At 39.3% G+C, this 72,089-nt stretch overlaps 1 protein-coding gene across 8 annotated transcripts; it reads right to left on the bottom strand.

Moving 5' to 3' along the window:
• Window positions 1-15,753: 15,753 nt before the first annotated feature.
• Window positions 15,754-61,114, bottom strand: MDM1 (Mdm1 nuclear protein). 8 transcript variants are annotated; one of them, XM_043887775.1, is made up of 19 exons: window positions 60,981-61,114; window positions 53,271-53,394; window positions 49,831-50,041; window positions 46,121-46,321; window positions 43,354-44,812; window positions 42,192-42,306; window positions 39,037-39,410; window positions 37,845-37,982; window positions 33,634-33,801; window positions 32,287-32,390; window positions 32,107-32,206; window positions 26,950-26,979; window positions 26,440-26,615; window positions 25,134-25,430; window positions 24,242-24,354; window positions 24,035-24,144; window positions 18,896-19,148; window positions 17,238-17,297; window positions 15,754-16,018 (listed from the first exon to the last, which is right to left on the bottom strand). In XM_043887775.1, exons 5-19 carry the CDS (start codon window positions 43,369-43,371, stop codon window positions 15,906-15,908), a joined length of 2,169 nt encoding a protein of 722 aa, XP_043743710.1. In that variant the 5' UTR covers window positions 43,372-44,812; window positions 46,121-46,321; window positions 49,831-50,041; window positions 53,271-53,394; window positions 60,981-61,114; the 3' UTR covers window positions 15,754-15,905. The 8 variants fall into 8 exon arrangements, with proteins under 8 accessions (XP_043743710.1, XP_043743732.1, XP_043743703.1 ...); XM_043887797.1 differs by having other exon boundaries at window positions 37,845-37,979; window positions 43,354-46,321; XM_043887768.1 differs by lacking the exon at window positions 46,121-46,321.
• Between the last annotated feature and the right edge of the window lie 10,975 nt (window positions 61,115-72,089).

Raw genomic sequence — 72,089 nt, 5'->3', positions numbered from 1 at the left:
ACACACTCTGTCTCCTCCGCTTACTGTAACATGTAATTCACACGCTCCAATAAAACTCTGCCCAAGCCGTACAGAACCTCTTTTTCTCGCTGAAGGAAGAGTCATCACATGACAGATGAACAAGAGTCTGTTACTTGCAAGATGGGCTTATTCAAGGATCCTCAAGCAAAGGAATATAACCAAATGAAGACTCTGTATTTGAAGAGAAGACAGGAGATGGGAGTATTGGGTGTGTGGTTGAGGATCAACAACCACTGCAATTCCTCACCCAAGAGAAGAAATCTAGGTGGTCTCGTACAGAAGAGCTAAACCAAGCAGGCTTCCACAGTCACAGGATGCCACTTCTGAACTCAGTCTGGATGCCTTTTGGTTACGTTCTCTTAAAGAGGCAATGTAACATTGCTCAAGGCTGAGACCTCCAGAGTCGCCATGTATATGGGATCTGAACTTGGCGAAGTTACTCCGTTTCTGTAAACCTGTTTCCCCAGCTACAAAATACAGGTGTTAATAGGGAAGATTATGCACTATGAGCACTCAGCACAGTGCCTGGCACACAGAAAGGGCTTAGTCAACAGTGACCCTTCTGGTTACTCAGCCTGGGATACAGGAGACCTGTTGTCTGTGTCTCAGCAGGCAAAAGGTCAGGCAGGAGCCTTGGAGTTTTGAAGGAGGGCTACCAAATGTCCCCACTACCTCTGTCTCATTTTATTTTTCATTTCAACTGATTTAAATCAAAGAGAGTAAAGCCCTGATTTGTCCAACTCCTATCGGAGCCACTTGTGCGAAGGGGTGTGTGTGTGTGTGTGAGACAAGTCCTCCAGAGAAACCTACCCTTTTTGCTGCATTGGCATACAATCACCCCTGAGAGCAGGAGACAGGTTGCTGATAGAAATTTAATGACCATGACTATGTGTGGGAGAAAATCGCAACTAAAGCTGGACACCTTTGATGGAACTTTGCAAATCCTTTAAAAGCAGTTAAATCATTTGGCTTCAGAAAAATCTTTTCAATCCAAGTGCAAATCATAGTTTGGTTTCCAGCTTTATTGAGATATTATTTGAATGTAACATAAGTTTAAGATGTGCAATGTAATGCTTCCATTATATGTACATATTATGAATGATGACCATAACGAGATTAGTTAAAAATCTCCTTCAGTTCAGTTCAGTTCCGTCACTCAGTCGTGTCTGACTCTTTGCAAACCCATGGACCGCAGCACGCCAGGCCTTCCTGTCCATCACCAACTCTTGGTGCTTACTCAAATTCGTGTCCATTGAGTTGGTGATGCCATCCTACCATCTCATCCTCTTTCGTCCCCTTCTCCTCCTGCCCTCAATCTTTCCCATCATCAAGGTCTTTTCCAATGAGTCAGCTCTTCGCATCAGGTGGCCAAAGTATTGGAGTTTCAGCTTCAACATCAGTCCTTTCAATGAACACCCAGGACTGATCTCCTTTAGAATGGACTGGATGGATCTACTTGCAGTCTGAAGGACTCTCAAGAGTCTTCTCCAACACCACGGTTCAAAAACATCAATTCTTTGGCACTCAGCTTTCGTTATAGTCCAACTCTCAGACTCATACATGACTACTGGAAAAACCATAGCCTTAACTAGATGGATCTTTGTTGGCAAAGTTATGTCTCTGCTTTTAAATATGCTAAGTTGGTCATAACTTTCCTTCCAAGGAGCAAGTGTCTTTTAATTTCATGACTGCAGTCACCATCTGCAGTGATTTTAGAGCCCAAAAAAATAAAGTCAGCCACTGTTTCCACTGTTTCCCCATCTATTTAGCATGAAGTGATGAGAATGGATGCCATGATCTTTGTTTTCTGAATGTTGAGCTTTAAGCCAACTTTTTCATTTTCCTCTTTCACTTTCATCAAGAGGCTCTTTAGTTCTTCACTTTCTGCCATAAGGGTGGTGTCATCTGCATATCTGAAGTTATTGATATTTCCCCTGGCAATCTTGATTCCTTGCTTTCTTCCTTGGAAGAAAAGCTATGACCAACCTAGACAACATATTAAAAAGCAGAGACTTCACTGTGCTAACAAATGTCCGTGTAGTCAAAGCTATGGTTTTTCCAGTAGTCATGTGAGAGATGTCATGTATGGATGTGAGAGTTGGACTATAAAGAAAGCTGAGCACCAAAGAATTGATGCTTTTGTAATGTGGTATTGGAGAAGACTCTTGAGAGTCCCTCAGACTGCAAGGAGATCCAACCAGTCAGTCCTAAAGGAAATTAGTCCTGAATATTCACTGGAAGGACTGATGCTGAAGCTGAAACTCCAATACTTTGGCCACCTAATGCGAAAAACTGACTCATTGGAAAAGACCTTGATGATGGGAAAGATTGAAGGTGGGGAGAGAAGGGGACAAGAGAGGATGAGATGGTTGGATGGTATCACTGATTCAATGGACAAGCGTCTAAGTAAGCTCCAGGAGTTGGTGATAGACAGGGAAGCCTGGCGTGCCACAGTCCATGAGGTCGCAAAGAGTCAGACACAACTGAGTGACTGAACTGAACTGAATACTCCATTGTGTGTATATACCACATTTTCTTTGTGCATTCATTCCTCCATGGACACTTAGCTTGCTTCCATGTCTTGGCTATTGTGAGTGATGTCACTATGAACATGGGAATGCAGATACCTCTTTAAGACAGTGCTTTTGTTTCAATCAGATAAGTACCCAGAAGTAGCACTATTGGGTTTTTTCCAGAATTTTGACAGCAATACCATAGACATGAATACCACTTCTACAAGACTCTTAGGCAAGCAAAACTTTTTATTAAAAGAGGTTTTGCATGAGGGAGAAGGAGGGAAAATGCCAGCTACCCGAATGGGAAGGGGTTAGTCACTTCTCTAAAGAAAGGTAGAGTTTGTCTCAAGACCACTGATTTCCAGAAATCAAACATCTTTGATCAGCAGCAGGTGGCTATCAGAAACAGGTAGTACTTTTGTGAAGAAAAAGGAATGCATGAAAATTCTATTCAGGAATGCACCAGAACAGATAAAGTTAAAATAATTGAGCTTGTTGTCTTGTGGTAACTAGGTACACTTGTTAGTGAAACAAAGTTTGTCTTTTATTCCTGCTGGGCTTTTTTGTTTCCCACTCTGGGACTCTGGCCCCCAGGGCCTGTTTTAGCTTGCAAGACCTGTTTTGCCCAAGGCTGTTCCCCAGTCCTTTTCCAAGATGGCTGTACTCTTGTCTTCTGGTCTCAGTAGGACTGCTGAATCGTCCTATGTGTGTGTGCTCAGTCGTGTCTGACTCTGTAATTCTTTACCGCTGAGCCACCAGGAAAGTCCTGCAGACCATATGGTAGTTCTATTTTTAACTTTTTGAGGAACCTCCTTGCTTTTTTCCCATAACAACTGCACCCATTTGCACTCCCACCAACAGAGCAGGAGGATTCCTTGTTCTCCACACCCTTGCCAACACTTGATAACTGCTCTTTGACAGGTTTGGCTCTAGCTGCTGTATAATCCTCTTGGTTGCATTCTCTCATTCCCTCATTCACAGTAACAGTAATATCTGTACCCTAGAGGAGACACAGTAAATGCTGTACTTGGTGACTAAGAACTGAGCCACTGCCCAGAGAAATCACTGCATTGGCACCTTGGTGCAGGGGTATTTATATGTCACCTGCTGAGACATCTCAAGTTCTAAGAGGCTGGTGCTTATCTGGGAATCTCATCTAGGGAAACCCAGCCTACTTAATTCCAATGGTATTTTTATGACAATTTTGCAGTTTTTCAAAGGGGAATCAAATTTAGTAAGACCTTTATTGGAATCAATGCACTTGACTGCCTTATTTTTGAAAGCAGTTTGGCAAGAGTGCATTTCCAAAAAAAATCAGCATTTGCAATCAATGTGCATACAAGAATGTTTATCAAGTCCTTAATGAGACTAAAGTATCAGAAGAGGGGGAGGCTGCTTTGATCTGGAGAGACAGAATGGAAAAAGCAATGGAGTTGAAAGAGTAACTTCATGGTTTCAACGCTGAAGCCCAGAACTGGATCAACCTCACTTCAAATTCCTCCTCTACCCCCGACTAGTTCTGAGGACCTCAGAAATCTACTGCAGTTGGTTAACTCTCAGCTGAAATGCCACTGATTTGAGGGAAGGCTGTTGGTGCCCTTTTCCATTGCTCCATGGCAGTGGAGAGGAACATACAGGCTTTAGAGTGAAGAGCTGGGTTCAAATTCCAACTTAACCTCCATTTTCTTAAAGGCAGATGGGAGCTAAAGTCATAAGATCATTCTGAATATTTAATTAAATAATATAAACAAAGAACAAGTCACATAGAACCCATTGATTATCTTGCAGAGAAACCAATTCTGACTCCATGTTAGAAATTATTTCTTTGACTTTCTTTTCCTTGCTTTTGTTGCTATAATCATTCATAATAACCTGCCGCAGAGGACCCAGACCCTCTGTTTCTGTTCAGTCGCTCAGTCATGTCTGACGACTCCTCGGGACTCCATGGACTGCAGCATGCCAGGCTTTCCTGTCCATCACCATCTCCTGGAGCTTACTCAAATTCATGTCCATTGAGTCAGTGATGCCATCCAAACATCTTGTCCTCTGTCATCCCCTTCCCCTCATGCCTTGAATCTTTGCCAGCATCAGGGTCTTTTCTAACGATTCTTTTCTAACGATTCGTTTCTTCACATCAGGTGGCCAAAGTATTGGAGATTCAGTTTCAGCATCCTCTACCTGATTGTAAACCGAAGTGCTCTTGTTCCACTTGTCAAGGGATAATCTGACCCTGACTACCTGTGAATAACTACAACAAAAACAGATAAACACACCTCTTCCAAAGGCTGGCCATTCCCAGAGAGGTTTTGCAAGACTGAAGACCCTTTCACTTTCCTTCCCCACCGCCTCTCCCTCTCTATTCGGCCTTTAGACATTAGTTCCTCACTGCTTCTCTCTTTGACTCTATAAAAGAATCTGGCACCCAGACCTCTCAAGATGGTTCCTCTGAGATATTAATCTGCCATCTTCTCAGTCAACCAGCTTTCCAAATAAAGTGATATTTCTTGCCTCAACACCTTGTCTCTCAGATTCACTGGCCTATCATGTGGCAAGCAGAGCAAGCTTGAGTTGGTAACAAATTTGGCTTAGCCAGCCAGAAGCCTTGCTGCTTGTGACTAGCTGGCCCCAGTCAGGAAATATTGGAGCAAGGCCCTAGCAGCTGCTGGGACCATTTGTCCTGAGGATCTTTCCTTCAAGATTCCCTGAAGCAGCACCGACTGTCCCCAGCGCTTGACAATTCAGGCAAGGAACTGACAACCTTCGAGTCAATGGATTTTTTAAAAAATTTATTTCTTTTTATTGAAGGATAATTACTTTACGGAATTTTGTTGTTTTCTGTGAAACTTCAGTGTGAATCAGCCATAGGTATACATGTATCCCTTCCCTTTTGAACCTCCCTCCCATCTCCCCCCTGAGTCAATGGATTTGATTTCATTTGTAGGATAAGTCTATCCAACTCTGGCCAGTTCAGCCAGCTCATTTGTTTTTTTGTGTCACCTCTTCTGTTATGGGTTGATGGACTCGATTTTGGAGAGTAAGTTGCTCCGGTGTATACACCAGGAATGTATTTCCCCCTTAATTTGGGCTTTTCCAAGACAAGCCAATTTGGTTGGGGTACCCTGCTGGAGAGAGAAAATGTTGTTGGACTCTACCTTGAGCTAGTTCATTGGGGAATGAGTTCCTGTGGGGCAAGCCTACTCTAGTTGGAATTAGTTTATTTATTTTGTAGGGTAAATTTATTTACCTGATTTGGGAATCAGTTCATTTATGCATCTATGCTGGAATTTATGTCATTTGTGTTAGAATTTGCCTATGTCTTTTATGTTTTGGTGTTATCAAACTTATAAAAATGGGAAATATTTCATGTATCACCAAGGAAAGCTCTTTGGGGCATATATTAGATTTGTTAAGATAAGAAGAGCAATGGCCCCTGAATGGCTCACAATTAAATAAGCTGGCAGTTAGAATCACTTTGCAAAGGAGAGGAACAATCTGATAATTGAAGAAGCCTGGCGACTCCCTTGAACTTGAGGCATCTGATTCTAAACTTTCCTACAAGAGCCCTGGGTAACTTTGATAGTGGGAAGCTTCAGCTCCAGTTTGGGAAGCTTCCCATAGAAAAAAAACTCCAACCTTTTGGAGAAAGGTCACAGGTTTAATGGGACTGGGAAGTCACATTAATGTGACTTACCAGCTGGCTAGGTTTTGGTTTGTTCTGGTTACTTTGGTAACAGGCAGACATCTGGTACTGTTTCCTCTAAGGCTTCCTCTATGTTTTCTTGCTTCTTTCTTCTCCATGAACAGGCAAGAGGGTGTGGAAGCAACTGAGGAACTCTGACCAGGGTTATTCTCTGGTAACTTCACGTCAACACCTTGTCTCTCTGATTCATTGGCCTATCATGCTGCCAGCACGTGAGTTTGGACTTGGTGACAAATTCTGTCATTTCCCTTCTAGTAATGGCTAGCGTTTACTGTCTGTCTGCTGTGTAGGAATCCTCTATGGACCTGAAACAGAGCAGGACCCTATGGTCCTTATCCCCCCACCATGTTCTCAGCCTGCCTTTTGTCTGTGGAAAACTTTAGTCAAAGAGTAAGTTTAATTTGAGAAGTGAGAAAATGTAGAAACAAAGGAAAAGAATCGAAGAAGACAGAATCATAATAATATAGTCATTAAGCATAGTCAAGGACCTTTAGCTCCTTCTCGAGGGCCATAGATAACATTCTGAGCCATACTCTGTGAGCTGTCTTACAGATATTGAAAACCCAGGTAAAGAAGTTCACCATATGATAACCAGACTCTAGCCATGACATCAGCTCAGTCAGTTCAGTCGCTCAGTCGTGTCCGACTCTCTGCGACCCCATGAATCGCAGCACGCCAGGCCTCCCTGCGCATCACCAACTCCTGGAGTTTACTCAAACCCATGTCCATCGAGTCGGTGATGCCATCCAGCCATCTCGTCCTCTGTCGTCCCCTTCTCCTCCTGCCCCCAATCCCTCCCAGCATCAGGGTCTTTTCCAATGAGTCAGCTCTTCGCATCAGGTGGCCAAAGCCATGGCATAAGCTGCCACAATTCTAAGAATTGGCCTCAAGAAATGAAAACAAACTGACTTTAGAACTGAAGATTCACTGTGCCCAAAACAATCAAGATGTTGCTGGTCAGACCACCGATGACCAATTTTAAAGAGAACCGTCAGAGCTGACTGTGCTGTTTCTGCCTATAGCTCTGTCCCTCTGTCTATAAAAACTCTTACCCTCTGTCAGCTGGGAAGGTTGGCCTTTGGACAGACATCTGCCCTCTCCCTTGGTTGCCAACATCCAAAATAAAGCCACCTTTCCTTTCGGCCAAGCTACTGTCTTTAAAGTCTTCTGAGCACTGAGCAGCCAGACCCCGGTTTTGGTAACAGACCTACTCAATTAATCCTTTACTTTTAGTGACTACATATCGAAATTAAGTCAATTATCTTATATTAAAAAAATTGAAATTGTGTGTAACCAGTGGTTTCTTTTGTTAACAAATCCCTCAAACCTAAGACAAAAGTAAAACTTTTGGCAAAACAAGAGGCCAGAAGAACACAGCACTGCCGCAAACACTAGGCGCTCCTGTGAACCTGCGTCTCCATCTCTTTGGTGTACACCTGCCGCCCTCCAACCGCAGCATCTGCTCTCCTTGGCCTGGGGGCTTTCTTGTCCATGCAGGAGTCACCGGAATGTTGATGCTACTGATGCTTCTTCACTTTCTCTCCATCCTGCATCCTTCAGTCAGTCACTGATGGGAGCTCCCTCAACCCTCAGTGCTCAGATATGAGCTCCCAGAGTTTTCCCAGCTGTGCCGAGCCCCAGTTATCTAGCACAGTAGCTGGTTTAGCAATACATTCATTTACTGGATGTTTCTCTGAATCTCCAGGGTAGGTGCATTGCTGTAGTGGCAGGCTTCAATGTGAACAGCATCCTCTTTCTTCTCTTAAGCTTCTCCTTCTAGTTCCATTTGGGTGGGTGGTAGAAAAGAGTCAGAGGAGAGACCATATTCAGGGTTCAGACAAAAAAGAGGCCCATAAGTGTAGTGTACCTCTTGGGATTGACCCTCATTGGCCTTTAGGCCACTGCTCTAACTTCCTGTCTTACTTGCTAATTAGAAATGTTCTAAGTGCTAAACTGAAATAACTTTCATTCCACCCAACTTCCCTCATTCCCAATAAAATTGAGCAATTTTAGGAAATAAAATAGAAAATAGTTAAAATTTTTGAATTCTAAATATGTGTGGCAGCATTAAGTACTTCCAGTGCATGGAATTCTTTAATTCTCACAATAACCATTAAAAACAACTTATGCTTCTTACCCCTACTTAATATACTCATTGACTGCGGCTCAGAAGATAGGTAATTTTCCAGGATCACACAGCAAAAAGAGAAAAAGATGGTAATATACTCTAACACATCTGACCTTGAATCCTTATCAAGTCTTGATTTGAGATGGCCTCAAAGGCCAAAGGAAATGTGAGTTCTAGAGAAACTGGCATCGTGGAGCCCAGCAAAACCAGAAGGCAGAGACAGGGCAAACGTTCTTTAAAGCAGCTTGATTTGGTAGAGAAAAAGCATACAAGATTTGTTGATATTTCTTACTTATTTAGCGCATATAACGGAACAGTAGTGCTCTAGTATCATCAGTAACACGCATGCAAACAAACATCCATGCACATACACACAACCATGTAGACCTGAATTTGTTATTAGTGACTAAAAAACAGAGTTTAACAAAGGGAACCTGATGTAGAAAAAAAGAAGACTAGCTGGCTGGCTACAATGTCCTTCAAAGAGAAAGCAATGGAAATTAGTTGTTACAGAAAATTTGAAAATCCATAAATCATGAGAGGAAAATGATTTTTCTCCAAATATGGAATTAAGGGGAAAAAAACTGAATAGCAAAATGATACAAAATGATTATTTTGTAATTTGCAACAGTGACTTGTTTAATCTTAAAGAGACACCAGGATTAACATTGTGCATGGCAGAAAATATCTGTGGAATTTTTTCATGTTTTTTAATGAATAAATAAATGAACATAGCCACTAAACTTATAAGGATTGTCAGATTTTTAGGAGCTTTTCTAATCAAAAGTGTTCTGCCTCTAACTTTTTTTAACACATTATTTAAGTAATTAAAGAACTATGCACGTTGATATATTAGTCTTTACTAATCTTTTAAATATTCAAACTATAAACACAAATCCAAATTTTAAAAATTACAAAATTTTTTCTTGGTCCCCATAGTTTCATTCTGAATGATGAAAAAAACTGGTATGTTCTTAAGGCCTTGACCTGTGATGCTTTAAAGTCAGGCTGCAGTGTTTAATGCTGGGTTAAACTCTCCAATTAGTACAGTACTTTGGATGTTTCATCTTTGCAAAATTGCAAGTTAAAATTATTACCGGTTCTTTACGGAACAAAAGTGTGAACATTGCCATACAAACCTATTTTCAATTTTCTTTGTTTTTTTCCAGAACCTTAGATGTTTTGACCTGAATACAGTAATTTTTAACGGGAACCTTAACTGCTAAGGTACTCACTGTGGGCAAAATTTTCCTGGGTGATACGTTCAGCCTCTGACTGCAATTGAATTTATGAGTGTAGTGCTTCTACATTTTCCCATAGTGTATGGCATTTAGGTCAGTTTATATTTCCTTCTTAAAGTTAACAAAACTCTGAGTTTTTAGTTAATTCATCTCTAAAAAAAAATAATAACTTGCAGCAAATGAGGAAAATCTTTATTGACTGTGCATTCATTCAGGGACCAAGTTCGCCTATCTTTCCTTTCATCAGTGATTATCGTGAGTCCTCTATCTCTGCATTGTCTGACTCATACCTGATAACATCTCCAATTCATGGTTCCTCTAATACAGTTTGCATGTATCAGGTAATTGATTCCACCTTCTAGAATCGCTGAGTCACAGCACTAGAGTCACAGTCTTCTTTGCTTTACCACATAACGGAAATAGACAAATCATTTCAGCACCCCTGCCCCAAACTGTGTGAGCTGAATGTAGGTCATGGCAGACAGTGCTGCGATGGGAGATGCCACGAAGTCAGGACACATTGTCTCCGGCTTTTAAATTTAAATTCAGCCTCTCCCTTCCTACTGTTATAGATATATAATGAATATTAAGTATATATATAATACATCCATACACATATTGCCGAGCGGGCTTCTCTCTGGCTGAGGCTAGCGGGGGCTCCTCTCTAACTGTCCCGTGCAGGCCTCTCACCGCGGTGGCTTCCCTTGTTGCTGAGCACAGGCTCCAGAGGGTTTGGGCTTCAGTAGCTGCCGCGATGGGCTCAGTCGTTGTTCCTCTCGGGCTCTATCGCACAGGCTCAGCAGCTGTGGAGCACGGGCTTTAGTTGTTCTGAGACGTGTGGGAACTTCCCCGATGAGGGATCGAACCCGTGTCTCCTGCATTGGGAAGAGGATTCCTTACCACTGAGCCACCAGAGAAGCCCCCATTCTCCCATTGTTTTAATGAAAATTTGCCTCCAAAATAATAGAAGTTAACATTTTCAATTGAATTATAACCGAACCCAGGTTTGGCGGCTCGCTGCTCATAAACCAATAATTCAAGAGGCAAGTGTAGTAGAAAGGAAAGTCACTTTCATCAGAAAACCTGGCAGTCTGCGGAGAAGGTAGGCTCATGTCCTGAGACCAGCTCCAAAGATTCTGCTCAGCCGTGACAGTCTTTAAAGGAACAAGTGGTAGATGGGGGGTGGGGAGAGAATCTCAGGGAATCAGTGAGCGGGAGGTTGAGTTCTGCCTCCTCCTCTGTTGAGGACAGACTGGCTGACTCTGTCTTCAGATGTCTTGCCTGGGTGATCTGCCTGCAGAATAGCTTAGGCAGCTGCTGTGGGTAGACTCCATTGTCCTAATTGTTAACTGCTTGGTTTTGTGCTTGGGGGGAGAGGGGCTTCTGCTTGGTTGCAGAATGACATTTGGGTAACATACATGAAATGTCCTTACAGACTTTAAGTCGTTTAATTGTTAAGTCTTGTAGGTGAGAAACAGACTCAAAAGAGTTTAGCCAGCTTGTTCAAGGTTGAGTTGGGATTCCACTGTAACCCCCAAACCAGTGATTCCCAAACTACCTGAATATCAAAATCACCCGAGGAAGACATATACAGATTCCCAGGCCCCTTCTCTGGGTGGTCCTATGGGTGAATCTTGGATAGTGTCCCTTTACATTCTAGTATCTGCTATTTGTGGCTTATTTTTATCTTCTAGGTAGACCTCAGCCAAGAAAGGAAACTAAACCACTTTATTTTTATAAGCCAAGGAAGATGTGAATGGTTTAGTAAATCTTATAGCAGCTTATCTTGAGCTGCTCTTTTCTCCTTCCTGAAGTGGGTTGTTTTCTCTATCAGGCAACTTATATGAAAAAAAACACAGAGATTTGTGTAGTGGCTGCTGTGGTAAGTTTATAAACTGCCTTTGGGGGTAATACGGAGGAAACCCTAGCCCACCATTTTCAAATGGTCAATTTCAAGCTACTGATGGTTTAACAACCTGCTCACAAAAGTTCTGAATATTTAGCAATTGACCCAAAAGTCAGCTTCACTATACTACTGGGTGTAAAATACATAGTCAGAAACTTAAAATTTTACCAACATTATCAAAATTGTCCATTATGTGGCTGGAATTGGTTGTGTGGTTCGGATTCCCAAACATCATTATGTCTGTTAGCTTCCTGCTCTGACTTCCAAAGGGACCTAGGTGGCCCCATGCATCTATCAATTGCCAAGAACACACTCCAAGATGGTCCTGGGGAGTAATGGGTAAGGAGCATTTAGTGGAAGAGAAGCAGATTCCACTTTTATATATAGTCATTTTAAAAAAGAATTCTTATTTAGTTAATTTAGAGCTATGCTGGGTCTTCGTTGTTTGCGTGGGCTTTCTCTAGTTGCTGTGAGCAGGGCCCACTTTTGGTTGCAGTGCAATGGCTTCTCTTGTGGAGCACAGGCTCTGGGCACTCAGGCTTCAGTAGTTGCAGCATGCAGGCTCGGTAGTTGCAGCATGCAGGCTCTGAAGTGTGGGCTCAGTAGTTGTGGAGCTTAGGTGCTTCCCAGCATGTGGACAGGTCCACATCCCTGGACCAGGGATGGAAACTGTGACCCCTGCATTGACAGGCAGATTCTTATCTACTGCACCCCCAGGGAACGGATGCCATGTTTAGGATGACTACTCTTTCTTCTTACCTGCGTTATAGCAGGTGTAGTATAGCAGGAGAGCCGTCCTCTGTTTGAGAGAGGCTGCTACCCTTAGCGGGTCTCGAAGGACCAGGTGGGAATGAAATATGAAACAGTAAGACAGTTTGACTCCGAATCTGAAAGGAACGAAAAAGGCTGGAGCTTTCTATGCCTCCACTCACCATAGGAGAAAGATGCATAAGGTCAACTCAGGTTGCAGGATCACCATTAGTGAAGATGCCACTGGCTTGCTTTTTTCATGATTGGCTAGACTGCAGGCTCTTTTCTCAGGCAGGGCACAACCCTAGCTCATCCAATGACAGGGACTGTTCTTTTGCCTGTGGCAGCCTTTGTACCACTGACTCATCTTGAAAGAGCGATGATGGCAGCTTGACAAAGACTGTGCCCTGAGCACGCCATCATGACTGATGCCACATGTAAAAGGTCCTAAAACATACTCAAAACCAAACATAAATGATTCTAGGATCATTTACCATTTTAGAGTATTTGCTCCCTTGGTAAACTTCTAGAAGTTGTGATAAATATTTTGGGGGTGTCGGCAACTGCAACAAAGGTACATAATCCATCCTGAGCTCCCTGGGTAGCCAGCTGCAACGCTACTTATATGAGAACAAATTTGTTTTGAATGTTAACTCACTTTTACGCTGATTGACTCTGCTAGTACAATAACTTGTTTCCCATATACTTTTACCTGACTAGAAAGATGTTTATCTTCTAAGATGATAAAGTAAAAAAAAAAAAAAAACACTTCCAAATGAATCAACCAGAGAGAATTGAATCACAGTAGGACTCACAATTTTAGTATAAACACTCCAGAGTAGGCAGTGTGGATAGACTGAATAAGACCTAGATCGAACTCACCAGCTATCAGGTCTTAGTCCAGTCATTTAAGAGGGTTTTCCCATCTGTAAAATGATAATATGTGTACTTAAATCTCAAGGTAACATATTCCACCAAGTACTAAGCATGTTTTGTTGTTGTTATTGTTTAGTCACTAAGTCATGTCCAACTTTTTGTGACCCCATGGACTATAGCTCACCGGGCTCCTCTCTCCATGGGATTTCTCAGGCAAGAATACTGGAGTGGATTGCCATCTCCTCCTCCATGGGATCTTCCCAACCCAGAGATCAAACCCAGGGCTCCTGCTTGGCGGGCAGATTCTTTACCACTGAGCCACCTGGGAAGCCCCACTAAGCATGTTTATCATGTGTTTTACCCTTAATCCTCAAAATCATCCTTGAAGAGTTCTTAACTTGGAGTTCAGACTCCCACAGAGACTGAGATGAGATCCGACATGAATATCCATTCCCATACATGTATACAAAATTTGAATTATATGTTTGTGCATTTTTATCTGAGTTCTCAACCAGGGACACATGAGCATCTCAGCATCTGGGGTGAAGATAGGGGCAAAGAACAGAGGCAATTGGCGTGCTACTTCCACTGTGATCCTGATTGATGTTTGTTCCCTGTCTAGTTTGAGATACCAATTTCAAAAAAAAAAAACAAATCACCAGTTTATAATAGGGTGTACCGTATACTTGAAGTTATATTAAAGATTAAAAAATTGAATTGCCTAGGATTTTCCAGAGAAATTAAAGTTTATGTCTATACAAAGATTTTCACAATAGATTTTAATTATTCATTATAGTCCCAAGCTGCAAATAACCCAAAAGTTCACCGTGAGTCAGTGGATTAAAAGGGAATATAGGTGCCCAACATATAGATGACTTTCAAAAACATGCTGAGTGAAAGCCAGATAAAAAAGATGGTTCCATGTATATAAAATTATTATAAACTGACAGAAAGCAGATTAGTGATTTCCTTGAGGACTAGGGTGGGGGGGATGGATTGAACTGCAAAGTGAAATGGAGAAACTTTTTATGACGGAAATGCAGTGTATCTTGGTCGTGGTGTTGGTTTCACAGATGTATGCATTCTTTCCAAACTCACTGAGCTATAAAATTTTTATATACTTTTTTAAAGATTTTTTTATGTGGACCACTTTTAAAGTCTGTTTTGAATTTTTTACAGTATCGTTTCTGTTTTATGTTTTTGGTTTTTTGGCCACAGGGCATGTAGGATCTCAGCTCCCCAACCAAGGATCAAACCTGCACCTCCTGCATTGGTAGACAGTCTTAACCACTGGGCCACCAGGGAAATCCCTGAACTGTAAAATTTTTAATAACTGCAGTTTATTATACATAATTGTGCATGAGTCTTTTTGAATTTTGATTTTCTCAGGGTATATGCCCAGTAGTGAGATTGCTGGGGCTTAGTAACTTTTTAAATCAACAGTTTTAAAAGGTCTGTGGAATGTAAGCAAATAGTTTGTATGCCTACAGTTCTTTATAACCTCATGATAACATAAGATCTTTAAGGCCCTTATTGTAAACCAGTGATTTGCACAAGCACTCTTGACCAAATTAAGCACTTTAGAACAGACTATACACTTGTTTTCTAACCAGCAGGCATCAATATTCTGTGTATTATCTTCAGTAACTTCTATCTATTGTAAATATTTATGTAAATATTTTATGTATTATATTTTATGAAATCCATATTTTTTAGAAAATTAAGTTTATCATGATTTGCAAGATAAAGAGTAAGACCACAGAACATGTCCTAAGAGTAAAAAAGTATAATCAAAAAGTCTGTGTCCAATTTTTAAAAAATGAGTCTGCCTTGGAAATTCTACATTTTTTCCTATATTTGTGCAAAAGTATTGAGGACTCAGTTTTGCTGCATTTGGATAAATGCAAAAGAACTATGATGTGCTTAAGCTGTTGTGAGTAAAATGTTTTTAAAAGATAATCATTTGTTCCATGTAATAACTCTCTAGAGAAGCCAAACCCTTGAAACGCTTGAAACAAACAGAACTGAAACAGTTGATCATTTTATTTCAAAATATCTACAAAGTTTTAATTTTCCATTATACAAATTTTTCAAAATTCAGACATTATTCAAATGTAAGCCAAAGTCCTTATACAAACAGAGTACACACAAAGATAAAAAATATACATATTCTCTCAGCAAACTTTGTTACATAAATAAGAAAAGTATATACAAAAGCTAGTATTTTCAATCTGAAGTACAATTATTTTAACACTGTAACCACAAACAGAAGGTACTAAAATAAACACCACAGCAAAAGTTAAAGGAACAACAAATTCATTTTATGACATCTACAATTGTAAAGATACATAAAGCCAATCTTCAGGTAATCTATACTTTACACTTAAATCTTAATTTTTACTTTACTTTATTCATATTTAAGAATATTCTCTGGATAGGGGAAATTCACAATTCTACCAGCTAGCCCTGACACTTTATACAAGTTATAACATGTGAAGAACTATGTAATCTATGTCTTTATATTTTGGGAACAGATGCAAAAAGAATCCTTCAAAAGTTAAAATTTCATGAACCTATGTTAAAAATTTTCCAGTAAATTGAACTGAGTATTGCAAAAAAAAAAAAAAAAAAAAAAAACAATTCTTTTTAAGTAGGAAATGTTAGCAAAAAATCCAAATACTTGAAGTCTTAATATAGTAAAGCAATAATGAAAAAGTATGCCAATGGTTCCCCCAGATAAAAGCAACCCAACTAGGTGTCTGCCTAGTTATGTTTTGCCCCAGAAACTCTCCTTCCTTTTCCGAGCTCGTGCCAGAGTTTGAGAAGCCTGGAGACTAGAGGCCGCAGAGCGAGCAGAGATTTCTGAGAACCTGTCCTCATCTGCAAGGAAAGAATTACATTCAGTGCAAAAAAGCTCATAAAAACACTGTTTCAAAACATCAAGAGAAAATTAAAAGCATCAAGCTCTGTGATGTCAATACTGACTATCACAAACACATAATCTATTAAAATATAAGATTAGTATTTTTTGGATCGTTCACAGTAATTTTCCAAGTGTATCATATAGAAATCAAACACTTCTACATTAAATGAGCATTCTGTTTTTTTCCTGAAATCCCACTATGTCATTACACAAACACATGGACTGTGGTATTACCTGGAAACAATTCATCATCATACTGTCTTGTCCTACTTTAAAAAGCACAGCTGTTTGAGCAAAAGAAACCTTCACATTTTAAAAACAAAATGCCATACCTTCACATGGTACCCACATCATATTTCTAAAGTCATTTCACTTAATATAGAAATGATGTCTGACTTTAATATGCTACCCTTCATTATTACTGAAATTCCTCATTCTGAGTAAGCAAATCAATTATCAAGTTATTTGTAAACACTGTTCTTCCATTAAAAAGAAAACAAGACAGGATTCAGTGTCCAGATATTGGCATTTCAAAACATAACAACCTGATTTCTAGCTCAATGAATTCTGAAAGGAGTCTCAAACTTGCTAAGAGGAAGGAACCTTCAATGTGTGTGAAGCCATAATACATAAAGTATTCAAATTTACTTTCAAATTCAAAATTTATAAACAGTAATTTTATACCTCTTAGGTTGCATTAAAATAGTAATTTCAATTGTTCAACATCAAGAATTCAAAATTCCTCCTGCCACCATTAGAAGTAACCGAATTTTTCAGAATAAAAACCACACAAGAGAAAAACACTCATTTTCCCTAATCATGTATTTTTTGAGAATATACAGACATTTGAAGAAAATGATGGATGTAATGCTAGGCCGAATTCCTGAGCCACCAGCCAGCCAGGGTGGAAAACAGAGTACTGCCGTGGGTGTGATGCATCTCTTGCCATCCATTTGCTTTAAAACAGACTCTTCAAGGCTTAGCGCCTAGTTTACTCACGAGTAAAATGGGGATAGTTTACCCCCTTCACAGAGTTTTAAGGATCTAATGAAAAGCCATCTATGGAAGTACTCTGTAAACTATAAAGTGCTAACCGAATGTAAAATCATTATACTATTATAAACTACTATCTAATAAAATATACTTTTATCTTGTGTTATTTGACTATTGAAATACCTTCATCATTAAAGGCTTCATGCTGAGGTAACTGGAAATTGTTCATCCTTGATTTTCCCACTTAAAAAAAAAAAAAAAGCCATAAGAAATTATCCTTCAAAGCCACCCAACAATTTATCTTACAGTCAACTTGAAGAGAAGGTAGACTGTCAAAAAGCTTAACTTTATACCTTTAATAGAAATTCCTCCAAAGGGCCATTCATTAATTCATGATATGCTTAGCAAATATGTAAACAAACAAGGGATAACCTCCTAGGATTCTTCTCAATGACAATACTAATCTAACTTGAAAGAAATACAATAAGCTTCTCTTTAAAGATGATAGTTGGACTATACACATCTACAAAAGCAATATAAACCGAGGACAAAGATAATGGGAAACAAGAAAACAGAAACAAAAGTTTGAAAAGTGGAAAGCAAATGGAAGGCAGTGAGTGTGTGGTTATCATAGCCAATGGAGCTAAATCCTCAGGCAGCAGAGAAGGGAAACCAGGAAGCAATTGATTTGCTCCCCTGATGGCTGGGTGGTTGGGAGTACTGAGTACCACTGAAAGTTGAAGAGAAGGGAAAACTGAATCAGGAATCTAATTGTCTTTCTATAGAAGAGTCTACCAGATCCATCTTTCATTTTACACAGCAGGGTAACTGCCCATCTCCCAAAAGAGGAATTGAGGTCTTATTGCTAAAGAAGGTTTATCACAGCTACTTTGACTGAAAGACACCAGATTCAACTGGGGGAAAGAAGAAACCATATTCCAAATAGGAGCATTATATATATGTATCATTTATCTCCGCAACCACGTAAAACATGCTATCCATGAAATAGTAACAGAATGCTTATATAGAAGGAGTATGCATGTTTAAAAAAAACTTAGAAATTAAAAATGCAGCAACATATTTTAAAACTCAAGTAGAAGATAAAAATTAGTAACCCTTTCAAATTAAAACAAAAAGACAGAGATGGAAAATATAACAGCTAAGATAAGAAAACAGCATCTGCAGCATGTCCAAGATCTGAAAAATAACAGTGCCAGAAGGGAGCAAGAGAGACTGGAGGGGAAGAAATTACTGACTAAATAATTTAAGAAAATTTCCCAGAACTGAGGAACATGACTTTTCAGATTGAAGAGCTCTACTGAGTACTAGCAAAATGAATGCAAAGGGACCCACCATAAAATTTCAGAGCACTAGGTATAAGAGAAGATGCTGAGAACTGTCAGGGGAAAAAAAAGGTCACATACAAAAGATCAAAAATAAAAAGTGCATCAGATTTCTCAACAATACTAACGGACGTCAAAAAAGAGCAGAGCGATAGCTAATAAAACTGAAGGGAAATATTTTATGACTTGAATTCTACATCCAGGTAACATCTGTTACGTCTGAAGACATCTTTGGTTGTCACACCTGGGGAAAGGTGCTATGGCATCTAACGGGCTGCCTACACATTTTTGGAAAAGAACGTGAGACATCTCACACTTAGACCAAAGTGAACTTGGGCACGGCACAACTTGAGTGTGTCAAAGATGAGGTTTTTTTTCTGTTTAAAGAAATCTACTGTGTTAACTAAAACTAAATAACATAGTACACTTACAGCCTCTGTATCTATCAGTATAGCACATTCATTTTAATAGACAAAAAAGTAAAACCTAAGTAATTACCATTATGCTGGAATTCTGGATCTCTCAGGGAGCCCTGAATCCGACGAGAAGGATGCCAGTAGGATGGGGCGCAGGGTGGAGAGGCAGACTTCCCAGGTGTGTTAGGTGGGTATTCTAGTATTTTTGAAACTGGAAGAGTTGTCTCACCAAATTTGGGGATATTGGGTTCAGAATCTTCCCTCAAAGGCAAGGGATCAACTGTTTTAATACCAGCAGCTGGAGAAGTCAGGAGGGATATAGCATGACTTTCTTTCTAAATGACAAAAAAAAAAGCATATATGTGGGTACCCATATATAAATAAAACAAACATTTAAATACACAAATAACCATAAATGAAATAGGTAAAAACATGGGGGAAAATTATGAAACCTTCATGTGGGGAAGATTTTGTAAGTCTAACAACCAATATAAAGATATTTAGCTAAATAAAAACAATGTGTAAATAAGAAAAATGACAAACTTGGGGAAAATACACAACTTATTGGATTGACAATGAATTTACCATTGTTACATAAATATTTCTTTAAAAGTAGCAAGATAAACCTAATGTAAAGGTAAAATAAGGATATATATCAACAGTTCATATACAAACTACAAATAGCAAACACATTCTATACCTCACTCATCAAATAATTTCAAAATACAAGTATTCATATAAGTACTAACTTTTCACTTAACAAATTATAAAAATGAATTTTAAGCAACAAACTGTAACACCCTGAACTGACGAAGATGCAGGAGAACGGGCACTCTCACTGGTGTTTCTGGTAGCACAACCTTACGGGAAGCTGGTAAATCACAGCAAAAGTCTTTATACTGTGGTTCTCTGACCACGAAATTAATACTTAAGGAGTATTTACATAAAAAGAGGTAACAACAATAAGAACAAAAATGTAGGTAAAGGATGGATGATTTCTTTACAGCATCTTTTCAAAACAGGAAAATTAAGATATAACAATAGGCATCTAGTTTTAAAAAATGTTTCAACAATAAGCATCTAGCCTTAGTATAACTACAGATATCATATCACAATTAAAAATCAAATTATAAATTAATGACATGGGAGTACATTTATAATACATTGCTAGGTGAGGAAAAATGTATTATGAAAACTTATCTACAGTATAATAAACAAATACACTTTATATCTAAGTAACTCAAACTCAACAATGGATGTTTCTACAGTAGGTATGACTTTTAAGTTTTTTGGTCAGTATTTTCTGTTTTTCCACAATGATTATGTATCACGAGGGTCAAAATCCCTGTATAACTTCACTTTTAGGATAATATAAACCAGTAAAATCAAATATAGCTCCAAATTTTCCTGATTATTCCTTGTAATTGTTGCCTTTAGTTATTAACTTTAAGTTTATCAATGCAATGTTCAAAACACTACTCTGATCTTAAGCATCATTTTCTGCAATTAGAAGGCTTGGCTTATTGCTTCAAAGAGGAGATAGCCTGAGGTCTCACCCAAAAAAACAAATTTTTAAAAATCAAGATCTATTAATAAGATAAAAAATACAAATCTTCCACTTGCTTCCCTTTTTAATTATGAAGATGTCTTATGAAAATTGATTTTTTTTCTTTTTGTACATACATATACAGAATTTGGAATTTCTGTCAAATTGGTTTTATTATTGTTAAAACCTGAGTTAAATTTGTAGAATACTTGTAGTACATGGGGTTCCCAGGTTTAATTTAACTGATTTCATGACCTGTTCTTGAACCGAAAACCTCCTTACTGGCCTCACTGCTCCTACTCGCCCCAGTAAAATGTGCTCTCCACTGAGGAGCCACTGATTTTATTTATCAAGTGTATCAGAGATTTATATTTGTTTAATAGCTTGAACTCCTCCAAGGGCTTCCCACTGACATTAGAATAACATCCCCACTCCTTACCCAGCCTCCCTTCCCACTTTCATTCCCCACCTCTCCTTTGCCTTCTTCCTCCAGGCTCCACAGGCCTTTTCACTCTATGAAACTGTCACTGTTGTACATGTGCCCTTGCTGTTCTTTCTTTCTGGAAAACAATCTCTGGCCCATGTCTCTGCACTGGGCACCTCCCTCATTAGCCAGGTCTTGTTAAAATGTCACCTCCTCAGAGGTGCCTGTTCTGATGACTTAAAAACTGTCTCACCCACCCCTTGGAGGTTGTCTGCAGTTTTATTTAATTCACAGCGCTCACTGTTATCTGAAATTCTTTTTAAAAAATCATTTGTCTATTCTCCCAGTGAAAATGTAAGTTTCATGACGGCAGAGATTTTATCTTGATTACCAATGAATCCCCAAACCCTAACAGTGCTTGGCACATTGTAAAAGCACAGTAAACTGTGAACTGAATGAACGAAAACGAAACTCCTGATATTCCCCTCCAAAGATGGCTGTGGTGCAGAGTTCTCTTACTCAGAGCATGGCGCTCTCCATCAATCCTGCTGATTAAGTCAGAAACCTAGGAGACATTATCCAACCCAGAACCAGGCCTTGATGTTGTTCCCCTCACACAATTCTTCAATTTCACTCATGTCGGTGCCCACCTTCTTAGTCCAAGCTATCACAGCTCCTACCTGGACTATTGCAATGGGCCTTCAGAGGTATCCAGTCTATTCTTGCCTTCCACGGCAGCCAGAAAGATCTTGCAAAACATGAATCAATCACAACACTCCATATTTAAAATATTTCAATGGCTTTCTATTTTACTTGAGATGAAAGAAATGCTCAGTATTGCTCTCTTTTCCAAACTCATCTTGCATCTGCTTCCTGCCGCACACAGGACTGGCTTTTGTTTCTTAAAACTCTACGTCCTTTCTCTCCACAAGATCTTAGCAAATGCTATCCTTTTCCCCACTCTTTTTACCTAGTTAGCTCTTCTTTCTCTGTATCTCAACTCAATTATGACTTCTTCAAAGAAGCATCCTTGACTTTCAAGAAGCTTCCTGATCTCCATTACTGGGTCAATTTCTTCCAGAATAGCTGTATATACTTCTCTGAAACAATTACTAGTTTTAATTTTACTTTTTGCGGGGTATGATTCTCACAGGACTGTAGGTTCAGTAAAATCATGTACCATGTCTGAAAGAGAAAGTCACTCAGTCGTGTCGACTCTTTGCAACCCCATGAACTATACAGTCCATAAAATTCTCCAGGCCAGAACACTGGAGTGGGTAGCCTTTTCCTTCTCCAGGGGATCTTCCCACCCCAGGGATCGAACCCAGGTCTCCTGCATTGCAGGCAGATTCTTTACCAGCTGAGCCACCAGGGAAGCCCAAGAATACTGGAGTGGGTAGCCTATCCCTTCTCTAGCGGATCTTCCCAACCCAGGAATTGAACCAGGGTCTCCTGCATTGCAGGTGGATTCTTTACCAGCTGAGCTACATGGGAAGCCCAATGTACTATGTCTACTTTCGCTTATTATCACAAGCACAGAATCTAGCATGTACGTAAATGGATAAGAAACATCTGCTGAATGAAGTGAGCTAACAAACACTTGGGTTTTTAATATCATTTATAAAATGTACAGATGGTACTTGACAAACCAATACCATGAAAATTTTACTCTCAAGTTTTATGAGACAGTGCTGTTTAAGGGTTAAAAATGTGGGCTCTGAGAAGAGACTGCCTGGGGACAAATTCTGCTTCACTGTTTGGCAGCTGCATGTCCTCAGTTTCACCTAAATGAGAATATTAACAATATTTACCTCACAGAGTCATTATGAAGACTGAACAAATTAATACATGTAAAGTGCTTAGCACAGAGCCTAGAACATAGTAAGTGTTCAGTAAATGCTAGCTATTATGATCATCTCCACGTAAGTTTCCCAAATTGCTGCTGCCCCATAATACTCCCACAATTCAAGGTATGTCATTAAAAGTTACCAGCAAAATATATTTCTAGATATTATGATAGTAATTCTTGTTAACTCCTATGGTAAAAAAGATAGAATGATATTAAACAATGGCAACTGAATGACAGGGATAATTTACTGCTAACTGAATGCATTGCTAATTCAATTGCTGAATGAATTGTCAGTATCAATTTATTGATAACTGAATGACATGGATTTAACGTTATGACAGCAGCTTTTTTAAGAAAACAAAGGGCAGAAAATGACTGTGTACAGCAGGTTTAATGACTCTCCTGCCTACCAGTAACCAAGGGGTAAACAATGGGGAAAAAAAGCAAATCTAGCTCCTGGTATGGCTACCATTATGATCCAAATGATTGTTACCTCTTTCCTGGATACTGTAATTGACTAACTAGTTTCAATTACTTGCTCTTGCACCTCTATTGTCCATTCCCAATACAGTAGCCAGAGTGACCTTGGAAAAACCTAAGTCAAATCATATCATTCCTCTGCTCCTCCAAAGACTTTGCATTTCCTTCAGAATAAAATGCAAAGTCTTTGCTATGACCTCTAAGGCCCTACATAATTTAATCCTTCATTATGCCTCTGACCTCACTGCCCATTCTATTCTCTCTCTTGCTCTCAGCTCTCAGCTCCAGCCATGCTGACTCCCTGCCTGTTCCTCAAGGAATCAGGCACCTTCTCAACTGGAGGACTTTGCACCTGCTGCTCTTTTTGTAAAATGCCTTCCTAGATATGCATATGGGTCAGTCCCTTACCTGCTTCAGATTCTGCTCAAATGCCACCCTCTCAGTGAGAATGTCCCTGGCCAATTCCCACTCACTTCCCCTGCTTTATTCTTCTCCTTAGCCCTTATCACTATCTAAAATACTGTGTATTTTACCTAATTATCCTGTTTATTGTCTCCCTCCTCCTCTAGAACGTGAATTCAGTGAGGGCCAGGATTTCTACCTGCATCTTTCACTGCTACATCTCCAGTTAAATCAGTGCCTGGACAAAACGGCCAGAGTAGATACACAATCAACAGTATTGTTTTTCTTCTCTCTCTCTCTCTGTTGTCACTACTGACAATATTTGAAAGTATGCAGTCAAAATACAATGGCATTACCCCCAAAAACAATTCAATGCCTTTGCATTCTGAAAGTAGGTTAATAACATCATCTCCATATATGACAGACAGAATTTTCTAAAATCTGAACCTCTCATGTATTTATTGCATGTGACTAAATCACTTCCTGAAGAGATGTTTTTCTCCAAAGAGTAAATATTTACCTTCCTAAAGTCATTCTTCAAAGTTTCTAAGCCATCCTGAGAGGATATTCTTTTCCTCTGTTCTATGACTGGAGGCTTCACTTTAGATGGAGACACTAAAACTGCACCACCTGGAAAAATACAGAAGATGCCACTGTTTCAATTTAAACTAAATTATCAGGTAGAGGAAGCAGGTGAAATAAGAACTGTACGGTATCCGCCTATTACCAACAGCTGGAGTGGTAAGATCATGATGAGTCCTCTGGATTCCACCCAGTTCTCTCAGCTTTGGAGTAGGAAGCCTGCCTCCTTTCCCTGAAGACATAGAAGATGACTCCGACCTGCAAATTAAGACAATTATGAAGCATGTCCTCTAGAAAATATGATAAAAAAAAATACTTTGCCATCATTATGCAATTAAAGCATAGACCTGTAAGAGAAGGCCATTTTGCTTCTGAAAAAATAAGAAACAAATCCACATGCAGTTAAGAGAAGCGGACTACTGGAAAAGAGGAGAGATCACTGCAAGTCAGCAACACACTGGAGAATTCTTCCCCTGAATCAGAGCCTAGGTTCCATTAGCTGCAAATCTCGTGAATGAATAATATGGGGGTTGGACTATGGACAAAAAACACTATAACCAATGGTAGAGAACCACTTCCCAAAACAATATGCATATAAATCAACAGAAATTAGTTATTTGCAGAAATCGCTTATTTTAACATTATAAAACATTTCTTTTTCGGTATAACCATCTGACAGTAAAGAATATTAGTTATTTTTCCTCAAGTCATAAAGGAAGTCATTCTTTCAGAGATATCTGGCTAATCATATCTTGAAAATCATAATTAGCAGAATATAAATAAAAAGAACACTAACTACTTCCTCCCCAAGTAATTCAGTGTTCGAGTGTTCAATTCCCAATTAGTGGTGACTCAAATCCCTGAGTGAATCAAATTATATAAACCATATAGAAGTGCCTATTTCATGACATTAAAGTAAAATCTGCTTTTTATTAGTCATGAAACCAAAAATGTAAACCACTATCAGTGACAAAATGAAATACTTATTATCTGTGAACAATAATGCGTCTACATACTGATTAATTTAAAACACTTACTCTTCTTTTATCTTGTCTGCTTTAGATTCTTCCTGTACTTCCAACTTCTCCAGCTCTTCCACATTAACCTGCTTGTCCCTTTCCTCTTCCTCCTCCTCCTCCTCTCTCGGTTGTTTCTGTATGTCTTCAGTGGTGTCCTCAGCATCCCAAGCCAGACGCCTTCTAACAGGTATGGGAGCATCTGACACACCCACTTTCTCTGTGGTAGTTTTCTGGGGCTGTTCTTCCAAGATAGGTCTTTTTTCTTCTAGCTGTGTAGAAGGACATTTCTGCAAAGTCTTATGGCTTGTAGGATCTCTGCATAACAAAATAAGTTTTATTTTAAATTTAATAGTTTGAGGTTTCTAATTGATACTTACTAAGTCCGTCATTCCCTTCCATGGTTCACAACTATGTTTCCCACTGATATTGCTTTGCCCAGATATTGAAGAAAAAACAATCAAACTAAGAGTTCATTTTATAGAACTTAAAAGTTATAATCTATCAAAATATTCCAAAATAAACTTATGTCCTTTTACTACTACCATCACACATATATGCCTGTACTACTGCTGACAAAACTCCTACGTATTTCTCAACTGATAATTGCATACATAAATAGGACACCCTAAATGGTTTAACTTGTTCTGTTACTCAATTAGGGTTTGTGCACAAACTTGTGTGTACTTATAGATCAAATAAGCTAATTCAAATTTTGTATTTTAGATTAGGTTAATCTTTTTGAGTCACTGTTAAAGAACACATTTTGTGGACTTTTAAAATCAGATGTCACATAGTTAGAATTTACAGTTCAATTTGGTATGTATGATCATACTAATACTCTATGAAAACAAATCTATTTTATTTGATACAAATCAATGTGCTATTCCTCTTAGTAGTTTGTGTTCACTATAAAACCTAAAATAGAATTGTTCCATAGAATCAGGGCCAAAGTTCAATATTGAATGATAATGGATATGTACTAATAGCTAATATTCTCTAATTTTTTATTATTGTTGTCTTTTTGTTTTACTTTATAAAGTTTTATGTCTACTGCTAGTCATCCCCATTTTACTCTTAATTGCTAACAAGGAATATGATAAAATCCAAACTTCCAGATTTAAATTATGCATTATTTCTACACAAGTGTGTAAAGCAAGTATGTATAGTTTTACTTTTCACAAAAAATAAACTAAAAGTAGTAAGTGGCTGATACATTTCCATTTGACTATCCAAATTTTGAGTCTTCATATCATTTTCCTACATAATTCTATGATCCACATCACTCTATAACATACTTTTTCACCATCCACTAAGAACATCTCACCCAGCAAGATCTAGCGCTCTGATATTGCTGCTAATGGTTCCTTCTGAGCTTGTAGTTGAGGAGACATCCCAACAGCGGTTGCTTGCAGACAGAATCTGATTTAGATGGTCCCGAGAAAAATGGGTTCCCTGAACTCGTTTCCTATAAAACTCAGCCTTCTCTCGGAGTTCTTTAACCTATGCAGGAGAGTTGAGATACCATGTATTATTTTAAATGCTCCTTGCAAATACCACCAGGTAGAATATCCAAGACACTGCACAAATACAGCCAGAGACCAAGGAGAAAGAAAGGCAAAAATAGCCACATACATTCATAAGACTATGTGCACTTTTAAGCAGAAATTAAAAGAGTCAAGCTTAAGCACAATGCAATTATTTTATTTCAGGCCAGCAGGCAGGGAGAAATTTGCAGCAGCTAAGAAAAACACTGACACCTACTTCTTTCTTCAACTGAAATTACACAAGTACTCTACGAATTATTACAATTTTTAAAAACACGAAAGAGACCAACCTCCGCATACCACATGGCATTTACAGAAGCCTAGAGGAGGAACACAGAAACATACTTAATGACAGGTTAATGCCATAACTGAATATTAATGGGAACCAGTGAAATATCTTATTATTCTTCCTTCTAAATATATACCAAAAACTTGTCAATCAATATTTTTTATAGTACTTTTAACAACATTTAATTTGGTAACCAAGATACTTTAACATTGCCTTGAAAACCAACGACATTCTTGCACGAGTGGAATGCTGTCCACCACAAGGTAACCTAATGACTGTTCCCCACCTCTGGAAGACTGCTGACACGCCAGAAAGCCCGAGCCTCAGTCTGTACTTCTTGGCTTATGTACAGTTGCTACTACCACAGAAACGCCACTGAGAGTCTCATGACTTCCCCCTCCAAATTCCTCAACATTCCCTTGTAATCAGCCAAACCAGTATTAAATACATAATTTAAAAGACTATCACAATAATAGATGTAATGAATTCAACAAAGTAACAGGATACCCCCCAAAAATATTCTGATGAGCTATATATATAAGGTGACTCACATATTAATTCCTTCATACGCAAAAAAATACATTTTCACATGAAAAGGAGTCTGTTATACTCACTGAAACTCTTTCATTTTATACATTATACTGCCACCTTCTGGCTTTCTTAAATACAATTCCACAATGTAAAAAAACTAAGTTGCAGCTTAAAATTGTTTTCAATAATCTGTTTGATTTACTCTCAAAAAAAAAAAAAAAACTGTAATTTTTTCCTATCATAAAGACAGAGTATTAGCCTGAAAAGGCTATCTGAATACTGTCTGCTAAAGCTTCTCTTCTCTCACTTGAAAACAAAAAAGCATATAATGAAATTAGCACTGTGAAAGTAGCTGGAGAAAACATATCCTCAGCTCCTTAAGGATACTACTGATGCAGAGGGAAGCAAGTGCTACATCTAATGAATCAGCCAAAGCAAAGGACAGCACCTGCCAGGGTAAAAAAAACCCCACAAAAGCCCAATAGAATCCTATTGCTCTAATGAACCAAACCTGAAACATTCCCAAAGGATAATTCAAAATATTGTTTTCTTCACTGTCAAAAAAATTGAGCCATATTCATTTACCTTTTTTTTTAACTTGCAGAAAATTGCTAATGTTTTTTTTCATTTAACAGGTAGAATTGAGACACACGGATTGAGTCTGAACTCATAATCAGGGTATTCTGAATGCACAGGAACCTTGTAATAAAGTGTCTTGATAGAATTCAGATTTTATTCCTAGTAAGTCCTTGCATGCTTCAAATGTATTATGGTCACCCCATCACCTGCATGATAAAATCTTCACGTCTTAGGATCACTTCCTCCTCTGTGCTCTCAAAGCTCTTCGTGCATATCCTCACTAGCACTTACTTCATTTTTCTGGAATTATTGCTTGTGTCATTCTCCCCTGCTAACCTACAAATCCCTTGAGGTAAGGGAGAATGCAGCCTCTCAACACTGATTCCACAGCCTGTCCTGAGTGTGGACTAACGGCTGGCACAAAGCTAAGCAAGAAAGGGCCTGCACTGAGTGAACTCACAATCGGGCCGAGGAGGCCAGCTTCCTCCCATATGATAAATCACTATCATAACACTGGTATGATCTATGCCATAATAGACAAATGAGATATAAACTGGAGGAGGGCTTCAAAAGGGGTCCTGCCAGTCCTGCGCTGAGTCAGGGTCGAGCAAGAAGGAGCCACGGAGAAGGCTGTGTTCTATCCACGGGGAAGGACATCACTGATTGATCAACGAGAGGACAGACGAACATCCCCTCCATGTACACAGTGACCCAGTTTTATTTGACACTGATTCTTTTTAAAGAAGGGAGTGGAGATACAGAAATTCTGTAAAAACTTTATTCAGCTTTGTCTGTTACTGACATTTAAAACTCAATGCTTTAAACTGACTTTATCAGCAATCTTTGTTAATAATCTTCATGCTAATGTTGCGCTATTTTGCAAATACATACTTTTAAACTTCTGCATCCTAAACTAATATGAAATAATAGGAGGCTGATATTTTCAAAGTAAGGTGTTTGTTCTGCTACAAAGTGTAAAAAAATCAATTGTTTGAACTCAGTGTTAAAAACAATCCCCACAGCCAAAAACCAGAGTCACTAAAAAAGATATGAATAAGCCAGGCCAAACAATTAAAGCAATATACACACCCCTTCCCAGGTCAAGTAATACAATCAGATTACATGACATAAATGCTATAAATAAAATGTCTTCCTTTCTGAATTTCTCTTTCTAAATTAAGAACACAACTAAATTTGTTTAAAATTTAAATGATTCAAACTCAGAAAATTGGGGAATAAAATTTTCTTTTTCCCAAAATTCATCCCCTTAAAATGAAGAGTCACATTATACCTAAAAGTCCTTAAAAATCTGTCAAATTATAGAACATCTCTCAAAAGTGGCACTTCATCTTGAAACAAAGTTCAATTTCTGGAAGTACATTAGAAAAAAATGATCTCAACCAGTGTAGTCGGGGTGATAAGAAGACTACCTAAAAATCAAGGAAAAAAGGCATTTAACACAGAATCTAGTAGTTAATCTGAGGATGGAACTTAACAATTTTAATTGCTGGTTATTATTAAAAAACAACCCTTGAAGTGAGCATTTTAAAGAGGAACAGTGCCACTGGTTATAGTTTGGAGATAACAAACAACTACTGGACCAAAAAAATCAACTACCTTAATGTTATGTGAATATGAACTTAGGACTTGGTTTAAAATACCTAGTGACTAGATTACTTATAGATTCAAAAAGTACAGTATCTCAAAGAAGAAAGAGGAAAATGAAGATGTCACATGGACTAGAAAACTATAACATGACTTCAAGTGAGTTAATACTCAAATAATAAAGTCACCTATGTCCAAGTGCATTTGAAGAGTGTGAATAATATTCCATGAAATGTTAGGAGTAGGATAATGTGGATATTCCTTAATTATTGGTACATCAAAAGCAGCCACATAAAGTATCTTCCAGGGAAAAAAATGTATATAAGATTTAAGTAAAATATTAAATGTCTATGATCTGGTTAACAAAAACTGTTATCACCATCAGTGATCACTAATCTCATAACTAAAAATTCTTATTCTATTCTAACTCCAATTTGCTTTTTGAATGATTTTGACCATGAAGTTAAGGCAAACTATTCCACTAATTTAAACACTTTCAACCACCAGTAGTAATTAATAAAACAAACACCCCAGAAAAGTCACGTTACCATGGGAATCTTAAAGAGAGAAATCTTAAATAGGAAATCTTAAAGAAAGATCTTAAATTAACAACAAAAATAAAAATGTCCTCTCCCATGAGGGCAAGAATGAGGATTGTTACCTTATCATGACTTCAGATGTAACAATCCTTGGAGTCCATTAAATATTTAGATCTAAACCTTAACTATGCTAAAGCCTTTGACTGTGTGGATCACAACAAACTGTGGCAAATTCTTAAAGAGATGGGAATACCAGACCACCTTACCTGCCTCCTGAGAAATCTGTATGCAGCTCAAGAAGCAACAGTTAGAACTGGACATGGAACAACAGACTGGTTCCAAATCGGGAAAGGAGTACGTCAAGGCTGTATATTGTCACGCTGCTTATTAACTTATATTCAGAGTACATCATGAGAAATGCTGGACCGGATGAAGCACAAATGGAATCAAGACTGCCAGGAGAAATAACCCCCGATATGCAGATGACACCACCCTTATAGCAGAAAACGAAGAAGAACTACAGAGCCTCTTGATGAAAGTGAAAGAGGAGAGTGAAAAAGTTGGCTTAAACCTCAACATTCAGAAAACTAAGATCATGGCATCTGGTCCCATCACTTCATGGCAAATAGATGGGGAAACAGTGGAAACAGTGACAGGCTCCAAACTCACTGCAGAAGATGACTGCAGCCATGAAATTAAAAGGTGCTTGCTCCTTGGAAGAAAAGTTATGGCCAACCCACACAACATATTAATAAGCAGAGACATTACTTTGCCAACAAAGGTCCATGTAGTCAAAGCTATGGTTTTTCCAGTAGTCATGTATGGATGTGAGAGTTGGACCATAAAGAAATCTGAGCGCTTCTGAATTGATGCTTTTGAACTGTGGTGTTGGAGAAGACTCTTGAGAGTCCCTTGGACTGCAAGGAGATCCAACCAGTCAATCCTAAGGAAATCAGTCCTGAATATTCACTGGAAGGACAGAATGTGAAGCTGAAACTGCAATACTTTGGCCACCTGATGCGAAGACCTGACTTATTGGAAAAGACCCTGATGCTGGGAAAGGTTGAAGGTGGGAGGTGAAGCGAACGACTGAGGATGAGATGGTTGGATGGTATCACCGACTCAATGGACATGAGTTTGAGTAAGCTCTGGGAGTTGGTGATGGACAGGGAAGCCTGGCGTGCTGCAGTCCATGGGGTTACAAAGAGTCGGACACTACTGAGCTACTGAACTGACTGAAACCCTAACTACCAACTCATCTTAATTTTAAAAGTCTCAGGCCAAGAGATAATCTTCCAAAATAAGGAGCTAACAGTGGGTGCAGTCAGACAAACTAATCTTGAAAAATTAATCAGTCTTCACTTAACAGAGAGCTTCCCTGCTAGCTCTGATGGTAAAGTGTCTGTCTGCAATTCGGGAGACCCGGGTTCAATCCCTGGGTCAGGAAGATCCTCTGGAGAAGGAAACGGCAACCCACTCCAGTACTCTAGCCTAGAAAATTCCATGGACGGAGGAGCCTGATAGGCTACAGTCCATGGTCATAAAGAGTCGGACATGACTGAGCAACTTCACTTTCACTTTCTTTCACTTGACAGTGGAGGTCTGCAAGTTATAAAATAATCAAGTCTATAATGCTACAATTCTATAAACTGACTTCATTAATATAAATAGTTGATTTTTAAAACATTTTTAACTTTAAAGACCTTATAATTAATCTCTAAGGAGCTAGTTGGTATTAAAAAAAAAAAGTAAATACACTGATAAATAATATCCAACTGATACTTCTGGTGCTATTACCACATCATATATCTTCAAACTGTAGTCCCTACTACTAGGTAAAACTACTGAAATTAAACTGAAGTAGTATCAGAGAAAATGTGGGTTTACTGAGCTTATATACTCACCTGATCTGGTATGTTTTCCTTCACACGTGTCCAAGCCCCAGCTTTATATAAATACTGGGCTGGGCTCAGAAATTTTGCTCTATATTCAGAATTCACCTTCCTAACAGAAATGAAATGAGAGTAAATATTTCACCATGCTGATTAGCTAAATACTATGATATTTTTTTACAAAATACATACCCAAGCCTTTGATGTCTCCAAGGAGTAAGTTTCTTTTTAGGCTGGTTTGAGTCTTTTGATTCCATCTCTGCTTCTGATTTTAAAGGCTCATCTGTTTTATTACACTACAATGAAAATAATTTGAACTTTTCATGCTCCATTTATGTCATACATTAAAGTGAAAATACAGATGTCATAAAGTATACTTGGATACTGAATTATAATTGTTTTAAAGCTAAGCTTTTACTACTAAGATAATGCAGAAATCACAAGTCAACAAGCAAGTTTTGAAACTAGTATGTCTGGTTAGTTTCTTGAAGTATATAGCTCAGGATATGGTTTCATTTTCTAACAAAAATTTTACATACTTGGCTAGGAAAAATGTTTTAATTGTATCAAGTTTACTTATTTAGATGTTCAACTACCTTTTGAACATTGGTCTTACATTTTCCCTTGATATTCTAAATCTACACTTAATTGTTACAATAATTAAATGCAAGGTCCCAAAAAGTTAAGTTAGCACATTGCTTTACTGAATAACTTAACAATTCTTTTTCTCTTTAAGAATATTTTAAGTCCAAATAAAAAAGTATTATACATTATACACATACATTATATATAATATATATGTATGATTTTATAATACATATACAACTATAATATATTTATTATATATATAAAATCATTTTACTTTCAGTCATATAGTTTTCACTCTTAGAATCCATAAAATAGGTATGACATTCCAGGAGATTTAAAAATAGGACCTATGCCTGATTCACCTATAACTTACAATAGTTTTAATCTGATGATGCAACTTAAACAGCTGTGATTTTTTTACAGAAGTAGGTGTTTGTATGTACTGAGGTAAGTCGTGTGAATTTTACTGGCTATAATAAATAACGTGTGTATGTCTATTTCTGTCTTAATTTCCATGATTTAATTTAAAGTATGTGTTTCTATGACCCCTGTAACCCCTTAAGTTCACATCACTGTAGGGCCAATCATTTGATATTAGGCATAGCAGACTTACCTGCTATATTATTAAGCATTCATTGCAGTGTATTATACTTAATTATTTACATCTCTGTCTACCCCATGCAACAAGAGCTCGTGGCCTAAGAGCTGCTTAAGGCTTAGTGTGGTTATCATTGTATTCTCAGTACCGACCAGTGCCTGGCTTCTACCAAGGGTTCAATGAACATTTGACATTTAGTGAACAAACAAATTAATGAACTAGCTAAAAACAAAAATCTCAAGTGGTGATAAGTAAAGGGAAACTTATAAAGTTGCAAATGGTGGTAAGTAAAAGAAGATGTATAGAGTTTCAAATCATGAGAATTTTCTTTTGTTTAAAGAATTGACAAATACCTTCTTTTCAGGAGATATTGTTTCAAAATTTCCGTTTTCCTTCAAATGACTTCTTAATTTTGGTTCTTTCACTGGGGATAAGCCCTTAAAATTTCTTTTGTATTCAGTTTCATGGATGACTGAGTTACCTTTGAATTGTGGAACAAATTTGCTTTTATTGTGGAAAACCTTAAAACAAAAATTACTTTAGTTTAGTTTTTTTTGTTAAATATATAGAACTTAGAACTTCAATTGCTTAAAGCATTTCACATATAAAGTTGAATCATCAGGATACAAAAAAGAGAAAATTATATATGACTATAATTTCATTTCACATGGCTAATTAATAGCCATTGCAACAAAAGCAAAAATAGGCAAATGGGATTGTGTCAAATTAATAAAAAACCTCTGTACAGAAAACAATCAACAGAGTGAAAAGACAAACTATTGAGTACAAGAAAATACCTGCATACATCTCGTAAGGGATCAATTTCTAAAATATTTAAAGAACTCAAGGAACTCAATTGAATAGCAAAAAACAACGAGATTAAAAAATGGGCAGAGAGGCATAAAAACAGACTCATAGGTCAATGGAACAGAATGAGTCCAGAAACAAGCCCACACATATACAGTCAATTAATTTATGACAAAGAAGTCAAGAATGTAAAATGGGAAAAGGGTTTCTTCAATAAATACTGCTAACAAAACTGGATAGCCACATGCAAAAGAATGAATCTAGACTACTATCTTATGCCACATATACAAATTAAATCAAAATGGATTACAGATTTGAATGTAAGCCCTGAAACCATAAAACTCCTAAAAGAAAACATAGGCTAAGCTCCTTGACATGGGTCTTTTTTGGATTTGACACCAAAAACAAAGGCAACAAAAGCAATCATAAACAAGTGGGACTACATCAAACCAAAACATTTCATACAAGAAGGGAAACCATCAACAAAATTGAAACATAACCTATGGAATGGGAAATTTTGCAAATCATATGTGATAAAGAGTTAATATTCAAAATAATAAAGAACTCATAAAACTGAATAGAAAAAAAAAAAAGCTGATTAAAAATAGGCAAAAGAACTTTTTTCCAAAGAAAACATAAACGGTCAACAGGTACGTGAACACACCACTAATCATCAAGGAGTAAATCAACATCAATGAGACTTTACCTCACATACGATAGAATGGGCATTAACAAAATATAAAAGATAACAAAATGTTGGTGAGGATGTAGAGAAAAGGGAACCTCTGTACACTATTTGTGGGAATGTAAATTCATATGGAAAGCAGTAATGAAGGGTCCTCAAAAAATATAAAATAGAATTATCATATGATCCAGCAACCCTATTCCAGGTATATATCCAAGGGAAATGAAATCAGTATCTCTAGATAATCTACACTGCCATGCTCATTATAGTATTCACAATAGCCAAGATACGGAATCAATCTAAGTGTCCATGGACAGATGAATGGATAAAGAAAATGGAATATTATTTGGCATTTAAAAAGCAAATCCTTTCATTTGCTACAACATGGATGAACCTGGAGAACCTAATGTTAAGTGAAATAAGCCAGGGACAGAAAGACAAAAATACTACATGGTGTGATCCCACTTATATGTGGAATCTAAAAGAATTCATAGAATAGTGGTTGCCAGGGACTAGGAGATGGGGTAAATGGATATATGTTGGTCAAAGAGTACAAAGTTTCATCTATGCAGGATAAATAAGTTATGGAGAGCTAAAGTACAGCATGACTACAGTTAAAACGCTGTGAAAAAAGTGAAAGTGTTAGTTGCTCAGTCGTGTCCGACTCTTTGCGATCCCATAGACTATAGCCCACCAAGACTCCTCTGTCCATGGAATTCTCCAGGCAAAAGTACTGGAGTGGGTAGCCATTCCCTTCTCCAGTGGATCTTCCCAACCCAGGGATCAAATCTAGGTCTCCTGCACTGAAGGCAGACTCAACCATCTGGCCACCAGGGAAGAACTCAGTAATACTGTACTGTATACTTAAATTTGCTAAGAGGGTAGATCTCAAGTATTTTTAAGTGTTGTACATTCACACACACACAAAAATGGTAACTATGTGAGGCAACATACGTGCTAATTTGCTTGACTGTAGTAATCATTTCAGAATGAATACATATATCAAAATTTTATGTTGTACATCAAAATTACATAATTTTTGTCAATTATACCTCAATAAAACTGGAAGGAAAATCCAAAGGTCAACTTTTGATGCTCATTACTATGTTCTGAATAATAGTTATTAAATCAAAATAATACTTAAGTCAAAAGAAATAATGAATCATATCTTTTCTCCCCAAAGTTCCCTACCACTCCATTAGTTTGGCAATAGGATAAGTAAAATAGGCAGATTTTAATCACATGAAAATACACATTAGCTTTACAAGGCAACTTTGTCAGCTCTACAGGTTTTTTCCTCGACATCAACTTTTTTCTTCCTGCAACAATAAAATATTCTTAACATTTTCAATATCTGACATGCATTTGTTCATTTTTTTTCCTTTGCTTACTTACTTTTAGCCTGAGTCAAGGAAAAAAATCAGGTAATTATCATGTTTTTATTTATAAATGTTTCCTTTTATCCTTATTATTCCATGATATGGTTTCCATTTTATGGTATACTGCCACTGATTACAAAGAAAGTAATGGAAAAGATACGGAGTTCAAATAAGGTGTATAACTGCTTCATAATGGTGAATAATACACCTACACTTCACAACCAAATAGTATATCTTTTTAAGTACAGTATAATCTCAAGAACTTTTCTGCCGTAAATTGTTTTTACTCCTTTATATATAAGACATCCTTTTGGAAAACAAGTGTCTGATAAAATAGAACCGAATAGCTCCTTTAGGAGTTTCCCCATCAACAAGCATGGAAAAAATTTCTGTCACACAACTCTCCAATCCACAGACCTGAAACTGCTGATACACTTTAACTAGTAGAGTATTTCTTTACAAAAACTTCTCTGAAATCTTCACTAATGAAAGCAATAAAGCTAGTAGTAAAGGCATTTGCTAGTGACTTATACTTCTGATACTATAAAAAGAACATTTCTACACAATGCTTTTCACTGAAATATGTAAAAGTTGTCAATAGGGCTTTGATTTGAATTACCTCTAGCTTATATTCCATAAAAACTAAACAATCATAATTTTCAGGCCATATTTTGTAGGTACATTTTCTATCTAAGAACACTTGTGAGCCAGCAAAAGAAGTATTGATTCTATTCACTAGGTTTATAAAGGGAATGTATTGCTTTAGGTTATTTTCTGTGTTCCTAAAATGTTACACATATTTCAGGTTTTTAAAAACTGAATAACAAGTAAGCCTAAATCTGCTACAATTTATAACAGTGGGAATATTATCTTAGTGTAAAATGACATGTTATTGTCTTTCTGAATCTAATTATCCTCTCAGTCCTTGGGGATGTATAAAGTACACAGGTGAGTGAGAAAGAAAAGACTAAGCTGCCATGAACCTTTGGGGATATTCTAAATGGAAGTATTTCCTACTTAAACCTAGGAATATGGTTAAGAACATAAATAAGAGTTGAGAGTTAAGAGCTCAGAACTTTCTAGAGAATTATAGTAGTAAAAAAAAAAAAGTCTATTTTAGTAATGGTAGCCCAATACTAAAACTGTGTGAGAATACAATGAAACTTAATATCACTTCTAGTTACCATTTTAGCTTTTGAATTTTATAAACATAAATTGACAATTCCTATCACTGCTCATTTGATATAAAGACAAAATTATACATCTTGCATCACCTCAACCTATTTTTTACTATTAAAGTAAATACCCAAAGCAGTTATGCCTTTCTTAGACAGAAAACGTGCAATATATTAGTCAATGAAACACAACATTTCAGAATAAAACCAATTTAATTTAATAATTTTTTATAAGTAAAAAAAATTCACAGCATGCAAAAACTTACCAGTCCTCAAGTTTTCATTACCCTGTCTCATATTTAGTATATGTGATGGATCTGGCAACAATGATCATCAGTAGCCTAGGACAGTATAATATTACTGCTATAAATCAGAAGTAATAGGATGATTTTAGCAAAACTCTCATTTTCACTTTTCTAGAACCTACCTCCAGATCTACTAGCTAATTTCTTTCTATGTAAACTGCAACACTAGATTAGATAATGGCACTCAATAATGCATTGCATCCATTAAACTACCTGATTGGTTGCAAAAGCTGGAGTAGGTTGTTTAGGGGTCTTCCAAACAAACTGCCTTTGATATTCAGAATTCCTCAAGACATTATGTGAAGGAACAACCGTCAATCCAGCTTTCTTCCGCAGAAGTCTATCCAACTGCTGGGGAAGAAAAAAAAACAAAACATTCAAAGTTATTAAAAATTTCTGTTCAAACTTTTAAACTGTGATTTTAAAAAAACATGCAATATAAAAATCTACACTCCTAACAAACTTAAGTGTACAGTATAGTACTGTTAACCATATCCACATTGTTATAGAGCAAACTTCCAATCGATAATGTTCCTTTTAAATTGTGACTCTTTAAAATTCCTTTCTTAATACTGTCAAGGAATTATTGTGCATCCCAGCAAAAGGTAACATTTCTCAGTTCCTTCCTACCAATTATTCATAAATGGATCTACTAGTAAGAAACAACAGCACATCACCTCATCCACACCTTGCTTTTGGGACACCTTTCCCCTGCCCATCAGACTTACATGTTACCTCCCTTGATTCCCTTGTGTCCCCTGGTTTTCCAACAGCTCTAAATGCCTCTCCGTGGTTCCAGTCAGTGGTGGACAGGAAATGGGGAGGAAGCAGTAGAGTGGAGAAAACTGTGGAAGGCAGTGAGGTGTCTGCACAGGGCCCCGTAGCCTCTGCTTATGTGCTTGCAGGGGCCTTCCACAGGCCAGCTGTGACGTAAGAGAGCAGAACTGCAACATCTTTTGAGATCCAGCCAGACCCCTCCTTTCTTTTGCACTTTGCCAACTGAAGCTCTGTTTTTTTTCCTCTGGTATACAATAAGAAACTGAAAGGGCCTAGGTATAAGTCAGCTCACCATCCCTGCCAGAAGTAATAGCCTACTCCCCTTCTCTGTCTCAACTTGATCTCTCCCTTAGGACTCGGGTGCTGATATATGATAAATGAAATCCAGAGGCAGACTGTCTTCCCAGTGAAGGGATCTCTGAAAATAACCAGTACAAAATGGCAACTGTTAAGAACAGAACTAATTCATAACAACTAAAGTCAACTACCACCTTATGGTCTATTCTACAGACTTTGAACAAGAAAAGAGCAGAAAAAAATCAAGCACAAAGTGTAATATTACTGAAATGATGATAAAATTTATACAGAATTCTATGCTTCTGAAAAGAAATACAGTGAATACACATACCCTATCATCTACATTTTCTGAAAGAGGCTTGGTAGAATGTTTCAGCTCCACATTTTCATTAGCTGGTACATGGTTTGTTTTTACATCCTCCTTACTTTCTACAATATCTGAAGCCCCCTCAGTTCTGGAATCTGCAGAGTGAGATCTGGTTCTCTTGGGACCCCTGCAGGCTTCTACTGCAAGAAGTCTTTCTTGGTTAGCATCTTCTGTTTGTTCTGCCTCCTGTGATTCTGGTGTTCTAGGGGCTTCAGGTTCTGGTGATAGGACCACATCATTCTCTGAGGTAGCTCCATTCCACTCAAGAGATTTTGAAATTTGTGGGTCATGATGAGGGACTCTTCTTTTCGAAATAAAACTTGGTTCTCTTGTGATTCCTACAAAATATAATATGCAAAATTAGCAGAAACCAAAGCATAAAGCCACAAAGACAACTCTGAATCACATGTATGAGAGAAGAAATGGAATTTAAAATTCACTTGAGATACACAATATCCTTCCAGTTACAGGATTTTTTAAAAAGTACAGTTTTTCAACATAAAATCTCTAATTTTGCTTTAAATAAATAGTAAAAGTTTGACCATAATTTTAAATTGGGGTCATGATGTTCAAGTTATCCTAACACAAGTCACTAGATTGCAACGTGATGGACCTGGCAAGCCAGGCAGAATGTGTTGCCTCCGTTTCTAATTACTTTCCTGTGCTACTTAGCAGAACAATGGGCCCTGGTACTGTCAAAATTTGGAACTTTTCACAAAGCTTCTCTTATGCAGTGCAGACCAAGATGAGAAGGGATGAGATGTCATTATGCTGGATCTTGGCTCTATATCCGCCTTGAGTTCCTGAGAAGTTGAAGAGAATGAACCCTTTGAACCAGAGCTAAGATACTATTTCTCTATATTTCTCTCTGGAAAGCAAATGCCCAAAAAACTTAACCTTCTACCCAGGTAAGAGGAGCTCTGCAGAATGACAGCCACTGAGACACTGCCCTAGTTTGGAGCCATTCTTTAAATAGAAAGACGACTGTGTGGGATGGAGAAGAAAGATTAAGACTAGAAGAGAAGGGGAGGTGGACAGACAATCTGGCATTAGCTAAAACCAAAGCTCTTTAGCTTCTATTATGGATGTTTTGGCCATCGGACCCAGAGTCTCCACTGGTGCAAATCTCCCCTAGACCACAGTCTTCACACTGGATGCATCTATGGCTGGAGGCATATAAAGACATCCGGGTGAGGGGTGCAGAGACGGCAGCTTAAAAGGATCCCTTTCCAGATCCTCACTTCGTACGTGCCACTTCCTGACACTGAGCTGCCTAAGGGCTTCCTCCGCCATCTGTAGTTTCCTTTCTCACCGCTCCTTTCATAATCACCCTTTGCCCACTTTACAAAAGAAAGACATGCCTCTCGACCACCCTATGGAATAAAAAAAAAAATTGTCATAGGTGGGGAGGACAAACAAAGGAACAATTCGAGAAAGCACAACTCCTGACGGGGAATATTTGACAGCAAAGCAAAGAAGGCAGAGATTAGAAATAACAAAGGAACAACACCTTATTTTATCTAGCTCCATGCCTTTTCCAACTACCTATCTTAAACTAAAATTCACGTGTAAGAGAGTCATTATGTGACATGCATATATGCATATTAATGCATTTATGTGAACCAGAGAATAAAGTCAGACTTTTTTCTCATGGAAAATAATTCTAATTTTATCTGATTAGTTTTCCAATGAGGACTGACTTTACCAATTAAATAATGAACATTTACCGTAAACTGAGCTAAACTAGCAGCTCCAAAGTTAACAAAATACATGTAAAACGTGTACGATATTTGTGTATGCACAATAAGCCAGAAATCATATCCTTTGTTTGATTGTACCGGTCATTACACTTTTTATTTAAAAAATTAAATATCAACTTTAAAATGTGAGGAGAGATAGACTTTCTAAATTCTTTTAGCAGGTATGAAACCAAAAAAAAACTTGAAGACCACCACCCTAGACTTCCCTCTTTAACAGAGCAGGGCTGGTGGAAGAAAAGCAAAATGAAAAGGGAAGCTTCTCAAGTGGTCCACCCTTGTCTCTCAGCACACACTAGGAGGAAAAAGACACAGAGAATGTCTAGCCAGTTTTAGGTAACACTGCTGCTGTTCCTTGCTAGCTTTCCACCTCCTCTTTCAACAAACTGGAGTTCCCACTCTGCTCCTCCCCCTAGCCCTTCCTTTCTCATTAAGGTGCCATACTCCAAAGTGGCTCTGTTCCCAGTCTCCTTTCATCACCACCCTTTCAAATGTAGCTGATCTAAGCTAAAATGTTATGTGGTTAACCAATTCCCCAGTGTCATAATATCCCTTAAGGCCCTCGATGGGCTAAGCTTAGCTACATTTGAGAAATTTATGTTGGGATACTTAATCTAACAGAGCCTCAAATTTGTGGAACTCTGGTCGTCTGGAGAGGATTATGAGCACCACCCTGCCTAAGATGCAGGGACACTTGGGCTTTGAAGCCAGCTCTGGGCAAAGGAGCCTGACAATTCAGAGGAATATTAAAAGAACCACCCACTCCAGTCCACTCTTCTCTTTGTTCTCCAAACCTAATCCTGGAATATGCTCTTCTTACTAGTTTCCAGACTTGGCACCCCACTCTCAAGTCTTTTCCTGGCTTCGAACATCTAAGATTGGAGGAAATTATATCCTATACATATGCACTCTCACAGGGGTCACAGGAGGAGCACCTAACACTATCTGTGTATAAGCACCTAGCCCTTAACAGGTATATCACATTCATCACTCCCAACAATCCTGTGCAAGGGGCTTCCCAAGTCCCACTTGGTGAAACAGGCCCAGTTTGTCCAAAGTCACACAGTAAATGTGGATTCAACCCCAGGTTTATCCATTCATTTAAAAAAAGAGAGAGAGAGTTTTAATAAGCTTTAGAATGTGCCAAGGCCCTATGCCAGGTACTGGGCAAGAACATGGTGGTGAAGACAGAGCTCTTTTCTCAGAGATCTTATATTCTAGTGAGGGAGAGATTAAGGAAACAAGTTGAATCAAGTCAGTCTGTCTCTCTCTCCCTTTATCACACTCTGGGAAACCACAGATTTTTAATCATTTTGCCCAAGGCTTATTCAAGTTATAATGACAACTAATTGTTCAACTTACCTAATTGATCTGATCTAAGTCCAGCCCACGGGTGTCTTCTCCCCACTGAGGAATTACAAGACTCTGATAAATACGACTTTTTCCACAGAAAATTTCTCTGGTATTCACTCAACCCCTGTAATGCAAAGTACAATTTAAGTACAATGTAATTAATGAAAGTTGTTTTAAAGTATATATCAGTAAAAATCATTTCTGAACCTCTAAAAAGAGTGGAAATACTTAAGACTAATTAAACACAGAAGAGCTCCTTAATAATAGCTCCTAATATTTACCCAACCCTGCACTAAGCAGTTCAGTGTTATAACCTTAATCCCCACAACCACTTGAGGCAGATGCTACTAGGAATCTGAGGCTCAGAGCGGCTACCCTTTTGCTGGATGTTGGATTCAAAAGCTTGAGCTTTTGTCTGAAAATGGGTGGCAATCTAAGTCCTTATCACTATAATTATCCTAACTAATGAAGTTCTCATCGAGTACACAATATTATATTGCAATATTATGCCTAGTTCCTTGTGAAGTTTTGTAAAGCCAACCGAGAAAAGACAAATTCCCCTCCCATTCTGAATATAAACCCTCAAGATAAAAGAAGACTGCAGGGCTTGTGGAGCACTGTGGTCAACTGTTATGTTGCAGGGTGCTTGACCATGACAGCTACCAATTACCTGGAACTATCAACAAACCTTAAAGAAATGCATGATTATGAATAATGTGTTTCTTATACCCTGTCTTTAATCTTGTCAGGGTCCCATTTCTTAAGCCTTTAAAAGACATAAAGCACTCTCAAGTTTTAAAGGGAAGGGGTGTTAAATGCTAAGCTGTGATGTGGTCCACAGGTGCCCCAATCTGAAGTCGCCACAGTCCCCATTATAAACTGCCTTCTATGTACACGCCTCTGAGCACCGACCCCCCCCCCCCCAAATAAATCCATCATCTCAAACCATCTAACTCTTCCAGTCGACAACTCAGAACGGAGTGTGAGCGGAGAGGGGGCTAGGTAAGAAGGGATGAACATCCTCCGGGATAGTGACAGGCAGGCTCGGGAGCTGACAGGTTCTACCGGGCCGAGGGGCGCGGCCCAGAAAGCCAGTGAGGCTCCGGCACGCCGCACCCGCCCCGCCCTAATTCCCCCCATCAGGCTTCGGGCCCGGGGACCCCGTCCTCACCTTGAAGCGCACCGGCATGTCGGCCTGAGCTGGAGCCCCCGCCACCCCGACAGTTAACGGGACAAAAAGCCCCGAGGGGGCGGGGCGACAACAGTAGGTTCCCTAGCAAAAGCTTCTGCCCAGCGTCCTCGACTACGCGCCGGCGCACTCCGCGATTCCCTCCTTGAGCCCTGTCGCTCTGCCTTTCCCCGCCCATTCTGAAGCCTAAGAACCAATTGAGGCTCGGAAAACCCCATGCCGTCATTAAGATTCGACCAACTAGTGTCGGAAAGGAAAACGCCCGCCTCCCGAGCCAAATCCCGCGGGCCGGTCGAAGTGGCGGGCGGAAGGCCGGCCAATGAGGCTCCCGGACCCGGAGTGGGCGGGGCCCCGCGGGAGCTTCGTCCTGAGGAGATGTTGATGGCGTCTGGTTTGTGGGCCGCTCTGCAACAATGGGCTAACTGCTGGGATTCGTTGAGTCACCGACCTCGCTGGGCCCCGATTCTTGACGTCATAAACAGGACGGTGTGTTTTTAATTCCAACGTGTATGACAGAACCGAATGTTTCTTTTTATGAAGTGAAAATATTCAGGTCTGTTCTTTGGAATATCAATTCCTGCCATGGACAACCGTGCTACACTGTTTACTACCACATCAAAAGGAAGAGGCCAGAAAATAAATATAGCTTAGGCAGGCCAAAGCCCATTTTTTTAAAATTGCATCTTGAAAGGCAAACTGCTGACTTCCGGTGATGCTGCCTCTCACAACCCCTTCCCCTAGAAGATGTACATATAGCTCCTAGATTAGGACACGTTCATTAATGATGGCTGTGAGTCTCAACTCTCAGAGCCTCAGCTTTGTTTCTCCTCTCATCCTTTTTAAAAAATGAAATTAAGCTTGTTTTTTATGAATTATTGCCACCATCATCAGTAAATGTTTCTTGAGATTCTACCTTTGAGAGAATGCCATGCTGACCCTGACAACGGAAAAGAACTAAATTGTCCAGATAGTTCTCTAATATGCTTGGGGAGAGTGAACATATATTTAGTCAGTAATAGTACAATGTATCATGTGCTAAATTGCCAAATAAGTGGTATTAACAACATAGGAATTGGAGGAAGGAGACATCCCTAAAAGTGATGGATAGAAAAAAGTTCAGGTAGAAAGATTCAGACTCAGCCTTGAAGATTAGAAGAACTAAAATAAGTAAAGAAAATGTAACAGTTAAAGGGTAGATGTCTGAATGGAATGCTTCCAGGCTTCTTCCAGGAACAACAAATGCAGTCTCATTTTACTTTTGTCACATGTTAACTGAAGCAAAGGATACCCCCTTGTAAGCTTTCAAATATTAATATTAATCCTTGATGCCCTCCTTTAAGCATTTTCTAGAGAGGCTTGGCTTCTGAATCCTAATTGATGTCTCTGTTCTTCTTCATCATCTGAGATACTTAAAAATTCATTTGAAGGAGCCACCTGATATCTGAAACAAAGAGAATATTAAATTAGTCCCTGTACAGCCATGCATCCAAGGGGCCCTTGATAAATGTTAATTGGCGTTGACAGCATCTCTGTTGTGTAAATTAAGAATGGCACAAACAAGATGCAGTGAAACATAAAACAAAAATCCTCTGCAGGAAGGCCGACCAGATCTTACAGGATAGAAAAGATACAGCTCTGATTGTACACAAAGCTTTGTTACCACATAATGCTAAGGTGAAATCAGTATGTGTGTAGAATGTAGCCTATCTGCCAAATAAGGACAATGATAACTAATCTGGCTCTGCTGAGCAGAAAACAAATGACAAGAAAACCAAACAGCAGATGGTAAAAAAAAATTACTCAGTCACAACCTGAGTTTGCTGAGATGTGTTATTAAGGACCCAGGGAACAAGAATGTTTTACTTTGTTATTTTTAAGAAAATCCTACTTCAGTTTGAGATTTCCCTGGTGGTTCAGCTGGTAAAGAATCCACCTGCAATGCAGGAGACCCTGGTTTGATTCCTGGGTCAGAAAGATCCCCTGGAGAAGGGAAGAGTCGCTAAGCGACTAAGCACAGCACACACAGCACAGCTACTTCAGTTTATGAGCCAAAGATATAGACATGAAAAAAAGGACAGCCTTAGTAAATGAGAGTTTTGTAGCCAGTTTTGTATTTTACCAGCTTTTAACACTTCACTGCTGCAGGCAGCAGACCCAGTACCCTACAAAGTTCCACCCATATGTTCTGGGGAGTCCCTACGAAGTGTCTCTCATGTGCTTACAGCTACCGCATATAATTTGCCCAGCAGCACTGTCACTTCTTACAATAGTCACACATCTCTAGGTGTCACTCTTCCTGTTGACACTAGCATTTACTGGGGACTGAGCCACTGCTGGGCACAGACAGCATGGCGCCTCCTTGGCCTGCTCAGCCCTGCTGGCAATCTGTGGCAACGCGCCTCCCTACACTTTCTGTGTTACCCCTCTTATTGAAGGAATACCAAAGTGTCTTACAGAGTTCTTCCACTTATGTTTTAGCCTTCCTCCTCTCCAAAGGGCTCAAAGTGAAGTCCATAATTCGAATCTAGGCCAGAAAGTAATTATTTTAACTGATGGGTAGCATTCTGTAACATAAGGGTGTCACAACTGGCTCCCTCTTCGCTTTCTTGATTTCTCTGTTTCTCCTGCAGATAGATTTCTGTTTATTGCCTATGAGCAACTAAACCAATACAACCTCTAAAAAGGCAACTTGGTGATGCTTTTCACCCAGCAATTCCACTTTTATAAAGTATCTTACAGATATACTTACCCACATGTGAAAAACCAATTCATTTAAGGTTGTTTAGTGCATTGTTTATAGTAACAAAAGTTGGAAGCAACTTATATTGTTGTCCATCTGCAGGGTGTTAGTTACACACATTATGGGTCCTCCAGGGCCAGAGCAGGAACAGGTCATGCAACAGGTCCACACAGCAGTGCAGGCTGCTCTGGTCCTTCTGGCTTTTTGACTCTGCAGATGTCAAGTACATATTATGTGTATCTGTCAGGGTCTGGTAGGGAAAACAGAAACTACCAGGAGCACTTCAACAGAGAAAACTTAATATAAGCTATGGGTTATTGGAAAACTTAAAAAAGCTAAAAAGAGAGAGCATGGTAATTCCAGGAAGTGCCTCACATCCTGAAGCTGGAAGAGCAGAGGGAAAATGTTGAGGTCACTGGAGCACGGGGCTTCCCTGGTGGCTCAGACAGTAGAGAATCTGCCTGGAATGTGAGAGACATGGGTTGGATCCCTGGGTCAGGAAGATCCCCCTGGAGAAGGGAATGGCAACTCACTTCAGAATTCTTGCCTGGAGAATCCCATAGACAGAGGAGTCTGGTGAGCTACAGTCCATGGGGTCGCAAAGAGTCAGACACTGAATGACTTACACACACACACACACACATACACACACATACATATACATTGGGGCACAGCTCCAGGTTGGCTGGAGAAATTTCACGGGAGTTGGTCAGACTGCTGAAAAAGAGTCATTGCTTAGCTGGTGCTGGTGCCTCTGAGGGGACAAAATGAGGCTGCCAGAAAAAAAGAGGGATGGAAACAAGGAGACTGTACCAACTGCCACCACAGAAGTAAAGGTCCTTGTTAAGGAGCCACAGAGAGGAAAAGCTAGCAAAAGAGAATTTTCCTATCTCTCTAGTAGTCCTCTCTTAGCAGACCTAACAGGGAACTAGCAGAATCCAAAGGGTCTATAGGTTCCAAAGGGTGAGACTAGAATTGAGACAACAGTTATTAACTTACACACCCCCATACAACTCTTAAAAAGAAATAAGCATTGTTTTGAGCTGACTTGGAATGATTCTCACTCATCCCCTCACCAAAAAAAGCCAAGTTGTAGAAGAGTGTGTGTGGTATACCTATTAACTGGGATAAAAGGGACAAAAAAAGAAAGAAAGATGGTATCATTCATAAACACTTTTTCCTTCACAAGTCTAACTCCATTAGTAGCAGCTATGAAGATGAATGTTTTATTCATAGTTTTCAATATATGGAAATTTTACGGTATTGATAGCTATCATTAGGGCTATCCTCCTACTTAAAATGACTCTTTCCATTGAGCCTTTCTAGAGTCACTTTGATTTATATCTATCCCAATAGGGCTCTTGATTCTTTTGGAGACAAAAACATATCAAAATCGCTTAAAGCAATTATTTGTACTTGAAGTGTAAATACACTACTCATTCTACTAAGAACAGGAAGTCAATCATCTTCACAAAGCTAGCAATCTCCCTCATTTTCTTGGTAACAATTGAAACATTAGAGAATTTGTATTTGCCTCTAACTATATTTTCATTTAACCAACAAATGTATTATCTATAAGCAAAACAAAAGACAAAACAAAACAAAAAGTTGAAGAAAGAAGATACAAAGATGAGTAAGACACAGTAGGACAGACGTGTATACAAAGAACACAGGAAATGATAGAGAAGGAATCTAGGAAGGGGCTAATGTGAACACCCTGGTATTCTGAAGATGCTTTATAAATCTAGAGCCAGAAACTTTGATCTAAGACTGGGAACTAAGGAGCAGACAAGCTAAGGAAGCTGCTTTTATAAGTGGTGCTGAGAAAACTGGTCAACCGCTTGTAAAAGAATGGAACTAGAACACTTTCTAACACCATACACAAAAATAAACTCAAAATGGACTAAAGATCTAAGTGGAAGACCAGAAACTATAAAACTCCTAGAGGAAAACATAGGCAAAACACTCTCTGACATAAATCACAGCAGGATCCTCTATGACCCACCTCCCACAGTAATGGAAATAAAAGCAAAAATAAACAAATGGGACCTAATGAAACTTAAAAGCTTTTGCACAACAAAAGAAACTATAGGAAAGGTGAAAAGACAGCCTTCAGAATGGGAGAAAATAATAGCAAACAAAGCAACAGACAAAGGATTAATCCCAAAAATATACAAGCAACTCCTGCAGCTCAATTCCAGAAAAATAAATGACCCAATCAAAAAGCGGGCCAAAGAACTAAACAGACATTTCTCCAAAGAAGACATACAGATGACTAACAAACACATGAAAAGATGCTCAACATCACTCGTTATTAGAGAAATGCAAATCAAAACCACAATGAGGTACCATTACACGCCAGTCAGAATGGCTGCTATCCAAAAGTCTACAAGCAATAAATGCTGGAGAGGGTGTGGAGAAAAGGGAACCCTCTTACACTGTTGGTGGGAATGCAAACTAGTACAGCCACTATGGAGAACAGTGTGGAGATTCCTTAAAAAACTGAAATAGAACTGCCATATGACCCAGCAATCCCACTGCTGGGCATACACACCAAAGAAACCAGAATTGAAAGAGACAAGTGTACCCCAATGTTCATCGCAGCACTGTTTGTAATAGCCAGGACATGGAAGCAACCTAGATGTCCATCAGCAGACAAATGGATAAGAAAGCTGTGGTAAATATACACCATGGAATATTACTCAGACAATAAAAAGAATACATATGAATCAGTTCTAATGAGGTGGATGAAACTGGAGCCTATTATACAGAGTGAAGTAAGTCTGAAAGAAAAACACCAATACAGTATATTAACGCATATATATGGAATTTAGAAAGATGGTAACATTAACCCTATATGCAAGACAGCAAAAGAGACACAGATGTATTGAACAGTCTATTGGACTCTGTGGGAGAAGGTGAGGGTGGGATGATCTGAGAGAATAGCACTGAAACATGTATATTATCATATTTGAAACAGATCACCAGTCCAGGTTCGAGGCATGAGACAGGATGCTCAGGGCTGGTGCACTGGGATGACCCAGAGGGATGGGATGGGATGGGGATGGAGGTGAGAAGGGGGTTCAGGATGGGGAATACATGTACACCCATGGCTGATTCATGTCAGTGTATGGCAAAACCCACTACAATATTGTAAAGTAATTAGCCTTCAATTAAAATAAATTAATTTTAAAAAAAAAGAACAACAACAACAAAAATTCCTTGCATGAGTCACAGTTGAAATATATTAAAACAATGTTTTTTTCAACTGACCAGAATTTTAAAAATTTATAAATCCTTGTGTTATAAAATATCTGGAATTGTAACTTAACAAGCCGCCATAGAATGTTTGCTCTTAAAACAAGTAGGTCTTGCTCAGGAGAATAAGGATTTTATTAAACAAATGAATAAATCTGTGAACTTAATACTCATAAATAAATAAAAAAATTCCATCGTGGGCAACACCTGATCTAAAGGACCTTTTGCTTTCTCTTTTGTTATGCCCTCAGGGAGCTGAATCCAGGCCAGAGATCAGGAAGATTTTAACTAACTTTTGCTCAAGATTCTTTCCCCAAAAGGTAAATTATTTGTTGTCTGTTATCTCTCTTTTATTCTCTTACAGCTTCAGAAATGAGAGTAAAGCTGGTTTAGAAATCACCATTTTAGCAACATGGTGAGACATCCTCACATATGCATATGTATAATTTTCTCTGAAATACCTTACAAGGTAGCTGAAATTCCAGTTTCCAGGCTCAGCAATGCTCTGGCACTTGTAACTTCCCCTCAGGTCACACTTACATGGGCTTCCCCTGGTAAATCTTGAGCTCGGCCTTTGCCAAAAAGCAATCAGTCTGACCACTGCTTTCTTTGGCATTTTCCCATAGGTATTAACTGCCTTTTCCTCATATGAATGAATTTCTGATTGCACAACTGAAAAAAAGTAAAAAATATTGAGTCAATGGATTCTGCCTTAGAAGCAAAATTGCTGATACTTCACAATTTTTGCCAGCAAGAACCAAATAAACAGTCTGTGATTAAGGCTTACAACTGAGCCAAGTGCAATTTGCCCTCCAGACTTTTAGCCCCGTATGCCTTTGTTGACAAAGAAGTGTCAAGCTTTTGAATCAGTGGGGCACCTTTTGGAGGGACTCCAGTTTCTTCTGACAACACGGACTTTTTGTGTGTGAAAGCCTGAGGGACTCCTTGCCATACAAGGCTGTGGCTGAGTACAGTAATTCTCAGTAAGGCATAAACCACTGCACGCCTTACATACCATAATAACGTTGGGCCTCCACTGAACAAGATGCAGAGAACAAAATTGGCGCGGGGGTGGGGGATGAGATTCCTTCCATTTTAAAGCCTTCACAGTTTAAGATCCTGTTATCTAAGAATTACCTTCTCTTATCTTCACTGATTACTCATCGTTTTAAGTCACCATGCCTACAGATTTTTCTAGAGTTGCTAATTCAGCAGATTTGGAAGCTTTAATTTTCTGACAACTTAAAACCAGATGTTGTGTCTTAAAGATCAGATCGAAGGATGCTACCCACTTGCCTTCCTTAGAATCTTGTAAATTTCTAGTCTGCCAAAATAAATTTTGAAATGGTCTTTTATCACATAGTTGTGATAATTGCAGATCAAGACCAAATATTGTTTCTGAAATCAAGATTAAGACCTTGATAATTGAAGATCAAGACCAAATATTGTTTCTGAAATCGCTGTTCTTTCCACTAGCATTGCTATATCAAGTATCAATAAGGGATCAAGAATTTCTCAGCACATAAATCAGTTTTCCTCTCCTTAGTGACTGATAGTTGTTGGTTCCCTTAAGAAATTTGTGTTTGAATTTTGCTGAAGCAATGAGTTCACAAATTCTTGGTACTGTGCTGTTCATCCTTTACTCTTAACTTCTGTTAATTGAATTAATGGTGATTGACAGTGTAGTGAGTGATAGGCCCAATTGTGAAATACACTGAATTTAAAGAAGTTGTTTCAGTATTATTGAGAACTACCTGTGAAATAAATCTTAGGTATAATGCTCACTTTAGTTAATCATGGCTATGGCAGACACTGAGGAGGACTTACTCCAAGTCCATTCCAGCCTCCCTCTCATGTCCTACAGAAACTAGAAAGCTAAAACTCCCTTTGACCTTAGATGGCTTGTCTGAAATGCAGGGAACCCAGATTCAATCCCTGAGTTGAGAAGACCCCCTGGAGAAGGGAATGGCTACCCACTGCAGTATTCTTGCCTGGAAAATCCCATGGGAAGAGGAGCCTGGTGGGCTACAGTCCATGGAGTCACAAAGTCAGACACGACTGAATGACTAACACTTTAGAGGGCAGCTCAAGTCCAGTTAAAACTTACATTCTGCTCATAAGAAGCACTTAATGAATCAGATAGAAGAAAATGAATTAAGCAGAAGAAAGGGAAAACATAGGTATCTGCTATCATGGCATAAATCATGGCAGTAACAGCCGCAGCCTGATTCTGAGTTAACAGCTTCCTGATTGCGGGAGAGGTGACACGGCTCTGGAAATAGGGCTTGTAGCAGTGGCTTGTTAATTTAGCAGGGAGTGTCCTGCTTCTACAACTTCATGACTTTAGTGAATCTGTCATGTGGCATGGATCCAGAGTCTACTTCTTCAGATGTCCCAGTGAATCTTTAAGCAACTTGTATCTGTTACCATAATAATGTTGTATAGCAATTATTTCTAAATGCAGCAACTTAAAACAATAACCTTTATTATTGCATGAATCTATCAGTCAGCTAGCCAGTTCTACTTGTTCAGGTTGAGCTTGGCTGATCTTACTGAGCTTGCTCATGTGTTTGTGGTCAGCTGATGGACTAGCCAGAAGCTGACTGGTCTCAGATGGCCTCAGCTGGGACAACTCCTCACTGCCCCATGTGGGCCCTTGTCTTCTAGCAGCCTAGACTGGATTGTTCTTATGGAGTTCCAAGAGGAAGAGCAAGGTATACACAGCTCTTGAGGATTCGGCTTAGAAACGGCACACCATTTCTACCACATTCCATAGGCCAAAGCAAGGTTCAGTGAGAAGGAAACAGACTCAATCCTGTGATGTGAGGAGTTACAAAATCACATTGTAAAGGAGGAATGAAAAAATTTGGGCCATCATTGCAATAAATCTGCCTCAAAATGCACTAAAAATACTTTTCCTGTTTTGAATTGCTAGAATAAATTATGTCCTCTGCAGTTTAACTCCGACTTGCACAGTGGTGGATTTGACACTTTCATTTATCCCCAGTCCCTCTTAAAACTCTAAAAAATGACAGTAAATGAGGAAAACAGGTATAAACTGATAAGGTCAAAGAGAAAGGCAGAGGCAACAACGGCGAAATAGTAATATCAACAGTACTGGTGACATGAAGAGCAGTCTGTGGCAGACTGGGTTCTCTGGGAAGCAGACTCTGAGATGTAGTTACATGTGCTAAATGTTCATTAATGAGGGCCCTGGGGTTCCACACCTGTAGAGGGAGAGCAAGGGAGCAGGAGTGAGCAGAAGTCCAGCTGCAAGACCAGCCTCACCACCGCCTCAGCCAACTCCATAGGGAGTCCAAAACTAGCATGGCCCATCAGAGTTGTCCTGCATTGGACCCTATTGGCCTCCCTAGGAAGTGTATGGCCTTGGACACGGTGGCTGTCTGCAGTGAAGGTAATCCCTAAAGGGGCTGAAAGCAGGATATAGCCTGCTGAGCTACATTATTGTATTATTTTACTATTATATTATTTATACTTTATAATTTAACTTAAAATGTAATTTTATAAATTATATATTTAAATAAAATTTTATTTTAATTTAAAATATAATTGTTTATACTTTATACATTATTATATTATTTCTATTTGTTGAGCCAAGCTCCACACAGCCAATAGCAGCAGGATATGGACAATGCATCACTGTAAGCATCTTCCCACTACATAGTCAGTGTTCTAACAAGTAGTATATATTTGAAGCCATAGGCCAAAAAATGTCTGTTCCCACTGACAGCTAGTCTCAATGCAACTATTAGAGTCTTAGGCCCCAAACCTTCAGGAGTGAAGAAGGGTACGTGTCAGCACTTGGCTCCCTTCGTTCAGGTACTAGGCCTAGATTTTACTGTGCCCTTTTCATTCCCCATGCTGATCTCCCCTGCCTTACCATGTAGCATGGTATTATACTTGGCCTCCACAGAATATCATCCATAGCCTTGTATTTCCAGATATTCAAGCAGAGTTGGTGCAAGGCAATAAGGAAAGCCAGATCCAGGGGCCAGCAGGACATTCTGATGATGGGAATTGGACAAAAGGCAGAAAAAAGATGGGAATTAGACATGAGAAGAGCACAGAAACCCCTACTCTAGAGGGGAGCAAGGAAAACAGAAATAATCTGAGGATCTGGGCCCAGAACTCATCTTTCTACCTATAGGTGTGTAAAACACAGCATTAAGGAAAATTATCAATGTTAGTGAGACCAAAAGAGAAAAAATATTGGCTCCCTAAAATTAATTACAATAAAAGTCATTTATAAACTGGTACTACCATTTATGCCTAATTCCCCAGTGGCTCAGCGGTAAAGAATCCACCTTCGAGGCAGGAGCCACAGGAGATGCGGGTTTGATACCTGGGTCAGGAAGATCCCGTGGAGGAGGACATGACAAGCCACACCAGTATTCTTGCCTGGAGAATCCCATAGACAGAGGAGCCTGGCGGGCTCCAGTCCATAGCATTGCAAAGAGTTGAACATGACTGAAGCAACTTAGTACCATGAGGCGCAATAGCACTTATACGTCATACACTGTGTTCAGTATATTAATTGGAAAGCTCAACTCTGCAACTCTGTTGCCAGTTGTTAGTGTTTGTTAATACGTCCTTGTGATCCAAGGCTCACACCATAGCACTAGAGAACAGGTGAGCCAGAGGGCAGCTTCATTCTCTTCTGATGAGAGAGAACTCTGTGGAACAAATCCATGTTTCAAATAAGTGTTCTTTTTCCAATATAAATCACTCTGTTATTGTAGGTGTACTACTCTCTTGATCATGGGCTTCTACTGTTAAGAAAGTGTTTCAAATATATGCTTTATCTTAGACAAATGCAGTAAGATATGTGCAAACACGTCATGAATTGAAAAGTGCTGTAGAAATGAGCAGTTTTTGTTATGAGGTATTAAGAATGGTCTCCTTTTATACAATTTCTCATGTTTGCTGTTCCTAAACAATAGAACTCACATGGTTTAACAATTTTTCTTTTTTCTTATTGATGTGTAATTGCCATATAACATTACATTAGTTTTAGGTGCACAACATAGTGATGTGATAACTGCATATACTGCCAGACGATCACCACAATAAGTTAACATCCATTCCCATACATAATTGCAAATTTTTTTATCTTATGATGAGATCTTTTAAGATCTACTCTTTTATCAGCTTTGAAATTGCAATATTGTGTTATTAATTATAGTTGCCATATGGTGCATCACATCCCCATGACTTATTTTATAACTAGAAGTTTGTACCTTTTGACCCCCTTCACCCATTTCTAACATCATTAATCTGTTCATCTCAAATTTATTGTAAACAATACCTTTTACGATTAGTGTTATTATTATTGTCTAATATTTATTGAGTGCTTGATACATGTCTTAGGACTATCTATGCTGTATCAGAATGGTTCTCTCAGGAAAACAGAGCCACTGTAAGTGGTATAGGAATAAGGAACTTCATATAGAAATGACAGCTTACATAGATAGAGAGGAACTGGGGAAGTAAAGGTCTGGAAGGTGGCAGTTGTAGGAATGGAGAGTCACTGGTGACTTCAGCCTGAAGCCCTGGAGTGTGGGTGGAGAATGTTAGCTCATGGGAGAGCTCTGAGAATGCCGCCAGAACCACATAGTGAGAGCTCGTGGAGGGGGCTGTAAGCCCCTGTGTCTGCTGAAGCCCTGACGAACCTTGGCAACTATTATCCCCAGAACAATGGACTCCCTTCATACACCTTCCAAGTCTTGCACAAGTCACAAACTCAAAGTCTCACAAACTCTAACCTGGAACCACTAGAAAGGGGGATTCTGGGAAAGGTAATTCACAGCCTTAGATAGAGATGATGTCAGTGGTGCCAACTTACCAATAGGCAATGCAGCACACAGACAACTCTATTATCTACAAAGGACACGCTGCTGCTAAGATCTGGGGGCAGTTAAAATTGGGGTCACAAAGAATCAAACACAACTTAGCAACTGAACAACAACAGCAAAAAATTATGAGATGCTCAGTAATTTGCTTGAGGTCACATGCTAATAAGTGGCAGAGGTAAAACTCAAATGGAAGTTTGTTTGATGCCCATGATCATACTTCTGATAACTATTTTCTAATGGCCCCTCAAAAATCAATAGAAATACAGATTATCTGTCATAATATTTCTTTTTATATTATTTCCTGTCCCTATAAGTACCGGAGGCATATGTTATGCCGAGTCTAGAACATTGTGGGTAAGAGATACAGATCTAAGAACTAAAGTGATGAGTCAGGGCTGCCTGTCTCCTTGCGGCTAATGGGACATTTCTGCTGCCCGCAGTATCAAGTGAACTGCTAGGCAGCTTCCAGAGCTACATTGTCAGAAAGTTTCTTTTCTTTTTCTGATTGGAGAAATAATAATATCTACGCTACTCAATTCTCCAGTTTTCTCCACATACTATGCTCTAAACAATGTACCTTGGGCTGCCTTTTGGAGAGGGGCAATGCTTTCCATTACCTCAAGATGAGTGAGAAGAGCTTCAAGGGAACATTTGGAGAGCCTGACGTGGATAGCGTCTTTGGACTCTGTGACACAGAAAGGCTATTATCTCATTCCTGCCTGGGACACACAAAATAGTGAAAGATTACAGCTAAGTTTTCTGGTTTAATGGCAGAATGATGAGAGGCGGCTGCGTTAGGAACAGACTACATTTCTGCCCACAGTAGGGCAAGACTGTTTGAGCTTCCTAAGAGCCAAGTTGAACAGATGAGAGGGAGCCATTGACAGCCATCATGTTCACTCCTGCCTACGACTGGAGGGGAAATGTGACCCAACAGTGGGTGGCCAGAAGTCCAGGTGCTGAGGGTGGTATCGCGGTGACTACTGCTGCACAGTCCCACCTGCACCAAGAGAGCTGTGGTCAGAGGTGGGCACACCTCCAGTACATCCCTTGAGGGACAGAGCCAGCAATTGGGCACCTGCCCCGTCAGAGGAAATCATCAGGTTACAAACTGCACAAGCTACAAAAGGTGTTTTTTTCATTTAATCCTCTCTCCTTTTGAGCCTGGCCCTGAAAAGGTCAGAAACAGCATCTAGAACATAAAGAAGAGAAGGAAGGTGAAACACTGAAGAAGAGAAATCAGTTATGCATCTCTCCCCAGTCAGGCACATGTCTGGGTGGAGAGAGGCAGGAGGAAGGGAAAAGGGAAGTGAATCAGAGTTTTGTGCTTCATGAGAACTTTAAAATCACTAATTGGAGGCTGTTTTGTGACTAAAGCAAACAAGGGATTTTTTTTCTGAATGACTAAAAAAGTTTGGGACATAGATGAGATTCTGTCCAGAAAGAGGATTTAACAGGAAGAAATGGGAAAGAATAAACCTGATTTATGCTTTATCCTATTCAGTCCGGCTTGTAAGTAAAATGATTATACCAATACAATGGGAGAACATAAAGGAACATAAAGAAACTAAAGACATAGCAGGATAGTAAAATGTCATATAAAGAGCTAGAAAATAAAATTGAGGACACATCCTGGAAGTTGGATCAAAAAGAAAAATAAATCCATGAAAAGACATAAAAGCCATAAAAATCTACAGTCATCAAAGAGGTCCAAAATCTGACATAGGAGTTGAAAACGAGAAAAAAGGAGAAGTGTAGAGGGGCAAAAAATGGTAGAAATATTTTCAGAATTGAAAATATGGGTTTATAAATTAAAAGTGCATATGTATTAATTATTTAGCAAATATTTGAAAATATCTTATGAGCTTAGTCATATTCTAGAACTACAGCAAAGACTAAAACAAGCAAAGTTCTTGCCAAGGGGCTTGCATCCTACTGTGAGGAGATAGGTAATAAACAATGAAATAATAACATGATATGTCAGAAAGGGGATAGGTGTTATTAAGTAAAATGAGGACAGAGGAATATGGAACAATGGGGTGGTGGGAAGGGATGGCTCTTTTAGATCAGGTGGTCAGCAAAGCTGAGCCAAAGGGGTGATAAGTGCAGACATGTTGGAAATGTAAGCAGAACAAGGGCAAGATTCTTTTTCCATTTGTTTATGATAAGTCCCAGTTACCTCGAATAGAATAATAGGAACCCAAACAATTGAATGAATGAATCAAGGCATAGGAGCAGCATATGCAAAGGCCCTGAAATGAGAACAGCCTTGGTCTTTTTGGGGGATGCTCGTGTAGCTGGAGTAGAGGAAGCCTGGGGGGAAATGATAGGTGTGACCTTGTAGGCATGGCAAGGACTTTGCATTTATTCTGAGATAGACAAGAATCCATTGTAGGGTTCTAGACATCAGAGTATCATTATGCAATTGACATTGTTAAAGAACTACTCTTGTTACTGTGAGGAAAACAGACTGTACAAGGTCTAGGGTGGGTGGAAGCCAGGAGACCATGCTAGTCTAGGCAAACATTATTGGTAGCTTACGGTAGGATAGTATCAGTGGAGATAGTGAGACATGATCCGATTATTGATAAATCTTAAATATATATTGGAAAAGACTTGCTGATGAATTGGAGGCCATATGTGAGAGCAACAGAAACATTAAAGTGAGGACAAAGGTTTTAGCCTAAACAACTAAAAGAATGGAGGAGGAAATTCTTAGATGCAAGGTGCACATGCAAGGACCAAATGCAAGGGTGAGAAATTGGGGGTCATTTGGATTTATTAATATTAAGATGCCTAAGAGACACGTAAGTGGAGATAGCACATATATTTCTTTGCTAAATAAATAAATTTGGGGAGGGGTGTGGCATGTTCAAGTGTATCTTCCCCAATACCCTGCATCTATCTCAAGGACTAGACAAGTGATCAGATTTTAAGGACCATTTCCAATCCTGAGACTTGACAATCCAATAGTCCTCTCCTCACACTTAAGTAAAAGCCATTGATTCTCTCCTTTTAAAACTCCTGTAGGATCTTTTCTTCCCCACATGTATGCCCTTCCTTTTCCACATTACATTCTCCTTATTGCCTCTAGCTTCTTGAAGTATGAAAGTGAAAGTCGCTCAGTCATGTCCGACTCTTTGCAAACCCATGGACTGACTATACAGTCCATGGAATTCTCCAAGCCAGAATAGTGGGGTGGGTAGCCTTCCCCTTCTCCGGGGACCTTCCCAACCCAGGGATTGGACCCAGGTCTCCCACATTGCAGGCAGATTCCGTACCAGCTGAGCCAAAGGGAAGCCCAAGAGTACTGGAGAGAGCAGCCTACTTTCTCCAGGGATTTTCCCAATCCAGGAATCTAATGGGGGTCTCCTGCATGGCAGGTGGATTCTTTACCAGCTGACCTGCCAGGGAAACCCTCTTGACGTATAAGTCTCTCTTATTTTGGAAAAAAGAAAAGAAATCCCTTCACTTGACCATCCTGCCCTTTCTTCTTCATTTCCCTGACAAAACTATCATTCCTCCATTTAGTCTCTGAGGACACTTTTTCTCCTTATCCCCAGACCCGTCCCTGAACCAGTCCTTTCAAGGCTCAGCCAGCAGCCTGTTCTCCGGTCTGTTCACCCTCACGGAGGCTCTGCACGCTCAGCACGTTCCTGTGTGCGACTTCTCAGCGTGGGCCTCCCCCAGGATGCGTTCTTGGCCATCTGCTCTCCTATCTGCCTGCCTTCTACTTCAGAAAGCTAATCCACGCTCATAACTGCAATTAACACCTCTGTGCTGACAATCCCAACTGTTGTTTTCAGTCTTCACTTCCTGTCAGAGTTGGACTTCCTGAGTGCTAAGCACAGTGGTGGTCTAGCGCAAGCGCTAGAATCAGATGGCTTGGGTTTAAATCCCAGTCTAACTGCATAAACTGTATTAACTATTCAACCTCTTGTCCTTCATAAAAGGGGAATAATAAAAGTACCTATCCCAAACAGTTTCCATGAGGATTAAATGAATTTACAGTGTAAAACACATAGTGTCTGGTACATAGTAAATGACAAGCATCAGCTATCATTATTGGAGGTCATATTGTCATTGCCAAACATATTTATCCAACACCAGGCTCCTCATTTGCTCCTCTCCTCTTTTAATCAATTCTCCTCCAGTTTTCTGTGGGATCTCTAATTCCCAGATCTAGAGATTTGAATATTTGTAATAACCTTTGACTTACCTCTATTTCATTTCCTCAGTCCAGTCAGTTAACAGATAGGCCTTGCTAACTTGCCTAATTTTTCCTCAAAAGGCCACTTCAGGCTTTTTCTTTCCTCTTCTTCCATCTGCCATACCCCAGACTGGTCCCCATCTCCTCACACCGCCACAGCCAGAGCAACCACCTCCTCAGTGGTCTCCACAGACTTAGCCTCCAACCTCTAAACTAGGAAAATCTTCTCAAAGTCTTTGTCTGTTGTTCTGTTCTTCACTCAGAAATTTGCTGTTATCCTCTGTTTCCACTCCATAAGGTAGACAATCCTCTAAGTACAGAGAACTTTCTGGAACTACCATAATGAATCTCCATTCTGTTCCACTCACCTGCTTTGCCAGCTCTGTCTCCCACTGCCCCAAGACCAACTCACACTCTCTCTGGTCTCTCTGCTTTCCTGCATGTTGTTCTCACCTGGAATGCCCTCCTCACTTTGCTTCATCCAACTCATTCTAACCTGTTCTTCCACTCAGCTCAAACTCAACCTTCTCCCTGAAGAGCATAAACCCATTTAATCTCATTCTTTACTGCTGCTACTGAAACCAGCATTTGATTCTGATCACATATTGTAGCAAGTTACTCCATGTAGTTTTAAATATGTCATTTTTTGTATGTATTAGATTATACGATCCTGGAAGGTTGTAACGTTTCCTAAACGGCAGTGTTCCTGCTCCATCTATCCCCTACTGCACACCTAGGGAAGTCATAAGTAAATGGTAAAGATTCAGAAAACTCTGATAATGTAAAATAATAGTCATAATAATAATGCACACTATACTATATCCCAAGTACTCATCTAAGGAGTTTTACATTTATTAACTTTCTTAATCCTCACAATAACTTTATAAAGTAGGAATATTATTATTACCATTTTATAGCCAAGGAAACTGAGGCACAAAGGGATTAAGAACATGCTCATGATTGATCGTTGACCCAGAGTAATTTTCACATATGGAGATATGTGAAAGAATGCAGAATATAATCAAGGAAGATTATATTATAGAAAATATATTGAGTACCCAAGAAAAGAAATTCTAAGATTCATCCTCACTTCAGTTATGCAAAAACTTCATTTCTGGGATGTGAAGGGAAAGGCATAAACAAGGGATCACTTAAATAAAAAGATACAATCTGTCTTCTCTTTATTTCTCTGATGCTAAATGAATCAAGAAGAGAGCTAAAAAACATCTCATCCCACCTTCCACCTCCCCACTCCCATTTTATGAGTGAGGTCACTAGGATTGCTTTGAGAGCTCACCCAACCATAATCATCAGTCATTATGAAATAAGCATCTGTGTAAATTGGCAACTGCCTTGCCCTAGAAGGAGATCCATGTTCCATGGTGTGCCGTGATAGTTACTTACTCTCCTCTTTATCTTGCCACGAGGAACAGTTTGTCTATATCCAAATAATGAAGTGCTGTATTAACTTTGTCTGTTTGAAAATCAGTTAAGTATTCCCTGTGAATAACAACTCGTCCACACCTACCTGAACTCCAGGTCTTCATTCCAGAAGAACACAACAGGGCTGAGTGGTGCTTCTATGACTGGCCGAACAGCCCTTACTCTTCACACTGAAAGCACCGTTTCCTGAAGCTAGGCTCTCCCCTTCCCCCAACCCGCATCACCTCCTGTGTGAAGGAAAGACTGCAGCTTGTTTGCAGCACACAACTAAGGTGGTGAGTTGAAAAGTTGAACAGATCAGTCATTTTCTGTGGCCTAAGTAGGAATCTGTACCTCCTGGCTTTTTGTTAGAGGAGGGGAAAGCAGTGGCCTGTTACCTCAGAAAACTCTGCCCTGTTAAGAGGCTGGCCATTCAGAAGATCTGCCCTGGTAGTCACACAGGTTTTGCAGACCTGGTTAAAAAGTTCTTGAAATGGTTATCTTTGCTTACAGTAGTAAGTTAAAAAAATGAAATGAAAATTAAGAAAGCTTGTAATATAATCAATATTTCATGCCACCTCATTAGTGTTTGAACATGTTTTTGCCAAGCTCAGATGATTTCCACACGGGTGGGAAATTTCAGATTTCATTTTACTGAAGACAATTAACGTCACTTTGAAACAGTAGTTATCTAGATGTCATTCTACCTCTGGAAAAATATGTGTGCTTGAGGAGGTTTGAGCTGCCACACGCAATCTTGACTGGCGTTCAAATGGATTATTCACTGTCTTGCCTCTAGCATCAGTTCGGCTTTAATGGCTTCTATTCTTCAACAGTGCTGAAAGCGACTGGAGGCACTACAGATTCCAAAAGCAGCCTGCCGGGTGATGCAGAGAAGCTGCAGGGAGCATACATTGTGAGAGAAGGGTGAATGCAGCTTCCCTGAGACAGGTGTGCGTTAATGTAACCATGGTTTTTAATCTCCTCAGATACTCTCCCTGCAACTATACAGGCTTTGTATAGTATGTTCAAAGGAAACATGATAATAGCTAACAGCTGGACACTTTCTAGTACTTTCTTATCAAGTCCTTCTAGTTTGCAGCTTTCCAGAACAAAGAGTATCCCTCACGCTTAAGCCCGGAAGCTTGATTTATAAACTTAGTGTAATGAACCCTGTCAAAATTTTATTACCAATTGGTTTGTATCATAATATATGTACAGAGCAGCTTTTGTACACAAGGATGAATTACTGTAATACACTAGAATCTTCCATTTGTAAGCTTTCTCTTAACTTGGATGTTGTAACGTCTCCTCGTTTTTATTTAGGTAGCTGCCATTTAGCCAGCTGCCATAAAGATAGCCATCTCCATATGATTTCTTTTGGAGTTGCAATTCACATATTAAAGTAGAATCCATCTTTCATCTTCTTGGTTGGTGAACAGAAAAGATCTGTCCACAACTAGCCTAACACCTGTTTAGGCTATGTTCTCTCTCAGAAAACTCAATCCCACATTAGATCTTGGACTGTGTGTAATCATTCTGGTCTTTCTGGAACCCACATACACCAAGGCATTTGCTCCACAAGACAGCCTGGAACCAAGGTGTAATCAAGCCTTTCACTGGTCCCACTGGATTGGCTATGAATCATCTTCCTTTCTTACCCAGCTGGCACAGATAAATAGCAACTGAATAGCATTTTATCTCCTGAAGAGTATAATTTCCTTAAATTACCATAAGGTAGCAGTTGCTGTATTCACTTGCTGCTTTTATAAGGCCAGACAGATCTCAGGAAGGCCAAACTAATCTCAGGAAGCAACTCACATGTGGAGAAAATCCATTGCAGAGTTCAAAATCTCTTAGGAGATGGATTATGCAGAATCATCCTCACAGTCACCTGCCTGGGAAACTTAAGCTGATTGGACCTGAACAGCGTCTCGGCTCCAAGTAATGACACCATCTTTTGTTCTTAGTTTCATTTCACTGCCTAATCCTTCTGTCACCTGCCTCTTCCCTAGGGGCTAAGCTAATAGGAGATTGTTACACCTATCAGCAAGTCCATCTGGTTCACTGAAATTTATCTCACAAATCGTAGCTAGTCAAAAGATGGGAAGAGTGGCACAAAGTAGTCTAATTTCTGTAAATCCTGCCTCACCATCCAACTTTGTAAAAAAGAAGCACTAGTTTACCCTTCATTGGAGCAGCAAACTGTAAGGTAATGGACCCTTTCAGAGCATTCATTTATGATCTGAAGTGGGGCTGATATGTATTTGTCTTGTTCCTGGTATTTTATTCAGGTTAAATTTGTAATGCTTCCATCTTCCACCGACAGTGAGTTTCTTTCTTAATCTTAATAATCTGGGGGGAGTGCAGATTGTCTAGGTATATAAAAAAGGAAATAATGTATTCACAGTCTCAACAAAGAGCAAGGAAATCTTTTTTTCCCCCTTGTAGATTCCTGCTGGATATTTTAAGAATCGGTAGGAGTTGTGGTACTTACTCATTTTTAACCATGGTTCAGATTGACAGCACTCTTCTCATCCAGTCTGTGGCTAGGACAGTTTCCCCTACTGTATGCTGTGGTAATAAAATAGTCACACACTGGGCACCTGCCTATGTTTGAATCCTAGCTCTGCTACACTGGCTGTGTAATTTAAGGAAAGTTTCTGTCTCCCCATGCCTTGCTGTCCTCTATTTGCAACATAGGGATAATAGTGCCTGCCTCATGAGATGGTAATGAGGATTCATTTTGTTAATGTAGGTGAAGTTTTTAAATAGTGACTGGCCAATCATAAGTGGTAGATATTATTAGAATTATAGTTCACAGAACACAAGTTCCAAGAGATGTTCCTGAGGAAACAAGAATCTGTGGTCGAATAAGATTGGAAATGTTTCATATTAACATATTTCATCAAACCTATAAAGGATTGCTTATGTACCACTAAAAGCAGTGCCAATTAAACCAGGCCATTCTGCTCTTCCAGGGATTTGTCAGTTCTGAATTTTGTTGCATTGCTCTCTGGCAAGTGGCAGGAAATCCTTTTACCCCTACTTCAGTCCCTGGTAGCTAAATGGTAAAGAATTTGCCTGCAATGCAGGAGACACGGGTTCAGTCCCTGGGTCAGGAAGATCCCCTGGAGAAGGAAATGGCAACCCACTCCAGTATTCCTTCCTGGAAAATCCCTTAGGTGGAAGAGGCTGGTGGGCTACAGTCCAGGGGATTGCAAGATTCAGACGCAACTTAGTAACTCAACAGCAAGGACAACACAGTAACAAAATATATCCTCTGCCACTTGGCGTTTTCCTTTAAGTTCTATCAAGCACTTGATTATTGTTTTGCAAGCAAATATGGCATTGCCTTAACCCTGTATGATGAATTTTGCCTGCTGTAACATCATACATACACCCCCACTGCTCTGTTTTCAAACCTCCTGGCATATACAGTAACATTTCATTCCAGTGCCAAATCATGATGTGATCTTTATAAAGACATTTTAAAGAGCAATTAAACGTACATATGTTGTTCTAAGAATGTTCCTAACTCAACTGACATACGACAACAACAGCTGTGACAAGTTCACATGTGCCCACGCAGTGACCACCACCATCAACTGCTGCTTGACCAACAGCCACTGGAAGATGCCTCTGTCCATGAGAAGCACCTAGCTTTGGAGATGATAAAATGTGGGAGGAAAGTGCTGCTTAGAATCGATGAAATATTTATGTCCCCCTTTAGGAGATTTTTTCAATGCATGTTAGCATATTAAAGGTGGGAGGACGCCCCGCAGTGAAGAAACCATCTTTCCTGATTGAAGCCAATGTATTGGGCCACATGGACATCCTTACAAGCTGCACCTATGAACACGCTGGGATGTGCTGAAATAGAACCTAACAAATCTGAGCATTATAAAGCAATTGGAAAGGATTTTTCCAGACAGTCTATAATCAGGTAGCAGCAAAAAGAAGGCTGACTGACCCTGATGGGGTTCAGGACTTGCTAACCCAAAATATGGCACCTTGGTATATTGAACATTTTCAGCTGGAGGGAGTTTGAGAAAACAGAAAAAGGAAGGTCACTCCGACGTTCTCCCTCCATAGCCTTCTCCCTGGAAAAGTCATAAAACCCTTATGTGAGAAGCACCTTCCCTATACCTGGGGGAAAGAAGCATGATTATCTCTGAAGACAAGTGGACCCTTAAAGAATCCCAACAAACAGAGCTTGCTAAGTCTGCTCCAGTTTACTATACATGCTACTTCATACTCCCTAACCTATCATATTTCTACACTGACCACACTTCATCAAACCCAGCATAAAACTACAAAGGTCTGTTTCTTCAGATCTTCTTTTCATTGTCACAGACTCCCATGTCACATAAGACTTACATTCAATAAATTTGTAATGCTTTTTTTTTTTGGTATGTTCATCTATCTTTGTCAGTTTAATTTTCAGACCTATCCAAGGACTCTAAAAGGATCAAGAAAAAGTACCCCCTCACCAAAACTCCTAGAGACTAGTGATGAGTCAATATCTCCATAGTCTTTTTTTTTAATAATTTTTTATAATTTTGTCACACTGCACAACATGTGGGATCTTAGTTCCCCACTAGGCCCCTGCAGTGAAAATCCCAAGTCCAAACCACTGGAGCACCAAGCTGGGGAATTCCCACTATCTCCACACGCTTAAAAAAAACACTTGCCTTCATCCCAGTCAAGGATTTCCACCCTGATGGGACTAACTCCTTAGAATTGGTCAAATTTCAGTTAAATAAACATTCTTGAGCCCGCAATATGTATCAAGCTCTGAGCTACAAAATGATTAGTGAACCTCAGTTTCACCTGTAAAAATGAAATAATAACAACACATAATAATAGTGCTTATTAAAAGTAGTAATAAGTAATTATTATAGGTATGCCATTGAGATGTATGTAAAGCACTTAATACAGTGCCTGACACGGAGTGTCACAGGGTTCATTCCAGTAAGGGAGACAGAAGGAAAACGCAGGAAATGCTGAAGAACTTGGGGCCGCTGTGAGCCATAAGAGCCACTTCCACTCACTTGTTCCTTATTCTAAAAGGGCAGGTTACCATAGAGACCACCAAGCAAATGTCTTTCTGTACTCTGGTTTAATTTAACTTTAGGTTCAACTCATTCTAGTCTCTTTGTGCCCTCAAAACCAGAAGAACTAAATGAGGCTTCAGCCAGCCTGGCCTCTGGTCACATGCCCCCTGAAAATTCTGGGATATGGCAGAGCAAAGCGTTGACCTATTCTACCTCCAGCTTAGCATTTGAGATGGGAACCAGCAGTGAGAGGGAGGGTCACCTGGCAGAAAGGGAGAGGAAGTACGTATGGGCATAGGGGGTTAAGCCAGACATAAACATCAACAAGGCTTTCACTTCCAGTCCCGGATTGGCAAGCTGAGGGAAGGAGAGCACCTCCAGTCCTGCCTGACAATCCCTGCTGGCCCCCTGAACCCGGGGCTGCTGGAACTTCATGAAATATACAGGCCTGCTCTTTCCCGGGGCCTGCTTGAATTAGAACCACACCAGGTACAGAGAGTTTAAAGACAGGGAAACTTGTCCTCGGGGCACACACTTCACAGCCCAGTGCCCAGTCCTTCCTTCCTGTCAAAGAGGCTTAGCCGGAGGCTTCTACAGTTTTCTAGTGCTTTTCACATCCTCATAGCTACTCCATGGCAAGACGTCAGCCGCTTAGATGCTAGCCTCCTGCTGGGAAGGAGAAACTAAAGTGAAAGAGAATGGTTTAAAAGGGATTATCTGAAGGATGGGAAAACTATTAAATCAGCGTACCTTCTTTTCCTGTTTTTCATCTTAAGTGACTCAAAAGGAGGGAAGGGAAGGGGGGGGGGGGCACAATTTAACACTGAAAAAATGACTACTGACAGCAGGTTTCAATAGAAGTGGTTCAGGATGTTCTCTTCAAAGCAAGATACCATTTTCTGTTACCGTAGGGTCAGGTTTCGCTGTATTAGTTTGATAACTGAAAAATACTTGGTAATATGGAAAAACATTTGAAATATTCATTAGGGAATTCATACGTTTCATTGCTCCAGATTAAATGTTGTAATAAGAATACTTTAATGTGCCAAATAATCTCTGAAGAAACAAAGAATATCAGATTTTCAAAAATCTAATTGAACTCATTTACAAAATGTCAATAGAGACAACCTAATATCCATCAAGGTGGATATCCCCATAGGTGAAGTAACTAGTATTAATTTGATTGCACTTACCTTCAAGAATTACAGTTTAAGCCATTTATTTATGGTAGTTTCTTAATAACTGAAGCCAAACACCACACAGACATTGAAATCTCAGTAACTGGCCACAATAACAAAGTTCGTAACTTTAAGTTGGCTTGGCTTCTCAATGCAAACATTAATAGGGATAAAGGACAACTTGGTGAATCATTAAACGTTGTTCCCACCTACAAGGAGGAAAGGAAGACTAAGATACAAGAGAACAAAGGAATAGAAAAGAATGCTGCCCAGAATCACCCTAACAGAAATGAGTGGGGGGCTAATCTAGAATAGAAAGATGGTGGTGGAGGTATAGGGAAGCATTGAAGGAAAAGTTTAGTAGAGATGGCATTTGTAAACCAGTGAAAGAACTTAAAAACAGTAAGAAGACGGAGTTAATCTTATTTTTGCAGCAGTCTCTGCAACTGCCTGGAGGATGGAAAGAGGCCCCAGAGCAAAAGATAGCATATATCATTGGTTTCCATGGTGATGACTATCAGTGTCACCGTCAGAGCATTATGACTTCAGAATAGAAATGAGGATATAATAATAGCATATACTGACATACTCCTTTAATTCCTTCCCAAGTACTTAGTATTTATTCATTAATTTTCACAACGCCTGTGAAGTAGAGAGTATTATCTATTTTATTTCAGTGATTAAGAAACCAAGACAGGAGCAGTCTAAATGGACACAGTCCCGGAAAATTAATATTTCTACTCATCTTTTACTCTACAGCATAAACATGTGAAATAATTAGTGTGAAAGACTATTCCATTGGTTTTATGATAAGTAATATGAATATTTTGAGTTAATCATGTTTGGAAAATGTACTAGCATTGTATGGAGGAAAAGTCATCTCAGCAATTAGTGAAAAATGAGTGAAAAGTTGGCTTAAAGCTCAACATTCAGAAAACTAAGATCATGGCATCCAGTCCCATCACTTCATGGCAAATAGATGGGGAAACAGTGGAAATAGTGGCTGACTTTATTTTTCTGGGCTCCAAAATCACTGAAGATGGTGATTGCAGCCATGAAATTAAAAGATGCTTACTCCTTGGGAGGAAAGTTATGACCAACCTAGACAGCATATTAAAAAGCAGAGACATTACTTTGTCAACAAAGGTCCGTCTAGTCAAGGCTATGGTTTTTCCAGTAGTCATGTATGGATGTGAGAGTTGGACTATAAAGAAAGCTGAGTGATGAAGAATTGATGCTTTTGAACTGTGGTGTTGGAGAAGACTCTTGAGAGTCCCTTGGACTGCAAGGAGATCCAACCAGTCCATCCTAAAGGAGATCAGTCCTGGTTGTTCATTGGTAAGACTGATGTTGAAGCTGAAACTCCAGTACTTTGGCCACCTGATGTGAAGGGCTGACTCATTTGAAAAGACCCTGATGCTGGGAAAGATTGAGAGCAGGAGGAGAAGGGAACAACATATGATGAGATGGTTGGATGGCATCACCAACTCAATGGACACAGGTTTGGGTGGACTCCAGGAGTTGGTGATGGACAGGGAGGCCTGGCGTGCTGCGGTTCATGGGGTCGCAAAGAGTTGGACACAACTGAGGGACTGAACTGAACTGAACAGCAATTCATATATTTATCCTTTGCTAAAAAAACAAGAAAACCCCAAATTTTAACCTTTTCAATGGATCAGCATTTCCTTCAAAACTTTTTGCATTGAAGATTATCAGTCCATCTTCCCCAGAGGTTACTTTCACTGCAACTGGCATTTTTTCAGGCTTCCCATGCCCCACCTCCCCGGGCTTTGTTTCACTTTAGTCTTCTATTCTGTCCCATTCTCTCCCTCTTCATTCATCTATCCCATGGTTCCCTGCAGACATACCTTCAGAACCAGGGGTAAGACCTGTGACCATATCACTATCAAATTCTTAGGTCTGGTTGACATGGAAAGGAAGTTTGTACAGCGGTTAAGAAGGCCTTGGAGTCAGACAAGCAGGATTCTAATTCTTCCCCAGCCACCTACCAGCAGGATGACCTTGGACCAACTACTGCTCTAGCCTTAAAATAAGATGATATCTGTATACACTTCAGAGAATTTTATGAGAATAAAATGGAGAATATATATATAGGCTCAGATGGTAAAGAATCTGCCTGCAATGCAGGAGACCTGGGTCCAACCCCTGGGTCGGGAAGATCCCTGAGTATTCTTGCCTGGAGAATTCCATGGACAGAGGAGCCTAGAGGGCTACAATCAATGGGGTTTCAAAGAGTTGGACACAACTGAGTGACTTTCACTTTCACATACAGAGCAGTTAGCAATTATTATTCTTGGGGCTATGAAAATCCAAGAGTTCCTTCCTAGCTAGTTCTCCTTCCACTTTCTCATACCCTATTTCAAATTCCTCACCTTGGCTCTCAGGCTTACCCTAGCCTCCTTGTGGAGGGTTTTCTCTATTCATATCTTGAAGACAAAGAAAAATACTCAGAGAAGCTATTTTCATGCTTGGGATCTATGAAGACGTCAGGACGTGGCCACAAGGCTGTAGATCTAAGGATCAAAGTTTTCTTCTGTGTCCCCCTTACAGATTGTGTATTCTTGGACAAGCTGCTTAACTTCTCAGACCTCAATTTCCTCTTCAGCAAAATAACACACAGTGTTTCATTGGTGGCCAAGGGATCCCATGAAGGTTAAACTGTGATTATGAACATGAAAACTGCTTTATGCAGGAACACAGAACATAGCAGATATGTAATAAAGGGAGAACAAGTAAACTTGCAATTTAAAAAGGAAATTATGGCAAGTTTTTAAAAGTATTATATGGTGATTCTTAGGGATATAAAGCATAACCATAGAAGAAAAGCAGTAAACACAGAAGCGAATGTGGAGCAAGCCAAGGCAGGTAAGGGGAGGGAGGAAGGAGAAGAGGTCAGAGAGAGGACAGGAAGTAAGTTGAGGTTAAGACTCAGAAAGAGCCTTGTCGTCTCCCTAGCATTTGTTGCTGGGACTGCCAAAAAGCCTGTGAGGATAGAAGTTTGTGTCCCCAGGCAGGCGGGCTGCCAAAGTTTAAATTTCACCAGGGAATTGGGCGTCGGTGGTTTTCTGAGCCCCGGCAGCTTTGATCTGCCTGTCTTTTCTGTCTTGGGTCCATAGAAAAGGTGATGTACTTGCCTGCTTACATAAAAGCTAAAGGATGACCCAGATGGCCTTTATGTGGCTCTAGGCCCGGAAGACTGACTGACTGACTAAGGTTTGGTTTCCTTTCTTCCAAGGAGCAATAAACCAAAAGCTATCGCCACTAGGTGGCATGCCCCAAATACTATTTCACTTTGAAACTGGCAGAAAAGTTGGTGTGTCAGGGAACCACAGACATCCAGTAAGTCAAAAGCATTGTTAGAGGCAACAAAGTAAAGACGATTTAAGGTTGTCAGTTTCTCCCTGTTAAAAACAAAAACAAACAATCACGACCACCACAACAAACAGTCTTGTCCAGAATAATAAAGTCAGTGTGTTTCTCATGGGCTCATCTGAAGGTCTTCTTGGAAGACTTGCATCCCCTCATCTCTCCATCCGTGTCCTTTGCCAACCGAAGTAAGTGTCTTCACAAGACTCCAAAAGTGGAAGCAGGTATCTAGGGTCGTCTTAGACTAGACTCATGTCCAACCAAAAATGTAAGATAAGCTTTAGTTGAGGTAGGACAAGAAAGGTCCCCATTTAGCGTCTGTTATAGTTGAGGAAGGACAAGAATGTTATTCAGCCCAAAATGAATATACTCCTTTTGGCCTAATAAATTTCTCTTTCTGAATGTCAGTACTACTGCCAGGACCTCTATATTTAGCTATCAGTCATTCACACCTTGCTGTGGATTAGGTTTTCTTTCTAAAATTACTATTGGTGATCCTGTAAGAATAGAATTTTGGACCAATAGCTAAAAAGAAGGATAACTTTGCAGCACAAGAAAGGAGCACCCAGAAAGAACAGGACAGAGTGGGACCTTGAACTTGCTCTACATGTGATTGCTGATGCTCACTGAACGTTTTTGAGTGAGGAGAGGAGAGAATAGATGGAGAAATAATTAAAAGGAAGTGCTGAAAGAAAGGGATGTGGCAAGATACATTTTGCATAATTCGCAGATTTGCCTAGGACTATCTGGATTATAAAGTCCCACTGATGAAATGTGAAGAAATACAAGCAATTTGGTGTTTTCTGATTATAAAACTCTTAACAGGAAACTCCCCAAGTTCCCTGTTATTTAAGTGAATACATGAGACATGACAATAAATGTAAGAATGGATTAAAAATAATGCATGTATACACACATAAATGGGTGTTACCCATTTCAAACTAGAAAACTTAGGAAGCTGATCACTCATTTTAATGATGCAAACCATTTTGGGAGTTCCTCTCTTTGAATTGACTTTAGCAACTGACACAATATCTTTTGAAAAGCCACAGTGTGAACAAAGCATCATTCTTTTTGAAGATGGATTTCATCTGTTGATAGAATCAAACATCATTTGGAACTAAATCTGGCAAAGAAGAAGGTTAATAAGAATGCTCCATTTCTAATCAAAAATGAGATGTGACTTTGAAGTATTGATCAGATGTTTGTGCTCTGAAATCAAGCTGGGCCCCAGTCCCTCCCCCCGCCTCATTCCACTATTGCATGAGCTTTGTGAATATAAACAAGTTATGAAATCATTTTGTGTCTCAGTTTCCTCATCTATAAAAGCAGATGGTGATGATACCTACTTGATAATGTTGCTATGAGATGAGATAATGTCCATGGTGCTGATACGTACTATTTACTAAATAAACAGTAATATTGGTAGTAGTGGCAATAATAGTAATAAATGTAGCAGCAGCCATAGTAATAGGTGGTTTATGAACCCAGAGACAATTAAAGTATACAGTATCCCAGAGTAACAGCTTTCAATAAGCCCACTAATTTGCATGTGTGTTCTGACATGTTTTTTAATGTTCTTTTTTGCTTATT

The sequence above is a fragment of the Cervus elaphus genome, chromosome 3 (assembly GCF_910594005.1).
Source record: "Cervus elaphus chromosome 3, mCerEla1.1, whole genome shotgun sequence".
NCBI classification, from domain to species: Eukaryota; Metazoa; Chordata; class Mammalia; order Artiodactyla; family Cervidae; genus Cervus; species Cervus elaphus.
The sequence above is the reverse complement of the archived record's forward strand: the minus strand, read 5'-3'. Positions and strand labels throughout refer to the sequence as shown.

Coding starts and splice junctions, on each gene's coding strand:
- MDM1 (XM_043887775.1), bottom strand. Junction 25,431..26,439: donor AGAGCGCTAGATCTTGCTGG/GTGAGATGTTCT, acceptor TTTGTTATGCAG/AGATCCTACAAGCCATAAGA. Junction 24,145..24,241: donor TCTTACCACTCCAGCTGTTG/GTAATAGGCGGA, acceptor GTATTTTTCCAG/GTGGTGCAGTTTTAGTGTCT.